Genomic DNA, 60,948 nt, shown 5'->3' with positions numbered 1-60,948 from the left:
ATTATATAGAGTTATACTAGGATTAAACCATAGATATCTTAATGGGAGGTACACGGTTTGATCAAGACTCTATATAAGGCTCAGGTCCCTGACCACACAAGACATCGATTTGTGCTATTTGGTACTCTACCCCATATTGAGTAAAGCTCTGAAGAAATTGTGCTGGTTGGAAGGCTTGTGCTCTTAGACTTCAAGACACTTGCTGCAGACGACATGGCTTCTTCAGGTAAGTTCATTCTCACATGTCTTATGCTTATGCAATGGTGATTATACATGTCTGGTGTTTTTCGATTGTGTGTTCATACAGAATATGTATAAAGTATTTTACATGTGGTATCAGAGCAGGCAGACACACACTAAAGACCAAGATTAAAATTGATCATTGTTTTCAGACTTGATGCAGCAAAAGTTATCTGTTTTCTTGTTTTTTTAACATTAGGCCGATTTATACTTATGTTTTCAGTTTTATTATTGTTTGATCCTGAGATATGTACATGTTCTATTTCATGAAATCTTGAAACATAATCTGATTTATTGTTAATCTATTATATATTGATGCACTTAACATTTTTATTATTATCCTTCAGCATCGAATATTATGTAAATTCTTAAGGATATATTAATCAGATTATTTGCATATAAACATGTGTATAGATATAATCCGCTACAGTAAGGTGATCTAGCCTTGATCGCAATCCTCATCATGTGAGATATCAAAAATTCTTCTACATGATGAGTGTTGTGATCAAGGCAACAGTTCTCGTTAATCACAAAGTATGTAATTCTGCATCTTAGGTACTTGTTGACTCTCTTAAAAGAGGTAAAGTCATCTGAGCATTTAAGATGAAGAATTAACTTGTTACAATCTTCTTATGGGACCAAGTTTTTTCTTTTGATTATAATTTCTGCTCACCAAAATTGCAAAAAGCATATTCAAAACAAATGGTCCTATAAAAGACTGGGAACATGATTCATGAATTTCATTTGTTTTTACATGGACAACATAAATCTGATTCATGTAATAGAAAAACAGCTGCAGTTTTTGGGGTATAATTTTAGCAAAAGCATATTCAGTTATAAAATTTTAAGCATGTTTTGATCATTAATGCAGCATCCATGAGTTTCAATAGCATCGAATCTCTGAATGGACACAATTTCAAGAAATGGAGGCAAGATATTGAAATTGTGCTAGGAATTAATGATTTTGACTTAGCACTAAGAGAAGACAAACCTGCTGCTCTGACTGCAACCAGCAATGCAGAGGAAAAGATTGAGTTTAAGAGATGGGAGAAAGCCAACAGAATGGCACTTTTGATCATGAAGAGGAATATGGCAGATATTGTAAAAGGTGGTATTGAAGATAATGATAGTGCAAAGGCTTATCTTGAATCCATCAGTGAAAAATACAAGGAATCAGAAAAGGCCGAGATTAGCAATTTGATGGCTTCATTGACTGGTAAGAAGTTTGATGGAATAGGCAGTGTTAGGGAATACATTATGTCGCTGATTGACATTGCAGCAAAGCTGAAAGCTTTGAAAATTCCTATAGCTGATGAGTTTATTGTGCACCAAGTTTTGATGTCACCGCCAGATCCGTATGAGCATTTGATCTCTATTTATAGTGCTCAAAAGGAAAAATGGTCACTAAATGAGTTAATTGGTATGTGTGTCCAAGAGGAAGAAAGGAGCAAAAAGGGAAAGGCAATGGCATAAGTGAATTTTGTGCAGAGGGCCAACACTGGCAAGAAGGGATTCAAAAACAAAAGGCAATTCTCGAAATCAAAAGGTGCACCAGATAATGCTAGCAGCTCCAAATCCACTTCTGATGGTCTCAAGGCAGTGAAAACAAATAAGTCTAAGTGTTTTCATTGTCACAAGCATGGCCATTTTAAGAAAGATTGTGAAAAGTGGAAGGCTTGGATGATTAAGAAAGGGTATCACAAGAAGGAGGACACCAAGGAAGGATGAAGTCAACTAGAAGGCAATCTATTAGACCAAGGAAACATGCTATATCTAGTGACTACATACTTTACTTGCAGGAAGTTGAGTTTGATGTTAGGGAAGAGTCTGATCCGAGAAGCTATGCACAAGCTATACAAGATGACAAGTTTGTGGAGTGGCGAGCAGCTATGGAAGCTGAAATAGAATCTATGTACAACAACCAAGTTTGGGAATTAGCTGAGGTACCTAAAGGGATTAAACCAATAGGTTGCAAATGGATTTATAAGACAAAGAAAAATCCAGATGGAAGTGTAGAAAGATACAAAGCTAGACTAGTTGCAAAGGGTTTTACACAGAAGGAGGGAATTGATTACAATGAGACTTTCTCACCTGTATCAAGCAAAGATGCTTTCAGAATTATTATGGCATTGGTTGCACATTTTGACATGGAGTTGCACCAGATGGATGTCAAAACTGCTTTCTTGAATGGAGAATTAAATGAAGAAATTTACATGGCACAACCTGAGGGTTTTATAAAGGAAGGAGATGAACACTTAGCTTGCAAATTGAGAAAATCCATTTATGGATTAAAACAAGCTTCCAGACAGTGGTACATCAAATTTGATTCAGTTGTTAGTTCATATGGTTTCATTGAAAACCCATCAGATGAATGCATATACTTAAAGGTGAGTGGGAGAAATTTCATCTTCTTAGTTCTCTATGTAGATGACATCCTACTGGCCAGCAGCGACAAGGAATTATTGTATGAGACTAAAGCATTTTTGTCAGATAATTTTGAAATGAAAGATCTTGGAGAAGCTTCTTATGTGCTAGGAATAGAAATTAAGAGAAATAGGAAGAAGCATTTACTGGGACTGTCACAAAAGACATATATTATGAGAGTTCTTAAAAGATTTGACATATTAAGTTGCAAACCAGGAGATTCCCCAATGTCAAAAGGAGACAGGTTTAGTAAGGGACAATGTCCTACGAATCAACAAGAGAGGGAGTATATGAAAGATAAACCCTATGCATCACTTGTTGGGTCTATTATGTACGCTCAGACATGTACTAGCTAGACCTAATTTGGCTTTTGCAGTTGGCATGCTGGGTAGATATCAAATTAATCCGGGACAAGCTCACTGGGTTGCAGGGAAAAAGGTACTCAGGTATTTACAAAGAACAAAGGATCACATGCTGGTATACAGAAGAATGAATGATTTGGAGCTTATTGGATACTCAGACTAAGATTTTGCTGGTTGTGCAGACACCATGAGATCGACTTCAGGGTATATTTTCTTGTTTGGTGGAGCAGCTATCTCTTGGAAGAGTGTGAAACAGACCTTGACCACCACTTCTACTATGCAGGCAGAGTATGTGGCAGTCTATGAAGCATCTGTACACGCCATATGGTTAAAAAATTTTATGCTGGAAACAAAGATGATAGGTTGTGTGGAAAAACCTATAAAGATCTATTGTGATAATAGTGGAGCAGTGAGCTTCTCTAAAGACAGCAAAAGGACATCAAAATCTAAGCACATTGGAACTAAATATCTGATGGTCAGAGAGAATGTTAAAGCTGGAGAATTGCAGATCGAGCATGTCAACACACAAGATCAGTTGGCAGATTCTTTTACTAAAGCTATGCCAGTTGGAGTGTTCAAACACCATGTGACTCAAATGGGAGTATTTGAGAAACTGGATGCTCCAGTTCAGTGGGAGCTTTAAGGATAGTGAGAGTTTTCAGATTTTAAGTTTACTAATTTTGATTCTGCCATTTCAGTTATTTTTGCACAGTTTGAGCAAATTACTGTTATAGTTTTCAATATGATTATTGGATTTTGAGTTTTAAGTTATATTACAATCGAGCTAAACATATCATGATTTCAGAAAGGTAGCTCAATTCTAATATATACTATTTTCCAGTTTAATTTAAGTGTTATATATATATATTTACATTCTGGTATTTAGAATGCATATCTATAATCTATGCCATTGATATTTAGATAATGCAAACAGTAATGATTAGCACACCGATCATGTGCTCATACATATGAAGTAAAAGGAATTTTGTTTTATAGCTTGACAAAATCATTAAGTGGACCAGGTTTACGAATTCGACACAGTTGCAATACACAACTGTCTTGTGAACCAATTTTTAGTTTCATGCTTTGTGAATGACTTATGTGGGGTATGATTTTGACATTAATGGTTATGAGTTGTTTGAGCAATATAGAGCTTGATAATTTCTCATAGTCTGGTGTTTAAAATTGTGCTCTGACAAAGTTGATTTAAGTCTCTTTTGATTAATATACCCAGCGCTAATGAAGGTTACTTGCTGTAAATTAGTATGATACTTAGATAAGAACAATGATAGTCCAAGTGGGAGAATGTAAAAAATTAATGGACTTAATCCTTGTTCTATTCGGATGCTGATCATGCTAATAAAACTTAAGAGTCAAGTGATAGGAGTATTAATCAAACTACAATAGGAAAAGCTCAACTAAGTCATATTCTTAATCAGAATGGGATTATGATAGTGAGCTGCCTTATACTATAAACAAGGCATTTATTAATTAGTCATTTATAGAGTTATACTAGGATTAAACCATGGATATCTTAATGGGAGGTACATGGTTTGATCAAGACTCTATATAAGGCTCAGGTCCCTGACCACACAAGACATCGATTTGTGCTATTTGGTACTCTACCCCATATTGAGTAAAGCTCTGAAGAAATTGTGCTGGTTGGAAGGCTTGTGCTCTTAGACTTCAAGACACTTGCTGCAGACGACATGGCTTCTTCAGGTAAGTTCATTCTCACATGTCTTATGCTTATGCAATGGTGATTATACATGTCTGGTCTTTTTAGATTGTGTGTTCATGCAGAATATGTATAAAGTATTTTACAGGGTATATAGGTGTCTCTGTGGTTTGCAGCGTTTTGGATGCTTGGTGATTGCTTTTGGGGTAATTTTTAATTCTATGAATCATTTTTCATTCTTGTTGTTGTGGATTAATACTGAAATGGGTTTGTGATTCACATTCTTGTTGCTGTGGATTAATACTGAACTAGGTTTGTAGACCTCATGGATTAACTTTTGATTCTTTAGGATTTGATAAATTTGAAATCGAATAAATGTATATTAGTTCTTTCTCTTTAGCTGCTCATTCTTTACTCTTCAATTTTCTTTTTGGGCCCATTTGAAGAGATGGGTGAGAACACAGGGGATACAACCAAGAAGCAACAACCACAAAAAGAACGGATGTATAATTATATACTGTATCTTGTTCTTTATTTTGGTGGGTAAAAACTAATAAATGTATAATTATATATTGTGTTTGTAGGTTACTTGTTATCTAAAATGTGATTAACTTGTTAAACTATGTGGACCGAGGAGATATAGCTAGTATATTAAGTTGTTTATTAGATTATAGATGGATTCGGGACACTTGTCAATTAGTGGTACTCATGCTGAGAACCAAATTGATAGTGAAATACCAACTGATGCAGAGTCCTACATAACTCCTTCAGGTGATGGTGGTAGTGGTTCACGCAAAAGAAAATTAACGTCAACTATGTGGAACCATTTCAAGAGAATAAAAATTAATGGGGCATGGAGAGCGGTTTGTAATCATTGTAAAAAGGACCTAAGTTGGGTGCGTACGTACTAATGGGACTAATCACTTGCATTCACATTTTAAAAAATGTCCTAGGCAGAAAAATACGGATGCAGGACAAGTGTTGGGTGATGGATCTGTGAAAGTTGGCACCTATAATTTTGATGAAGATAATGCAAGGAGAGATCGAGCTTGTAAATATGGTAATTTTGCATGAGTACCCATTGTCAATGGATGAACACATTGGATTTAGGAGGTATTCTAATGCCTTACAACCATTATTTAAGGTTGTTTCACGGAACACAAATAAGAGAGACATCCTTAAGATTTTGTAAATGAGAGGGAAAAGACAATGAAACTTTTGGAGATAAATAGGAGTCGAATAGCAATTACAACAGATATGTGGACCTCAAATAACCAAAAAAGAGGGTTTATGGCAATCATTGCACATTTCATTGATGATTCCGGATCTTGTAGAGTCGACTTTTGAGGTAATTTATTTCTCTTTTTTCCATGCTATGTTTGATTGGTATTAATATCCAGCTTTTGTTTATCTTTCAGTAATTGATGGTGATTATTTTGAGTTGTAGAGGCCTTTGTAGTTAAGCCATAAGGTTTATTATTTCAAATTCTTATCAAATGATTAATAAGTAATTTATGCTAACAAGTTAGAAAATTAAAGAGACGATTATAAGGATATATTTCATTCATTGACATTCTTATTCTGTACATAAGCTTAAATGTCCATGTGTATGTCCACTGGTCCACTCGAAATTGTCAAGCAAGGACCACACAAAGTACCCTCTTACATCTGCTCCTTTTCTATCCATATTTTCAAAGATTCCATTAGCGTTCAGCACATTTTAACTATTTTGCGTATGTTAGACTTTGTTTGGTTGTTTCTAATAACAAACAGATAACAAAAAAGGTTTGAGCATGTTAGTACATCACAAAGTCAGTATCACATACAGATATTACATGAAATTCAAGAAACGAAATAATAAGCATATTGACATGACTAGCAGACTATTACTTAAAAAGAAATAAATGCAAGAGGTCTTTACTATTGTATTTCAGTTACTCTAAATCCTTTAAGTTATCTGTTTGTTGATGTACTTAGCCATATGGACCACTACCCTCTCTTTGTCTTTTAATTTGATTGTAATTTATTTGTTCATCATATTAGGTTTATATATGTGCCATGTCCACATACTGCTGAAACACTTGCTAAAGTTTTGATGGATTGCATGTTGGATTGGAATATTGATCGAAAGTTATCTACTTTGACTGTGGATAATTGCACAACTAACGATGCTATGCTTGAGGTATTCTTATTCACACTCTCTCCTAGCTCACTTTTGTTGGATGGAAGACTTTTTCATATGCGTTGCTTTGCACATATTTTAAACTTAATAGTGAAGGATAACTTAGAAGTGATAAATGAGGGTATTGAGAACATTCGGTTTAGTGTTTCACATTGGACAGCAACCGCAAAAAGAGAGGAAAAGTTTATCGAGGCAGCTCATCAATTGCAAATTGATTGCACTAGGAAGTTGGTACTTGACTGTAAGACAAGATGGAACTCCACATATATGATGCTTAAGACGGCATTAATATATAAGGATGTGTTTCCTCGTTTGAAACAACGTGGGTCCTTATATAAAAGAGTACCTAGTGAGAATGATTGGGTATTAGCAAGGGTGATTGCTGAAAATGCCCACCGGGTCAAATGACCATCCTACTAGAAAATGTGCACATTTATTTCTTAAAGTCCTTATGGAGTATTTTCCTTTTTAGGTTGTGTTGTTAAGCCATGGATTCCGTTAGAGGACAAGGGGGCATCCAGATGTTGCTAACAGCAGAACAGGAGGCTCAACACATAGTTAACAGTGCTAGAAACGGAAATGCATAAACTCATTTCCACAATTATTATTCTAAATTGTCTGAGATTTGACTTTCATAGACTACTGATTATATGCATAAACTTATTTCATGCCATTTTCCTTTTCTCTTGATATGGATCCTCCACAAGGACCACAACGATCTTACATTCTTCAGCGAAGATGGCACGCTTGAAACAAGCTAAAGATGAAGCTGAGAGGGATGTGCAGCAGTATCGGTCCAATTTGGAGGCTGAGTACCAAAAGAAAATTACAGAGGTACTGACTGATCTCTCATTAAATATCAATATCGATCATGATCGATAACTCCATGGTTGTCAATAGAGTCATGATCTTTCTTGAAATTGAATACGAGCGACACTAATACTATTATGTTTACCAAAATCTTTACCAACAACCATTACCACCATAACATGAGCCTCCTATAATTAATGAGTCAGTATTCTTTGATCTCTCTCTCTCTGATTAGCTTTTAATTTTTAATTTTTTTTGTAGACAAGTGGGAGTTCTGGATCCAATGTGAAAAGGCTTGAAGAGGAAACTGAAACGAAAATTAAGAACTTGAAGGAATCAGCCTCAAAGGTCTCATCAGATATTGTTGGCATGCTTACGAAGTATGTCACTAATGTGAAAATTTGAAGCATGCAGGTTTGTACCAACTGATTTATTAACTATGTGGCGAACTAACTCTGTCTTTTTATTTTTTTTTTGTTTTTTTAGTTTTTGGCATTTAGAGCTCTAAACACATAATTTATCTTCCACCTACTGTAAGGACAGTAGGTCTATACAATTGTTAGACAACCACGTACTAGACCCGAAAAACTTACTCTGTTAGGGAATGAGCTGACAATATATGTATATCAAGCTAATATTACCCCAACTGTACACCATTCTGCATGTGGGAAGACAAACAAATGCAGATAGAAGAGAAACGAATAGGTGCAACCCCATTTTGTACTTTGCAAATTAACCAACAAAGAAGTGGGTATTGGGAATTAGAGGTTTCAAACCCAAAGACCTCGTAAAACTAGAGCTGTAATTACCATATAAAACAACCACTAGATGTCAAAAATTTAAGTTGTTAGGGAATGCACCAACAATATACGTCAAGCTAATAATAACGGCATGACTAGTCCCATCAAATCATAGGTTTATATTGTATTAACTTAGTATTCCCTTTTGGAATCCTGCACTTTATTTAAATATTTGTTTGAACTATATATTCAAATAAATTGAAAAGATATATGATTCAGTCAATTTTACCAATAGGGATATGAACATGGCATGGCCTCATTTGGCTCTGTAAAGAATTACAACTGTCATATATTTTCTGCATGATTATGGAAAGCATTCGCATGTTCTAATATCAGTTGCTATAACATTGATTTGTTTTTCTGGGTTGTTTCATTATCCAGTCACAATATAAGTGTACAAGCTGATGATCGAAGAGGGAAAACCTGGAATAAAGGAGTACATAGCAGGCTGGATAATTTTCCATAATCAATTGTTGCATGTATATTTCTTTGAAGCATGTCTTAGCTTGCAGCACTTCGATCTGGAAGACTTTGTTAGAATATTTAACTCCTGCTATAACTTGGAAAATTATTTACTCTCGACATGCCTAAAGGCTCTGAAGGTTTTCCTGGCCAAAAAAAAAAAGGCTCTGAAGGTTTATCTTCTAATTCCTTGTAGGATTTCAATTGATCTTGCTTCCTTTGATAATTGGAACGTTTTCTACAAAAACCATGTAATTGGGTTGCTCTTGTTTTTTGGCTTAGCGATTGGCTTATACTATAGGATGTGATATGAAAGGAAAACACATAAACAGTCTTATGATTCAGATTTGTGCCCTTACAACTGACTAAGGATGTGGATATCTGAAAAGACCCGTCCTAAGCTTTATCCTAAAATCTAACATGATCCTAGCTATGTAAATAATAATTACCTTTTAATTAATTAACAGTCGAGTCTATGAAAGGAAATCTTTCTTGTTACTGGGAGGGAAAGTCCAAAAAATAGAGGAAACTCTGCCAAATTTTGTAAAAATGATCAAGTTTAAAAAATGAGTCTCTGTATGTAAGATTTGAATCAATTATCTTAGGAGTTAATTACACTTACACCCCCTGGGGTTGTAATAATTACACATACACCCCCTGAGGTTTCAAAACTGTTGCATATAACCCCCTATAGTGAGACAAAAAATGATGAGAAATTATGCAAAAAGGCATACTAAGGGATAAAATGACCTAATAAGATTACTCAAGGTGTAAGGTTCAACCTCAATACAAATATTTTCTTTTTTGTTTATTTATTTTTTTCTCTTGTAGGGGGTTATATGCAACAGTTTTGAAACCTCAGGAGATGTATGTGTAATTATTAAAACCCCATGGGGTGTATGTGAAAAGACGATAAACCTCAGGGGGTGTAAGTGTAATGAACTCCTAAGATAATTGATTCAAATCTTACATACAGAGACTCATTTTTTAAACTTGATCATTTTTACAAAATTTGGCAGAGTTTCCTCTATTTTTTGGACTTTCCCTCCCAGTAACAAGAAAGATTTCCTTTCAAATACAATTATATTTTTCAATCCACCTACTTTCATGGCATCACAAATAAACTCCAACTTATAATTAACTAATAATAATAAACCTAGAATGTACCTTAATTATATTTACAATATATAACCAAATTCAGGGTTCCCTCGTTTTGCAATTTTGAGTTTCCTATGGCTTCTCTAGACACATTGAGGCAAGGAAAGACCCTTAGAAGTTAGATCTTTAATTTGCACATTACGTTTTATTTATATTCACATCAAATATTATCTTTTTTTCTATTTGGCTATTCCGGCCAAGCCGAATAGTGGCATGTCCGTATTTACACCAAAGGTCGGAAACCTTGCCACACTTACGACGAGCCATGTTATGGTCGAGAGATTTTTTTGCCATAACAGAAGGCTATAAAACTAGTGCATAAACATATTAACTATAAAATATAAAGCCTATTTAGAAAGTTTTCCCATATACAAAATCAAAAAATGCAAGCCACAAATGTGCAAGCTACATAAGAAACACTAATTCTAAAAAAAAAAAAAAAAAAACAGAGAGAAAAATCTAAGTCTAGGCATATATATGGCCTTCCAATAAGGGATTTCTTATTTAGTGTTAAATAAGGGATTCTTTTGTGGGCCCCATACGCGTCATTTTGCGTTGATCGAAACCGTCCATTATTTACTTCTCCCTTGATAGATCATCCTTATAAAAAATCAACTAAATTGAAGACCGTTAATATATCTAATTTGAATCAAACAAATGGACAAACAAGAAATTCGTCTATAAACACCTAAACTTCGACCGCTTAATTAAACTAGTAAATGGTTTACCAATTGCAGAGTTTGTGTGTGGTGTCTTTTGGTAGCCATGAAACCTCCCCGTTCCATCCTCTCTATCTCTAAAGTAGGAGAGAGAGAGACTCTATGCCTTTCTCTCTTAATCTCTAATAGTTTACAACTTAGAATCTACTATACTTGGTAAGTGTCAAATTTTATAGTGCTTAAAACTAGACACCACGTGACAACCACGAGTTGAACGAGGATCCATGTTTTAATTAACCTCTAATAAATATGACCTTCGGTCTTCGTCTCAATTTTGAAATGGGGTTGGCCTAGTTGCCCAGGAACAATAGCTCCCCTCGGCACACCCGTGTTCGAATCATCCCCTGCCCCAGACCCCTATAATAAAAAATAAATATAAATAAAAAAAGTCTTTGTCTCGGTTCAACTTGGACCACCACCATGCTTTCAATCTAGTGGGTCACGTAACACATAACTAGGCTTTCTCACTTAGGCCCAAATTATATAAAACTAACGGCAATGGGCTTCTCAGTCCAACAACTCAAAAAAATGGACCCTTTTTTTATTTCTTTTTGTGATTGAAACGGTTGGTGGTCTTTAAACATAATGAATGATTTTCACCGAGAAGGCACCAATACCATGATGACTTGGAGAGATGAGTTTGCAATTGCAGGTAACGTTTGGCAATGGTTGTACCCCTCCCTAAACAGACACCATGCACACTATATATACCCACCCACCATTCCTCACAATTTCATCAGCACTTTTGAGTTTTACTATTTAGTACACATTAATTTTTATAAAGAGTGAGTGACACATATAATTTTCGAAGGAGAAGAATATGTCAACAGTGCAAATCATGATGATAATGTTAATATTGGCGGCTGCTGTGACATTTTGTATTCCGTTAGCAACAGGACCGGATCACCCTCCACCCTTCATTATATTCTTCATGTATCCCGCACTTTTCGTGGCAATTCTGATGCTGATCATGTGTCAATAAATTGGAAGTAATAATGTCTACATTCTTTTTGTAATAATAATGAACAATCAATTATGATTGTTATAATGTACTGCATGTAATCTTAATTGCTCTTCAATTTTGAAGAGATATTATCAGTACATTAATTTGAAGTGATGTTCGTTTTTAATTTACATTTGTCTTAGTATTTTTTACTATATACGTTTGCTCATGATCAAGTTGCATGCACATGCATGCAATGTGATTTCTTGCACTTGTATAGTGATCACAAAAGATATTGGTCATGCATGCTTATACGAGAGACTCTCATGTATATGAAATTTGGTCAAATTCGATCCATTGTTGGCCGCTAGATTTATACCAAACAAACCACACAAATTCATGCTTGTGCATGTGCATGGAGGATGCAGTATTAGACTAAACTTGGATTGTGTTCTGTGTTTCAACGAAAGTTCATCACTCTGACTTGGACTTCGCTAGAATAAAAGAGATTAAGAAATGATATGGAGAAGCTCATAATCATAGACCGAGAGGACCAATACTCATATATAGAAAAAAAATAAAAAATTGGGATAGTTCTCTCAGCCTATAAAAGTTTCTTAATTTTGGCTGTCATTTCTCGAATCCTTGCCTTCAAATAAAGAAAAATAACCTAGATTGATATATATTGGTACGATATTAAATATATATCAATCCTGAATCTAATAGACCAGTCCTTTTTTTAATATACAAAGTACATATTAGGCGATTTGAACTTGGGATTTTTCTAAGTTGATTCTTAGGAAATCTGACCACTTGATCAACCTACTTCCACAAAGAAAGTGTGGGCCTTTTCGAACATGTCTGAACTAATTGAATACTACTTACAACTACATGTTCTAGATTATTCCTTTACGGCCCCGTATTCAATAGGAAAGATCAACTATGGTTATGATCAATACAGTCGAGATTCACAAAACAGAACCATGCATATATATATATATATATATATATATATATATATGATTGCATTTTGAAACCCTAGGCTATCATTTCATCTGCCTCATATTGTGTTGTATTAGAAAATTAATTGTTATGGATTTGAAGATGAAAGAAGATACAGGCCCCTTAATCAAAGAGTGTGAGCTTAATTGACTAAGTGTTAAGTTACTCCTTTCATTCTAGGTCCGGTAGACTGGATCTGGCTGTGGAGTAACGTCTCCGGCCAATTTACGAAATTTAATGGAGAAATATATGTTGGCATTTGAAGAACGTACGGTTCTTGTCAATAGTTCCTATGGACCTTTTCATCAACACTCAGTTTTCATTTATTGCTATCACATTTACACACAGAGTTAGAGGCAATTAATTTACAGACAGATCAGCTCTCCATTTTCCTAATTTTGCTGTTGGCTTTGGTGATCTTCTTTCTTCCATTGTCCATGGGTACACTCCACCCTCCATCGTTTTTGGTGCTTCTTATTGATCGTTCCGCTCGTGTTAGCGGCAATTTTTATTTTAATGCATATAGCTAGCCGATAGGTGAGGCTATATATAGTAAAAGAATTTAATTTGTAAAATGTAATATTGCTTTTCAAATATTTGGAGAGAAATATATATTATTTTTATGAACCATTAATTTTAAGTCGTGTTTGTCCTTAATTTAATTACATTTGTCTATTTGATGTTTTAGTATTATTTGTTTACTTTAATTTCCTATCAAAAAACTTCGATCGAGTTGCAAGCATGCAATGTTATATCGATCAAGCACCTATATAAAGATATAATATATGATCACAATGTGGCAATAAAACAGAGATTGATTGTACATGGAATTTGATTTGACTCCTTTACCGCTGGATTAATTTATAGTACCATATTGTTGCTACAAATTTCCGTGAGAGAGATGCAACAACTTAAAGAGGATGATCTGGCTGATTGGAAGCCTTGCTGGATGATGAAGTGGATGTTGACTTGAGATCTTCCTGCACGAACACAAGATCAAAGGAGAATGACCGGTATGGTATCAGCCAAATACGCTCCGATGATGAAGTCAGTGATGTGTATTTGGAGGTGTTTGAGTAAGAATAAGGAAGAACAAATGATGAACTTAGGAGAATAAGGAAGAACAAGGTAAGATCTTCTGGGTTTATTCTCAGCAAGTTGAGTGTATTTTGATAGGCTTTTGTGCACATAAATCATTTTATATATGCAAAAGAAGTTGTTTAGGGTAAGTTACCTGCATGAGGGTGAATGGTTGAGAGGAGGCCACACGTTCGGCCATGAATAGTAGCATGCACAGCTACCCACCTCCTTTACATTCAATGTTGCATTTAATGCAAGGATGAAAGATCAAGTGGGATGCCCTAATAGTCATGGCTGTGAGCTGGAATGTCTCATCTGTCAAAAGGCCATGTCAGAGATATTCGAGTAAGGCGGTTCGTCTTGACTCCAATCTTTTAGAATGACGGTAGGATCCGAGCCGAACCGATCATAGATATTGTATACACAGGCATGAAGCATATCCACGTTCGGATCGAGCAAGGATGAACTGGTCTAGACGGGCTCAACGTAAAATGTGACAGTCGTCACCCGACAGTAGCCCGTTGTCTGAGAATATGATCACCAAGAGCCGAACCAAACCGAATTGGGATAACCAAGAAAAGATGAGCAATCAATTTCTTGGAAGATCCTCAGATCGGGTCGGATCGGATGTGGGGCATCCACTGAGATAAGCCGATTCGATCTGGAAATGAAAATGTTTGCCGAGCTGGTGTGGTGACATGGAGGTCCGATGTTTGCCATTGAAAAGTCAAAGCCTGAAGTGAGATCTGACTAGCCGCGTGTTGATCCATGATTGGTTGTTAAATCCATGTGAGTTTATCCACAAACAGAAGTCCCCCAACTTCCGATCCGAGCAGACGTGATGAATTGGAAGTTGAAAAAGACAGTCTGCGAAAGATAACATATGACTTGACCGAGCCCAACTGATGCCCGTGTGCCGATCTGGACATGTCTGACTTCCCAATAATCTGAGTAGATGATGACATGTAATTGGCCAAAATATCTTGGGAATATGTGAATGGATGATTGTGTCTACATGGGGGAACGTAAAGGTCACCTCATTTATGGGTATTTTAAACACATACAAGTGGCAAGATCTGGCATTTTAAGCGCCTAAAATAAGTGGCTGAGATTGATTTTGAAGGGAGGAGGAACATAGAATGGACCCCCAAGTATGAGCAGACCTTTCAAGATTTGAAAAAGCATATGGGGGAACCCCCCCATCTTGTCCAAACCTGAGGAAGGTGAATAACTTCTTCTTTACCTATCTGTCTCCGACTCAGCCCTCAACTCGGTTCTGGTAAGAGAAGTCAGCAGGGTACAACATCCGGTCTTCTACACGAGCCGACGTCTCTTCGACGCCAAAACTAGATATCCCAGGTTCGAAAAGATGGCCCTCGCTCTGGTCAGTTGGATTCGAAAGTTAAGGCCATACTTCCAGGCCCATTCAATCGTCGTTTTGACTGACCAATCACTCATGCAAATTCTGGCCAAACCTAAGACTTCAGGTCGGGTCATCAAATCGTCTATCGAGCTCGGCGAGGTTGATATCACTTATCACCCGAGAACGGCTATCAAGGCCCAAGCCATGTCAGACTTCATCTGTGAATCCACAATCACAGCAGAAGATCCGCTCGGCAACAACGCCATTCAAACCACGTCTGATCCGAATATAAGTGGTGCTCGTACCCAAGCTGATCTTCTCACTTGGACCTTGTACGTGGACGGATCTTCCAATGCCATGGGAAGCGGGGTCGGACTGGTTTTGATCTCCCCAGAACAAGTCATAATAGAATATGCTCTTCGCTTTAGATTTCAAAACTCCAGTAATGAAATAGGGACTCCTTCATTCCGGACCGGCACATACAACCCAGAGACCAACGACACTGGACTTCAGCTCGGCCTGGACATAATCGAAGAAAGCCGAACCGAAGCTAACTTGTGCCGAGCTGCCTACCAACAGAAGGTAGCCAAATACTACAACAAAAGGGTCAAACTAAGAAGTTTCGGACTTGGCAACCTCGTCATGAAGAAGAACCTTTTAGCCATCAAGGAGAGCTCATTCGATCATAACTGGACCGGACCCTACAGGATCACAGGCATAATGAAGCCTAGCACTTATAACTTAGCTACTCTGGCCAGGAAACCTCTTAGGCATAGCAGGAATGCTAAACATCTCAAAATTTATTACCAGTGAATGTAGTTAGGATCGGGAACTGTCCGACCTGACATTCTTCCTATCAATAAAAAGATGAACACTTTTTTAACTCATATATTCTCATTTTCCGAAGCAAACACTGGGGACTCTACCCCTATGCACCCCCAACAAAAAAAAAAGAAGAAAAAATCTAAGTTTTTCCTTCAAAAAATAACAACCTAACAGACTCATCATATCTATAAACTCATGTGCCAAGCTAGCATGCCATATACTGCCCGATGCTCGACATAGTACAGACTCATCAGATCTATAAACTCATGTGCCGAGCTGGCGTGCCATATATGGCCCGATGCTCAATATAGTACAGACTCATTAAGTCTATAAACTCCTGTGTCGAGCTGGCGTGTAATATACATGTTGATGCTCGACATAGTACAGACTCATCAGGTTTATAAAAACCTTTGTTCGAGCCGAAGTAACTTACTACAGTCCTAACGCTTGACAGAAAATTTCTAAAGAAAATATTTGCAAACTTAAACTTTCATCGTACATAGTTGTAAATTATTATTACATTTTTATCACGATTGTCAAGTCCAGCTGATCTCGAAATACCTTATTATTTCATCTCGTTTTTATCATGACCATTTTATTTTTCATCATTTTCTTGTCCATTCGTTACTTGTTGCAGTTTTAGTTTCATTTTCCGAGCTGAACTGACAAATAACTTAGAATAAAAGAAAATACTGGAAATAAATTAATAACAATAATTAAAAAACAAATATTGTTCAAAAGCACATCAAACTAAAAAAAATAAAAAATCTGAGCAGGCCCTTCAGCTGGCCTCTCCAAGGTCCGCTCGGCAGATCTCTCAGACGACCCCTCACCAGGCTGCACCACTTCGCCACCTCCGACCTGTACCTCCATGTTCGGATCGACTTCAGGGATTGGAGGAATTTCGGGCATTTTGTCTTCAGGGATTGGAGGACTCTCTAAGATCGGCTCGGCTGCAAACACGAATCCTCCGACTTTAACTTGTTGATCAGGAAGGGGAAGCTCCTCTTGTTGATCGTCCTGAATATCTTCCTCGTCGTTTGACTCGACCAGGAAGGACTGATCCCACTCCGGCCTCTTTGCTCGGATCGCTCCCATAAGCTCCTGATACCCCTCGAACCGGGCGTCACCCAATTCCTTCACGCTCAGAGCTTGAGCCTGGTGCCGAGCCGCAACGACCCTCCGGTCGGCCTCCTCGACGTCCCGTTGGAGCTCATCGGCAAACATGTCTAGGTCGGTCATCTTCTGCTTCGAGTCCGACAACTTTTTCCTGAGCCGAGCCACCTCCTCCCCTCGCTTGGTCAGCTGAGTTTGCAGATCGGTGGACCGCTCATGCTCCTTCTTAACCAGATGCTCAGCTTCGGCCAGTTTGTCCCTAAGCTCCTGGTTCCTCTCCTTGAGCCTCCTCATCTTCTCCTCAGCATCGATCGCAGCTTGGGCCGCCTCAAATTGCCTCAGGGCGAGCTGCAAAAAATATAGGGGGGAATAATTAGTCTGAGCCGGGGATAACTTCAAAATTTGAGAACAAGAAAGTAAGAATACTTACCACCATGGCCTGTAGAGATCATTCAGGGCCTTGCTCTCGAAGCTTGGTGCCTCCTTTCCAGACCAAAGGCTCTCCAAGATCTTTGGCATAACTACACGCTTGAAGCCCGTGATAAACGGCTCAATGGAGGGATCCATTTCCACCATTTTCTTAGGAGCCAACCCGGAAGCATCAGCACTAGCACCCCTTGGCTCAGTCTGAGCCCTCTTCTCCGTTTGGGCTTCGTCCTGAGGGCCCTTCCTCTTCTCAGCTTGCCGAGTCGAGTTCGGCATACATGGCACGGTCTGGGTTGTGGCCTAAGCGGGCATCTGGACTGGTTTGGCTTGAGTGTGAGCCCTAACTTTCTTTTGGGCACCCATTGCTGCTCTTTTTCTCAATCTGGCCTCCAACTCGGCAGGATTCATCTTTTTTTCTCTTCGGGGGTTCCACCTCGGCACAAACCAAGAAATCCCGCTCAATCTCATCTGAGTTAGACCGAGCAAATATTTGTTGGACAAATACTCTGATGGTTGACCTCTTACCAAGTCGATCTGATCTTTCAGCTCGCCCCTGAGCTTACACTTACCCCAGCTGACTGCAAGAAGAACACAAATTTCGGATTGGGCAACCTCGTCATGAAGAAGAACCCTTTGGCCATCAAGGAGAGCTCATTCGATCCTAACTGGACCGGACCCTACAGGATCACAGGCATAGTCAAGCCTGGCACTTACGACTTAGCCACCCTGGCCGGGAAACCTCTCAAGCAAGGCTGGAATGTTGAACACCTCAAGGTCTACTACCAGTAAATGTAGTTAGGATCGGGGACTGTCCGACCTGACATTCTTCCAATCAATAAAAAGATGAACATCTTTTTGACCCGTCCATTCTCATTTTTTGAAGTAAACATCGGGGACTCTACCCCTATACACCCCCAATGAAAAGAAAAAATCTAAGTGTTTCCTTCAAAAAATAACAAACTGATAGACTTATCTGGTCTATAAACTCTTGTGCCAAGTTGGTGGCCATATACGCCCCAATGCTCGACATAGTATAGACTCATCATATCTATAAAAACCCTTATTCGAGCCGAAGTGACTTACTACAGTCCTAACGTTCGACATGAAATTTCTAAAAGAAAAATATATCCTCAAACTCAAACTCTCATCGTGCATACTGAGCCGATATGAAAGTAAGTTTGAATATTTTTTTCTCAAAAACAAAATTCCTAGTTTCTCAACAGATATATGAAGCCCATCTGAGATCATCAGGGATTTATAATTTCTACTTATTTTCATCATGCTCATCAGGCTGATCTGAAAACAAGTTGTGAATTATCATTACATTTTATTTTATTGTGATCGTCAAGTCAAGCTCAATCCTCGCCGTCCGACTCGGCTAAGAAGGACAGGTCCCAGTCCGACCTCTTCGCTCGGACCACCTCCACAAGCTCCTTGTACCCCTCGAACTGTGCGTTACCCAGTTCCTTCACGCTCAGAGCCTGAGCCTGGCACTAAGCCACAACAGCCCTCCGCTCAGCCACCTCGACATCCCGCTAGAGCTCATCGGCAAACATCCCGAGGTCGATCACCTTCTGCACCAAGGCCAAGAGCTCATTCCTGAGCCGAGCTACCTCATCCCCTCACTTGGCTAGCTGAGTCCTCAGATCGGCAGACCGCTCATGCTTCTCCTTGGACAGCCGCTCGGCTTCAGCCAGCTTCTCCCTCAACTCCTGGTTTCTCTCCCTAAGCCTCTTCATCTTCTCCTCGGCGTCGACCGCAGCTTGTGCCGCCTCGAACTACCTAAGGGCAAGCTGCAAAAGAGGGAAACAATCAGCCTGACCCGATCTGGAGATGACTTGGAAAGTTGAAAAATAAATAAACACTTACCACCATGGCCTGTCAGGACGCGTTCAGGGCCTTGCTCCCGAAGCCCTCTTCAGTCCGAGCCCCTGGTTCAGTCCAAGCTCTCTTCTCCGTTAGGGCTTTAACCTGTGCGCTCTTCCTCTTCTCTGCTTGCCGAGCTGAACTCGGCATGAAAGGTCCGGCCTGGTCGTGGCCCGAGCAGGTACCAGGGTTGGCCCGGCAGGGACCTGAGCCCTGGCTTTCTTCTGGCCACTCCTCGTCGCCCTCTTCCTCAACCTGGCCTCCAACTTGGCGGGATCCATCTCCTTCTCCCGGCGGGGGTTCCACCTCGGCGCGAACCAGGAAATCCCACTCTATCCGATCTGGGTAGAGCCGAGCAAGAACTTCGTGGACAGATACTCCGGTGGTTGCTCCCTTACCACGGCAATCTGATCTCTGAGCTCGCCTCGAAGTTTAAACTTCCCCTAGCTGACTGCAAAAAGAAAACAACTTAAAAAAAAAAATCATAATCATCATCATTAGCAAATAATCTACAAGTCTAATCCAGATCGGCTTTCCTAGACATTGAGTGCCCAGCTGGAATCCTAAAGGCTCTAAGGACCCGAGTCGGAGGGGTACTGATCGGATTGGCGAACTCCCAATCCTCAAAATCGAAGAAGTATCTCCTCTTCCAAGTCTTCTGGGATGAGGGATTCCCAATGAAAAGTGGCCCCGAATACGCCTGAAGGTTGTAGAAGCGAAGCTCGGTCTTCTACTTCGACCTCAGCGAGTAAGAGCAGATCAACAAGTCCTTGTCGTGCCAAAAGATGTGCATGGACAAGATGATCCTGTACATGTTCAGATTGAGCTGGTGTGGCGCTGCGCCTATCATTGCCAACCAATCCTGCAAAAAAGGATGAAGGGGAGCCGAACCCCATTTTCGAACATCTCCGGATACATGGTTACCCATCTCTTAGAGAATCGGCTCGGCTTCTCTCCCCTATTCGGCAATCTAGTCAAAACTTAATCGGGGATTCCATATCTACTCCTCAGATCCCCGAGATGAAATTCAGTCATTTCATTGGGGATCTGGTTGGCTTTCCACGACAGCTCTTCATAAAAGTTCGGATCAATCGGACACCCCCTCACATGGCGATCCGAACGCGAGGCATCGTGACTTCTATCTCTTTCCTCTGACCTTGAGGTGAGCCTTATTGGAGCACTCGAGCTTGGCTCGGCACCAATGTCTTCTTCTTCATCGTCCTCCTCATCCGCATATTCGGATTCGTGAGCTGCTCCATCCTGCCCCCGATCTGAACTCATGCCTACTTGGGGATTTTCTTCATCCCCTCGAGGTCGGCGATCCTCGCCTGGGTTGCGCTCCAATTCTGAGACGATCTCACCCAGCTCCTCGGAAAATTTGTCTCAGTCTGCCTCACCCCCTGGTGGGCTTCGGCTCAGCTCGGCGTCACTGTCGCCTTCAAACGCCTCCCCTGAGCCGAGCCGACCACTTAAGTCGGTTGTTGACATGACCATAAACACCTTTTTTCTCTCTCTCTTTCTTTCTTTTTAAATCAAAAAGCGTCTTTTTAAAGAACGTACAAGAACACACTCAGAAAACCCGAAAAACACAAAAAACTCATAAATGGAGAGAATCACTTACTGGTTTTTCTCCGGCCACACCCTCCGCCTCTCTCACACTCAGAACTGCCTCGCCTACGGTTGTGCTTGGTCGGAATCGCGACCGGACCTTTGCTCAAACCACAGAGAGGGAGAGAGATTTCAGAGAGAGAGAGAAGTCGGGGAGCCTCTAAAAATTCCGAAAGTTGAAAGTGAAGGAGAAGAGGAGGGAGAGGACCTTTTATACCCCATGCAAAATCAAATCCCAGCCACCCATTTTTGGCGCTTCAAATGCCAGATCTTGCCACCTGTCTGTGTTTAAAATATCTATACATGAGATGACCCTTACGTTCCGCCATGCAGATACAATCATGAACAGGTGTCCTTTCGCATTTACCCAAGACACCTTGGCAAATCGTGTATCACCGTCTGTTCGGATCACTAGGAAGTCAGACCTGTCTAGATCGGCACATGGGCATCGATTCGGCTCGAGTCAAGTCATATGCTATTTTTTCACAGACCGTCACTTTTTCAACTTCCAATCCAACATTGTCCACTCAGACCGGATGTTGGGGGACTTCTGTTTGTGTATAATCCACACGAATTTAACAACCAATCATGGATCGACACGTGGCTAGTTAGATCCAACTTCAGGCTTTGACTGTTCAATGGTTAAACTTGGACCTCTATGTCACCATATCAGCTCGGCACATTTTTATTGACAGTCCGGATCGAATCATCCCGACGGATCCCCCACATCTGATCCGACCCAATTCGAGGATCTTTTAAGAATTGAGTGTTCATCTTTTCTTGGCTATCCCAGCTCGCCTCATGCCGGTCATCTTCTCAGACAACAGACTATCATCGAGCGATGACTGTCACATCATATGTTGAACCCATATGGACCAGTTCACCCATGCCCGATCTGAACGTGGATGTGTTCGATACCTACGTATACAATGTTCGGCTCGGCTCGGATCCCACCGCCATTCTAGAAGATTGGAGTTAGGACGAACCACCTTACTTGAATATCTCTGGCATGAATCTCTGACAGATGGGACATCTCAGCTCATAACCATGACTATTAGGGCATCCCACTTGATCTGTCATCCTTGCATTGAATGCAGCATTAATGTAAAGGAGGTGGGTAGCTGTGCATGCTACTATTCATGACTGAACGCGTGGCCTCCTCTCAACCATTCACCCTCATGCAGGTAACTTACCCTTCACAACTTCCTTTGCCTATATAAGCTGACTTATGTGCACAAAAAGAGGGATCTAATAACATAACTTCATTCACAAAAAGCCTATCCAAATACACACCACTTGCTGAGAATAAACCCAGAAGATCTTACCTTGTTCTTCCTCATTCTCCCAAGTTCATCACATGTTCTTATACATACATCTCCAAATACACATCACTGACTTCATCATCGGAGCGTATTTGGCTGGTACCACACCGGTTCTTCTCCTTTGATCTTGTGTTTGTGCATGAAGATCTCATGTCTACATCCACTTCATCATCCAGCAAGGCTTCCAGTCAGTCAGATCATCTTTCTTAAGTTGTTGCATTTATCTTACGGAAATTTGCCTCAACATGTATTAATAAAACTATTTAGATAATAAGTTAGTCTTAGGGGTGAGGGCGGTTAGGTAATAGGTAAACATCGAGATAGATACATGGACAATTTCTTCCAATAAAAACAAAACAAATTTTTTTTCAATTATAATATTGTAGAAATGTCATCAATACTAAAAGTGAGATATACTTGTATACGTATAATTAATATACTCAGCAGTGCAATTATTTAATATTCAAGATCAAGAGGAGTTTCAGTACCCGAGCTCAAAAGAAGTACGTAAAGCAAATCAAAAAAGCCCTATGAGAAAGAATCGAACAAAGTTGGTGGAAGCCATAGTGTCAAGGTTTATTGGTTAATGTTTGCTATATCTGATGGCTGGTTCAACCATATAGACAAAGAATTCCTATTTATATTACATTGTGCTTATATCTATTGCAAATTTGCAAGACTATTTATAGGAATGAAAATCTTGTTTTCTAGAATAAACGGAAGATATGCTCGTGCATAATCTGTTTAGTTCGCTACCAAATAATAATATTAAAATTAGGATTATATCAAAATACATACTCGAGTAATAAATGGAAAGAAAACAAGATATCGTATTAATTAATTAATGACTTTTTTGCACAAATACCCCCTGACTATAGGGGTGCACGAAAATACCATTCAACAAAAGAATTTTTACAAATTGCTATTCAATTTTACTTATGTGTGAGAATATCTCATCTGATGTCACATTCCATTCATTCACCCGTTAAAATTAAGGGCATCTTTGTCAATTCACATCATAGAGCATTTAATAATCTGAAAAAACAAAAATTATTCTAAATACACTCACCCAATTTTCTCACTTAACCCAATAACAATTATTTAATAACTATATAAAATTTAATGTTTAATCAAATACGAAAATTAATTTATTGAAGAATACAAAATCACCCACCCAACTCACCCAGCCGCCACCTGTCCTCCTCTCTCTCTCTCTCTCTCTCTCAAATAGAAGGGAGGAAGTGTCAGATATAATGAATGGAAGAAACGGGTGGGTCCCAGGCCAAAAATGTCACTGGCACACTATATAGTGGTTTATTATATTTTGAGAGGAGCTTTGCTCACCTCCTTTAATTAGGGTGTATGCTTACCTCCTCTCTCAAATCATGATATCTGTTTAAAAAATTAACCTAAGTTAACATATTATTTATTTAATTATTTTTTATTATTTTTTTAACACAAAACTCTCTCTCTCTCTCTCTCTCTCTCTCTCTCTCTCTCTCTTTCTCTCTCCTCTGCGTTCTCTTTTTCCCCCGACTCACCTCTCTCCTCTCACTTCTCTCATCTATCTCACCTCTCTGCATTTCTCTCTCTGCTAAAGCAATTATATGTATGTTTGATAGATGTCGCTAAAGGGCATCTAGCATTATAGTTTTGCAATATATGTATGTTTCAATGCTTTTACTGGTGGGTGGATTCTAAAGAATGTCCTTTCTTTGAGTGTGTTGTTGGATTAAGAAGGTTACATGATGAGCATCCTTTTCTAGGGTGTTTTTCATCAGCGTATTCATTTTTGGGTTATATTAACTAGGGTGTTCCTCATCAATGCATTCATTTTTAGACCTCATCGATGGGATTTGGGGGGTTTCGGTGGGAGGAGGTTGGGGGTGGGATTTGGGGATATTGGGGATTGTTGGGGGCAGTGGTTGCTGGAGGTAGAGAGAGAAATGCAGAGAGGTAAGAGAGATGAAATAAGTGAGAGGGGCTGGGTTTTGGGGGGTGGCGGCGACAGGGGAGATCGAGAAAGATGAGAGAGGCGAGAGGAGAGAGGTGAGTCAGGGAGAGAGAGCACAGAGGAGAGAGAGAGAGAGAGAGAGAGAGAGAGAGAGAGAGAGAGAGAGTTTTGTGTAAAAAATTAAAAAATAAATAAATATACAATATTTTAAATTAGGTTAATTTTTTAAACAAATGTCATGATTTGAGATAAGAGGTGAACATACACCCTAATTAAAGGAGGTAGCAAAGCTGCTCTCTTATATTTTGCTACACCTTCAAAGGCCATGGTTGAGTGTGTTGTGGCATGACAGTGGCTTTTTTGCAAGAGCCACATGCAGCACCCCAGTGGTTTATTAGCTAAAAGAGCCACTGCAATCCCTGTGCAGTCGGCCGGGTCACAAATTGAACCAAGTGTTGGAGCAAAAAATCACATGCTAAAATCCTACTTACCAAAGGTAATAGAGACCTAGTCCAAGTTGATTACTTAATTATAATTTCAAACATCCAAATTATTAATTTATAAATATGGATTAATTAGGATTTATATTTCATGTATTTATCCCTATAGCAATTATTAAGCATTATCTCAAGCAATTCAAGGGATAATTAAGAGAGGAAAAAGGAGTCAAATGTGGGATGAAAATCCAACACGTTCTCTACCTTCCCAGCCGAAACCTCCAAATAAGGAAATCTCATGATTTCCACCAACCATATGCACCGTCTCAGGGCTTAGATGTAACGACTCGACCCAAATTTTACGAGAAATTTAAATTTTTATTCGTAATGGCCATTTAGAGGTGTTGTAGGAGATTAAATTGTGAGACTCCATATTTTTTTTCTTTTTCAAGGATTTATTCTAAATATTTTGAGAAATTATTTTAAAGATTTTGGGATTTGATTTGAGAATACAAATGTTGTGGCTGAATTTTTATTTTATTTTTTTAAAATTGGAATTCACCCAAAGTTGACTTTTAAAATTAACGGGCTTTTGAATTTGACTTCGACTTTGGGTCCATTGAATGGGCCTTTATTCCCCGAGTTTGTAGACACGAAGCACACGTAAATCAGAGTTACGGTTTGAGTTTTACGGACATTCAAAGTCGGGGGCATATTTGTAATTTTTACTTAAATGGTTTTTAAAACCCCAAATCAATTTTCTCTCTCTCTCCTCATTTTTATCTCTCTCGAACCTTCCTCCCCGCGCACATACCCCCCTCCCAACCACCATCGCCGGCCATCCCTGCCGACCTTGACCTTCGGAGAGCACCCCCAGACGCTGACCACCCTCCCCCAAGCTTACTCTCTCTCTCTGCCTGCACTCTCCCTCCCGCGACGGCAGCAGGCTAGACTAGATTTTTCGGCCAGCTTCTTGGCAACCTAAGGTCGTCGGCGTGCAGCCCTTATGTCGGTCACCCTCCCCCGTACCTTCCTTCGCCAGCCCGCTGCCTCTATGCGCAAGAATCCGCCGAAGAACCCAGCAGCCACCGCCGGCCTTGTTCCTCACTTTCGGCGGTTTCTAGCCACCATTGGCCGTGATTCTTGAGGGGTTTTACTCCCCTAGGCAATATCAACGAGGCTCAAAACAATCCGACGAAGGATTGACGTTGATTTCACACAGTAAGTTGACTTTGATTTTTATTAAATTATGTTTTACTATGTGATTTGATATCTATGTTTTAAATTTGGAGTCGATCTTGGGTTTTAAATCCCAAGTTTCAGAATTAATCACTCATGTAGGTCCGAATGCCCCTACCTTGGATTTCATATTTTAAACGATAAAGCAATATTTAAATGTGTTTTTATATGTAAAATTCTTATCGAAGAAATTGTTAATTTAAGGGGCGTGATTTAATTTCTACTTGGTTTGTGAAAATATTTCATATGTTTTGGATATTCGTCTTCTTTGAATATTTATGTTGATTGTGATGTCATGATATGAGGAATGACACTTTAGAGTTTGAATTATTAAGGAGAGCGTTGAGGCAAAGAAAAGGGTTATTCATCTCAAAGGTAAGTAGAGATTTAAAGAGTATTTTTAAAATTGTTGTGTAAATGCAAGTATTGATTGGACGAGCCTGCCTGTGTAAAATGCATGGGATTGTGGCCAGGATATGAGCCTGCTCATGCAGAGTGACATCTCCGTACAAGATTGTGGCTAGGATATGAGCCTGCTCATGCAGAGTGACCTCTCTATACAAGATTGTGGACAGGACATGAGCCTACTTGTGCAAAGTGACCTCTATGTACGAGATTGTGGCCAGGATTTGAATCTGCCCGTGCGCGAGATTATGGTCATGACATTGTCTACAGTTACGGGTTTGAGTACAGTGAAACTTCATTCCCCTTTCCAAGGATTTTCTATTACATAAGTTTAAAGAGGAAATTTCTTTTTATGTTAATTTGGATTCTTAAATATTGGTGCTACAAGATACTCTTACTTAGGAAGTTTTCGAAGAACGACTTCTTATGTACTTAACCTTGCTATCTTGTGTTTAAAAAGTTTCAATGACATTTGAGGAGAGATTTTGAAAATAGTTTTAAAACTGAGAGATTTCAAAGAACGATTGTGAGGTCTTAGAGATTCTTATTTTCAGACTTCTAAAAGAATAAATAAATTCTTTATGTTTCGTTTTCTTAACGCATCCACTCACTGAGTTTATCTCACGTTTTTTCTCTATATTTTGTTTAAATTTCCCCCCCAGGTAGTAGCGGTGGTGGAGGTCGAGCCATATACGTCGAAACATAATTTTCGATTATCATTCCTTGGACATTGTAGGCGACATGTCCACCTTGTTATTTCTTTTAGCTTTAGTATAAAACTTGTTGTATTAGTAGCTCTGATAACTGCATTTGGACCCTATGAATGGATTACTTTTATTTGTTGAGTCTGAGACATCTTGTTGTTTGTGATAGAGGTGGCTGCTGAATTTTAGAAGTATTATTTACAGGTTTATGAATTTTTTGGTTAGTCCAATTTCAGGAGAGGTTCTGCTGAATTTTCGGTAGAATTTTTCTTGATTTTGGATCCCACAAGACCTCTCCGAGCTTCAGGGTAGAAATTTGGGGGCAGTCCTGTCATTAGAAATATGGAGGAAAATTATGGGAACAGTTGGGAAAGTTACTATAAAATCCTATTTGAGTCACTTAGAAAAGGTACGTGAAATTCACTTTCTGATCAGCTTAAGAGTTTCCTTTCTATGACTTTGAGGAGGAGAAGCTTCAGAGAGTTTTTTGCATCAGAGAGTTTTTTTTGCAGGAAACCCACCCTCATCTTTGAGGAAGAGAAGCTTGGACGAAATAAAAAGAAGATTCAGCCGTCCAATTCGCTCCATGTCAGACGTTCAAGCTCCAAATCATTTTATTGTTGACAAATTTTTTTTTTTTTTGGAGAAAATTCGGATTCAACACAAAGTATATAATTGCATTGTTCCATCTCAATTCCCAATAAAGCCTAATCCAACCCTGCTAATTAACTTGTATTAGAAAATTAATTGTTATGGATTTGAAGATGAAAAAAGATACACTTAAAGCTCCATCAAAGAGATACTACATAAGAGGACAATGACCGAACTAGATATCAAGCAAGAATCAAAGAATGTGAACTTAATTGTCTAATTAAGTGTTAAGTTACTACTTTTCATTCTCGGTCTGGTAGACTGGATCTGGCTGTTCGTGCAATTAAAGTCATTCACCAGATTTACAAGTCCACTTGGATCTGTGGAGTAACGTCTCCAATTCACAAAAATTAAAGAGCAAATTACACGTACATACCTCAAGTATGCACTCTATTTCAAGTTTATACCTCAAGTTCAAAAAGTTGCTCGTCAGTACCTCAACTTTCATTTCGTGACAACCACGTACCTCCGTCAACTTTTTCGTCTGTCAGGCCGTTAAGCGCCTACGTGGCACACTGATATGGCTTATAAAAAATGGCACGTAGACAAACAAATAATAAAAAAATAAATTAACCTTAAAAAATGAAATAATTGAAAAAAAAAAACCAAAAAAATTTTTGCAATTCACCACCAACCCGCAGCCCACCTCCCTCCCCACCATCTCCACCCTCACCTGCAATATTAAAAAAAAAAAAAAACCAAACCGAGGGAGGAAGCATGAAGAGGGAGGAAGAAGATATGGGTGGTCTCGCCGGAGAAAGAGATCAGGAAGAGAGAAAATCGAGGTGGGCGGCTGAGAGAGAGGAAGAAGGGGAGGGTTGTGGGTTGTGGGTTGGGGAAGGGAGAGAATCAAGAACCATGCCATCTAGCATGCACCTGCAGACAAACGAAACATGTTTTCTTTGATACCCAATTCATAAAAACAAACAACTAGCACTCCAAAGTCAAGAATGGAACAAACAGAGTAAGCCCACAAAAAAAAAATTATGGAATATCGTTCATTGCCCTGCAATTTTAAGTAGCATTTATCAAACACATGGATTCCAATACCAGAAAACTATGATGCCATCAATGAAGTAAGAGTTAAACATTCACTTACAAATAAGCAATACAGAGTCTGTGATGGGTTTAAGGAAGCCTCAAAAATTTGATAATAACAATAAATCCAATAACCCAATATGGATCTCCAATAACTAACATAAAAATATTAATGGATCGCCTAGTTTCTCTGAAGTAATCGGTGGGTGGTCTCGTCATCGGTGGGGTTGTCGTCGGTGGTGGGTGGTTTGGTTTTTTTTTTTTTTTTTTATATATGTGTTAATTACACTTACACTCCCTGAGGTTTATCGTTTTTTCACATACACCCTCTGGGGTTTCAATAATTACACATACACCCCTGAGAATTCAAAACTGTTGCATAGAACCCCCTATATGAGATGAAAAATGATAGAAAATTATGCAAAAAAACATGTTAAGTGGTGAAATGACCTAATAAGATTACTCAAGGTGTAAGGTCCAACTTCAATACAAATATTTTCTTTTTTGTTTATTTATTTTTTTCTCTTGTAGGGGATTATATGCAATAGTTTTGAAACCTTAGGGGGTGTATTTGTAATTTTTGAAACCTCAGGGGATATATGTGAAAAGACGATAAACCTCAGGGGGTATATGTATACTTAACTCTTTTTTATATTGCAGGTGAGGGTGGAGATGGTGGGGAGGGAGGTGGGCTACGGGTTGGGGGTGAATTGTAGAAATTTTTTTGGTTTCTTTTTTCAATTATTTCATTTTTTAAGGTTAATTGATTTTTTTATTATTTTTTTGTCTATGTGGCATTTTTTATAAGCCATGTCAGTGTGCCACGTAGGCGCTTAACGAATTGACAGACGAAAAAGTTGATGGAGGTACGTGGTTGTCATGAAATGAAAGTTAAGGTACTGACGAGCAACTTTTTGAACTTGAGGTATGAACTTAAAATATAGTACATACTTGAGGTACCTACATGTAATTTGCTCAAAATTAAATGAAGAAATATATGTTGGCATTTGAAGAATGGTTCTTGTCAATAGTACGTTGCTATGGACCTTTTGAAATACTTGTTGGTCATGTTTTGCCATTTGTCTCTAACATATGCCGAGTGATTGTAGCCCAAATATTTTCATACATCAAAACAGATATCTATGGATCCTAATTTGGACACCAGTCCACAAAGCTTTCCACTACTGGATCACAACATAACTGGGCTTTTCTACTTTGACCCAAATTATATAAAACGGCATAAATGGTTCTTGTTTTTAGCAATGGTTGGTAAATGTGGTCAAATATCACCGAGAAGGCACCACCATCACCATGACTGTTGGGAAAGGGTACCTACCTACTCTATCGTACGTACATTTACATACACATGATCGATGAGTTTGGAAAAGATGCAATTGCATTTGCATGCATCGTTTGGCAATCGTTGTACCCCTATGCCCGAACAGACACCATGCACACTACTATATATACACCACCACCATTCCTTCAAATTTCATCAACACTCATTTACAAAGTTAGAGGCAATTAATTTACACAGAGAGTCAGATCGAGTTCGATGGATCAACTCTCCATTTTCCTCATTCTGCTGGTGGCTTCGGTGATCTTCTTTCTTCCATTGTCCATGGGTACACTGCACCCTCCGTCGTTTTTGGTGCTTCTTATCATTCCGCTCGTGTTAGCGGCTATTTTTATTTTCATGCATCTAGCAAACCCCTAGGTGTTGGCGGCATACATCTTTAATAATTGTAATAATGAGCAATCTATTTTATTTGATTGTTCTATGCCGCCAAATATTATGATTGCTGCTCTAGTCGAAGAATTTAATTTGTAAAATTTAATATTGCTCTTCAATTTAGAGAGTAATATTATTTTTATGAAACATTAATTTTATGTCGTACGTCCTTAATTTACATTTGTCTGCTTGATTGTGTTTAGTTTTGTTTGCCTAATTTAATTTTCTAGAAACTGTGTTTACACATCATCGATCGAGTTGCATATATGCATGCAATTAATGTTATATCTTTCACCTTTATAAATATGTAATATATGATCTCGACTTACACTTGGACTGTGTACGTACTGTATTTCAATTTTAAGTTCGATCATCATTCTGTAGGAGCCTTGATATCTATTCAATGTGCTTTCATTATGTGAATGCAATTTTTTTATTATTCTAATGTAATGTTAAATTAAATATTGAAATTAGCTTATTGGTGTGATGATTATTCAGTGTGGGCAGTAATATTTTGAGGCATTTAAACTTTACTGACCTAGAAATCAGTTTTTGCATTATGGTGATGACTAATCCAAAGCATTAGACTATCACTTCACCTGCCTCATTTTGTAATTCCATCAACAAAGCCTAATCCAACCATGCTATGTTGAAATTAAATAAAGTTCAAAGACGATATGTAAAAGCTCCGTCAAAGAGAAACTATATTAGAGGAAAATGACAACTAGAGATCATCAAGCAATTAATTAATAGACTGACAACAGGTCCCCTAAACAATATTCATTTTGAACTTGATTAAGTGTTACCCTACTCCTTTTCATTCTTGGCCTGGTTCTGGCTGTTTGTTCAAATAAATCCATTCCCCTGGTTCTGGCTGTTTCTGCAATTAAAGCCATTCTCCGGATTTACAAGTCCACTTTTTTGTAGCAACTCCAATTCACAAAAATATGGACAAATCTTAGCATTTGATCGAGGAACGCTTCTTGTCAGTAGTTCCCAATGACCTTTTGGGACCTGTTTGGTATTCACTATTCTATTCAAAAACTATTTTTTGTTTTCAAAAACAAAAAAACAAGTTTTGGTCAACAAAACATGTTTACTAGACCATTTTTAAAAACAGTTTTTAGGAAAAATATTCAAAAACATGCCTCTTTATAAAAATGATAAAACATCGTTTTTCTCATTTTTTTTTTACACTTTATTTTTTCTTAGATGTCATTATTTTTTAAATTTAAAAATTGTTTTCAAATTTCATACCAAACACGTATTCAAATTTTAAAAATTGATTTTGAAAACTCACATTTAAAAAAAAAATCTTAATTTTTGAAAAAAACATTTGAGTAGGATACCAAACGGGCCCTTAATGTTTTCCCATTTCTCTTTACACTTTCTTGCCGAGAGATTGTAGCCCATAACATACATCCCAACAGATATCTCTTTCTATATGGATCCTTTAGAACTTCACTTCTTTTTTTTTTCTTTTTTTTTTTTTTAGTTTGACCGTTGAAACCCAACTCATTCATGAAACCACTATAAAAAAGTATAATTTTTTTTAAAATGTTCCTTTGGATTTGGCTTCCAGGATTTTAATTTCATTTGTAAAATTTTATGGCTTTTTGATTTGTTCATAAAGATATGTAACATTCAAGAACACCGAAATCCCTCTCTCTCAGCCTTCTCTGTCAGAGTTAAAAGTGAAAAAAAAAAAACAAAAAAAAAAATTTTTTTCTATTTTTTTGATTTGGGAACACCAATTGGATGTGTTTTGATCTAAACGTTTGTTTAATTGTTTTATGAAACTTTTTGTTTGAGAATACTCAAAGCCCCAAAAATCCAAATACCCAAACATTGAACCCAAAGAACAAACATTTTGTTTTTTACGTTTCTGCAGTTAATTATTTCTGGTGCAAGCAGTTGTGTTGATTAATTTGCTCATTCTCTGTATGTTTTTTATTTCTGATTTGGGAACATGCTTTGGCTGGGTTTAATTTTATCTGGAAGTTTATTATTCAATTTTTATGAAATTTTATTTTGGTTTTTTTTTTTTGTGTAGGGAATACTCAAAAAAATTTGCTGGGAACATGCTAGAGTGGTGGGATTACATGGGCTAATGAGAGGCTAGATAAATAATACAATATGGATTATTATATATTAATTTTACGTACATTTCTGAATAATTAGAAGATTTGAACAATGGGGGAATTGTTCGATTCCCCCAAATTTTTTAAAATTTGAAATTTTACCAAGGGACTGGTGCTCTATTTGTCACCATGAAAAAATTGATCAAGGACGTACTATTGTGTGGAATAAATGATATATGACAACTTTGACGTGTTGTGTTGTTTTATAAATAGAAAGAAATAAAAAAAAAATAGAGTGATTGATGATGATTAAGTGTCTAGAGTCCTTTAAAAAGAGGTTTCTGAAATGTATTTCTAATGCTTATCATTGAGACCAGTGTGGTATATATACACAGAGCTATGCCAAGATTACAGGAATAAATTATTCTACAATTACAATTATTAATTACAAGTTGACTTTTCTATAATTAATTAGGTAGATAGTTGACTCACGCCAACACTCCTCCACAAGTTGGTGCGTGAATATCACACATGCTCAACTTGCCAAGTGAGTCTGCAAACACCCTATTATTAGTCACTGCTTTGGTAAGTACATCAATCTGCTAGTTGATCCTTGGATTTCACAAATGGAAAGCTCATAATTCTAGCCTCAAGCTTTTCTTTGATAAAATGTATGTCAATCTCCACATGCTTAGTCCGATCATGTTGAACGATGTTGTGGGAAATATCAATGGCTGACTTATTATCACAATGTAGATTCATTGCCACTTTTGGTTTAAAACTCAAGTCAGTCAGTAAATTTTTCATCCAAAACAACTTTCATACCCCAAATGTCATACCTCAATATTCAGCTTCGGCACTTGATCTTGCTACTACTGATTGCTTCTTACTTCTCCAAGTCACAAGATTCTCACCTACAAAGGTGAAGTATCCTGAGGTAGACATTATGTTGTCATCTAAACTTACCCAATTAGCATCCGTATAGCCTTCAACTTTCAGGTGACCATGATTGAACAATAGACTTTTACTTGGAGCAAACTTCAAATACAATATGCGATCTACAGCATCCATGTGAGGATGGCGTGGGTCATGCATGAAATGACTCACCACATTTACTACATATGCAATATCTGGTCTGGTATGAGATAAATAAATCAGTTTCTCCACAAGTCTCTATATCTCCCTTTATTAGTAGGAAAGACACTCAAACATTCAAATAACTCGTCGTTCTACTCAATAGGAGTGTCAATTGGCTTAAATCCAAGCATTCACAAGATAAGAAAATTATGTGCTTCGATCAAGCTACTTCAATCCCAAGAAAATATTTTAAGTCTTCGAGCTGCTTCATCTCAAACTCAGAAGCTAAATACTTTTGTAAACTAGAAATCGTCTCATGATCATCACATGTTACCACTGGCCATATCATTAACATAGATAATCAAAACAATGATTTTACCTCTTATTCTCCTCAAAAAAAAAAAAAAAAAGTATGATCTAAATTACTTTGTTTATAGCCAAAAATCTTCATAGAATTGGTGAACCTGCCAAACCCAAGTCCTTGGAGACTATTTCAACCCATACAAAGCTTTTTTCAGTATACCTAGTGGAGGATCTATATACACCTCTTCAGTAAGATCACCATGCAAGAATGCATTTTTCACATCGAATTGGAGTAGCAGCCAATTCTGATTGGCTTCCAAGGAAAAAAGTACCCTGACTGTAATCAACTTGGCAACTGGTGTAATAGTCTCGATCTTGGTAGTCAACACCATAGAACTGAGTGTATCCTTTTGCAACTAACCGAGTTTTGAACCTCTCAATGGATCCATCTGCTCTATGTACATTGAAAATATCTATCCACATCCCACAGTCTCCTTTCCCTTCGGTAAGAGAACAACTTCACAAGTTGCATTCTTCTTCAATACTTCCATTTCCTCTGCCATCACTTTGGTCCACCTAGAATCTACTAGATCATCCTGCAATTTACTAAGAATAGATACAGAGGATAATTGATGTACATAAGATGCATATAACTTGGATAACCTGTGGGATAAAACATGGTTATTAATTGGGTATTTGGCCTTAGCTTTAGGATCAAGTTCATACAGAACATGAGGCTGACGACGAGTAGAACGAGGTGGAAGTTCATATATATCTAGATGGTTCAGGTTCATTCTCAAGTTCTAAACTCGACACATCAACTAAATCATTAACATTAGATAATCCCTCTGGTGAGTTACCAATGGAAGATTGAATCACTAGTACATTTGGAGAAGTAGGTGAATGTGTACTATCATGAATTTGAGCTTGAGAACTATCAGCGGAATCATGAACAGGTTAATCACCCAAGGTCGAGCAATTGGTAATATCTATAGAGCTCTTGCCTTGTGTTCCATCTATTGTCTCTGTTTCTTTTAGTATTAAGCTCTCGACTGGACCATATTCATCCTTCAAACCAGTAAATTCGTCAAAAAAATGAAAGTCCTCACGATTCTGAACTTCACCAACCATCTCCCCCTAAAGTGAAGAATCAGACCCACAATGGGCTTAGTGTATAACTTGCAAGTTCAAAAGTCACAAGACACCCACAATCAAATAACTATCTATCTGATTTTCAATTTCCATCATGTATCAATACTAACCTTACTAGATAACGTGCAAGAAAGATGACATGCACATATATATGTTTATATATATCTGAAATGCAGTATCATCACAAAATAATTTGTTGCATCTATCCACTAAAACATTGATGTTAGAACCACATGTTTATAACGTATATAATAAACAAATAATAAAACATAAACAAACATCATATATATATGTCATGGCTTTCTGAAAAAATTTCTGAAAACATAACCTTTTTCAATTGAGATGAAAATTTTCTAAAAACAAAACCTTTTCAATTGAGATGAAAACCCGGCCGACAGTTGGTCCACCATTGGTGCAATTTCTGGGTATATATATTAGGGGGTGGATTCGTGACACTATATTTTTGACACAATTTTTTAACGAGGCCTATTTCATATAGGATTTCAAATATCTGAATCATCTATTTTTTAGGTCTTCATTAAAGGATTATCCTTGAAAAAAATTAGGTAAATCAGAAACCATTTACCTATAAAGATTAAATAGTCAACAAAATAAACATTTAAAATGTTGACCATTTAATCTTTGTAAGTAAATAGTTTTCGATTTACCAAATTTTTTACAAATATGATTTTTTAATGGAAACCTAAAAAATAAATGGTTCGGATCGATAAATGGGCCCCATTAAAAACTTGTGTCAAAACTTATGTAAAAAATATGGTGTCATGGATCCTTCTCGTATATATTATATATAAAACCATGTGACCACGCCATAAAGTAACATGTTTTGCTCCAAAATTGTGAATACCATTCACATATGAGCTTGATACCACTCAACAAAACACAAAATTAAAGTATGTTGGACCAAACAATTATAGCAATCAAACCACTAATTCATCTTGAGATTGTTTGAAAATGTGGGTTTAATTGCTATATTTATTTAATAATAAAATAATACACATTAAATATAAAATTTAATGCAAACTTAAGACCACAATCAAAATAAAATAAAAGAAGAAAAAGGTTAGAAGAACCTCCAAATTTGGTCGAGGCTAGTGTTTGATACTATGTCCTCAAGAAAAATTACACCCACCCTCTAGTGCTACGGTCAATAGGCGCTCGTCTCCCAAGATACAACAACCACATTCTTGTGATAGTAGCACTTTAAATCACAAGACTCCAGAGAACCAAGATAGTGTTTGAAATCTCACTAGAAATTGACTCTGTAAAAATATGGAAAGTGTACTAGAAACACTCTTAACATGGAGAAGGGTACAAGACTCAAGATACAATGACGATGACCTTGTGACCTTTATATAGAAGACAAAGTGTCACTTAAGAAAAGTTACACCTGTTAAATTGTACCTTTTAAATTTAACAGACACAACTTTTACAAACAATACATTTCTCATACATGTGGATTGGGTATGCAATGGTATCTCTTCACCAAGTGATGCAATTGGCATTTTTTACATTGTTATTCAAAGGAAACATACCCTTTCCTTTGAAATGAGATGATTGCAATTTTCTTATGATTTTTCATTCATATTAAATTTCTTATATTAATATGAAATTTCCAACATCTTCCCCTCCTCGCTTGCTTTTCTCCTTCTCTTTTGCTTCATGGGTTATGCGGATTCTGCTTCATAATACTCATCAACACCATCATTGGTTGACAAGCTGAAAATAAACAACACTTTGTTAAAATGGTTCCACAAGTTAAAACAATATAATGATACCATTTATCATAAGTCAAAACACTGAATATTTAAGAGCATGTGATCCATACCACATTATAAGTAGAACAAAACAAAGTAGTAATCACCTTAAAGGGCATTGTCACTAGTCAGAAATCAAAATCTCACATCAAAGCCTCAAGCAGTACAAGTTCAATCATTGTAGCCCATAAAGGCAAAAGAAAAAAAAAACCACCAAATTATGCAAACCAACAATTAATTATTAGAAAATTGGTACTTATCCAAATTTTTTACCCCAACCTATCGCTACATGATATGAACCCATTAGTATAACTCAATATGAGAATGTCTTGTTGTTACCCCCAAAACCCACGGCGAGATTCCGCTGAGAATCCTGGAAGATAGCACTATAGTCCTAGTTTTCGCGAGGACGTGCCACTGTTCTCGACCGAGGATGGCCGTAACATAAAGTATAGTTTTGATGATTCAGGTGGTTTACGCCGTATCTTTCTTCTTTAATCAAGTGATTGTATAGCGGGCAAGGCACAAAGATTCACCAAAGGTTCACATTGCCTTGATCCTTAAGAACTTTTTAAATATCACAGGTTTCTGTAATTATTGCTTCAAATTCATAGATGCGAATAACATTTTTCTGGGTAATTGGATGCATGAAATAACATTGAACTTTGACAACAAACATGTGCACAATCCGATTTTCCTGGAAACGAGACACAATGGTAGTTCCAACAATAAACCTCATGATTAATACATGAAACTCGACTATTGAAACTTACAAGAAAATCAATACCAAAGGGAAAAACTTTAGCAGAGCTTACAAAAATGAGAAATATTTTAGAGCTTAAGAATTTGAGAAGAACAAATACAAGTAGTTTCTTAATAAATGGCTGGGTAACTAGGAGGTTGGGTTGAGAAGATCAAGATCTTGAGACTTCAGGGAGAGATTGAGAGCTGAGAGGTTGGATGTTGATTTCAAGACTTATGGATTTTTTTGTATTGATCGTAGATGATCTTTATGTTGGATTCTCCCCCTTTTATACTCAAATTTTCTAAGTGTGAACACCCCAGTTATGCCGCCCATCATGGGAACTTGTTCATGTTCATCCTCTGCACGTCCGGCGGTGGAAGATGGTTTTGGGACTTGTTCCAACGATGTCAGTCTCACATATGTTCTTTTCGAAACTTATTCTTGTCTGAAATGTCACTTCCTACTATTTGGGGTTGTCACTTTGCTCCTTGGGATCTGTGTTAGTTCATTCTTCACTTCATTTGTTGATCACTCTGGCTTCTGACAAAAATATGTTTCTTTGTTGTTCTTTGCTTTGTTGCCCGACAAAGACTGTTTTCGGCCAGACAAAATACTTGTGATTTCTGAAGTACTACTCTTTCGGCGGGATCCTTCCCACCGAGAACAAACTTATTGTTTTGTTCGCCATGCAATAGATTCCAAATGGCACCTTGATTTGAGCAACACGTGGTGATTTATTCAAAGTTTGGACTTTTTAGTTGGGCATAAATTGAGCCTGGTCATTGGGCTTTAGTGAATTTGGATTTGGCTATGCTTTTGGCCCAACACCAAATTATGGTGTAAACACTAGCTTGTATATTGGGAAAAAGAGTTGGACTAAACTAAAGCATTCTCCTTGTTAATTTTCATGTGCTTATATAAGATGGCATGTCGTATGCAAAACCAATAATTCACACAAAAATATAATATTAAACAGAAAAACATAAATTTATTTTAAAGATTTAATTATTATTACTATATAAGAAAAAAAAAGTGAAATGAAAAGCGACATACAAAATAATCAATCAGTTATTGTTAATAATAATAATAAAAATAAATGATTATTGGAGTTTGTTGGTGCCAAATTTCTCACAAGAAGATAATTTGCCCAACAATGAGTAGTCTTGGTAATTTTGAAAAGTTGGACTCCATCCTCAATTGTTGGCAATGAGAGCAGAGGGGGTTGCATGTACTTGCAAAAAACTCTCCTCCAATTCCTTAGTCAGTAAGAGTTCAGGATGTTTACAGTATAATTCAAAGTAATTGCATACCTTAAAATGATGTGATCTTTAGTCTTTATAGCTCTAAACTTCAGTCGTTCTATGTTCCTCTCCACCTACGCACGTCCTCCATTCTAGTAATTGGAGAGAGTGTGGTGGCCATGCCTCCTGCTTCGTAGGAGCATTTGATTGAGCTATTATGACTAACTTGCATAAGGTTTGTAGGCCCAATATCATGCGCGTGGAATGGTTGGGCCTAGTAGGTTAATTTCTCACTTTTGGGCCCAGTTTTAGGCCCAAAAAATGTTTGAGATGCTTATGTGTGTTTTGGAATTCTAATCAAAGTTGGATTTGTGAAATGTAGTTGCTATATTTTTGCTAGGATGTGAAAGAGTCCAAGTCAAATTTTCCATATAAAAGATTCTCTTGCTCACCAAGGAATCTGCCCAAGCACGGAATTCGCCCAAATATGGAATGCACCCAAGCATAAAATCCGCCCAAGATTTCAAAATTTGAATCTAGGCTGAAGATCAAGTAATAATTAAAGCCACATGAGGAAAGGATTTCAACATTAATTGCTAAGATCAAGTAAAATCTGCAATCATAGTTCATTCACATTCCCAATCCATGGGATTGATTGCATGTAATCGATTTCAAATAGGAAGGAATTATAAATTAAGTTCTTGGAGAGCAAACTAATCAATCACCCCAAATTTGGTGGATTTGATTGCAATTCCGATCAATCAAGCAACATGATTTTAGGCCAATAATGACAAACCAAAATAGGTCATGAATGCACCCTATAAATACAAACGATCAAGGAATAAAAGAAAACACACACTCAACATAACACAAGAACCCATACACTATGTCTATTTATTTTATTTCTTAATCTCTAGTTCATGTTTGAAGCTCTGCTAAGCTTTTTATAGACTTGGTATCAATCTACTTTTTCTGTTTATCCAGTTTCTTGCATTTTACTTTATGCTCTTATCATTTCAATTTTATTTTAATTCAAATTCTCTTTTAATTACCCACAATTTACATTATTGATTTTACTTTATGCACCTTAATTTTTCTCAATTTAATCACAATTCTCTTTTATGTTTATTGAACTTGATTTCCATTCGATCCGTATTTTTTATTGTTCATTACAAAGTCTTGATCCCAAGACTAGAAAATGACCTATAGGCCAAGAGGTTTTTCCTTGCTTGGCCACACTATCGCTTGATAGAAGTCTAGATTTATGGACAAACCTTATAATTCCGTGCAGGCCAAAAGCAGTTGTAGACAATGGCACGACCTCTCATTCAATCCAAAAAATTATCAAAAGTGTTGTTTTTGACCATCTTAGCCAAAATCAAGCAAATAGGTTCAAACACCAACCTTAGCCATAGATCGAAGTTAGAAGTGAGTGTCAACGCTTCTTGTGAGTAGTACTGTTTCCATTCACTTTTTGAAATACTTGTTGATGTTTTTCCATTTCTCTTTTCACTTCCTTGTTCACTCATTTTAGCCCATATCATACGTCCCAACATATATCTCTTCTCATATCACATTGGTCCTCCTTTGCAGGCCATGATGCAAAACTAAACTCATGTGTATAAGAAACTCGGAAAGTTATCAGGGCTCGTACTTTAGTAAAGACCACGTGGCAGCACTAATAAATGGTCTTCACTCTTGGTCTCAGTTGGACTTTGACCCCACAATGTTTTACATAACGAATCACATGTGTGACATAAGTGGGCTTGTCTACTTTGGCCCAAATTGCATAAATTGGAACTGGGCTTACTCAGTCCAACAAAAAAACGCATAAATGAACCTTCTTTTAGCAAGTGGAGGCAAGGCAACGTATCAACGATTCCTTCTTAGCTGTTGGGGTATAAGTAGGGCTGCCCATCGGTCGGTTCGGATCGGTATTGGGGTTACCGAACCAAAACCAAAAACTTCTGTATTTTTCGATTTCGGTATTTTTCGGTTTCGGTAATTTTTGGTAAATTTCAGTTTTCGGTTTGATTTCGGTAATTTTGGTATTCGATATTTTCGGTTCATTTTTTATTTACTTCGGTATATCTTCGGTTTATTTTCGGTTTACTTTGGTATATCTTCGGTTCATTTTCAGTTTAATTATAATAATACTAATTATTATATACCAATATAAATTAAATTTAATCAAATATGATGCATAAAATATAATGTTTGATGAATATATATTTGGACGAGTAGTATTGGTAGTTTAGTATAGTAATAGTATTTTACCCTAATAATAATATATACTAGTATAATTAGTTTAATAATATGTATTAGTACATATCCTATTAATTTAGTATGTATATATACCGATAAATATGAGTGTGTATATATATATGCATTACTTACCTAAAGATGAGATATTTATTGTCCTAAAAATAATAACATTTACTTTATTAGAGAATGACTCTATATCTTAACTCACACTTTTGATAATATTAATATGATAACATTATACAATTATATTTTTTTATAGTTGTTTAAGATATTAGTAGTTTAATATTTATTGTACCACTAACATAATAGTATTATATAAGCATATATAACTAAATTTTGGTAATTGTTTCAGTTTTTTCAGTATATATTTTGGTTTTTTCAGTAATAATCAATTCGGTTTCTTTCGGTAATCGGTCGATTTACCAACTTTTTTCGGTTTTTACCAAAATCAAACCAACTTTTTGCGGATATTTTTGGTTTCGGATTTCCGATTTTCGAATTTTGAAAATTGGTATACCAAACCAAAAAACTTCGGTCGGTAGTCGGTTGGTTCGGTAAAAACCAAACCAAAGGGCAGCCCTAGGTATAAGCTACTGTATATGGGACACCTACAATTAATCGAAGGAGAAGAAAATGTCTGCGGTTCACATCATGCTGTTAATTTTAATAGTTTTTTCTGCCGTGGTTTTTTACATTCCATTGGCATTGGGACCGCCCAACCCTCCTCCCTTTATTGTATTCTTGATGTATCCGGCTGTCTTCGTCACTCGTATTGACGGCTATTTTCATTTTGATGGATATATATATATATATATATATATATATATATATATATATCCGCTAAGCTAGGCTTATCTTTCTAGTGGTCTTGGCAGCATGCATCTCTAATAATTGTAATAATGAACAATCGACTATATATGATTGTTCTATGCCTCCCAAATATTATGATTGCTACTCTACTATTTTAATTGTAATGTAATGTAATATTGCTCTTCAATTTAGAGAGTAATATCATTTTAGTGAAACATTAATTTCAAGTCGTGTTTGTCCTGAATTTATATTTGTCTAGTTACTTTAATTTCCAATAAATAAAAAATTTTGTTTACTCATGATGGATCGAGTTGCATGCATGTAATGTTACATTTTGCACCTATATTGATCACAATTAAGGATGATCATGTAATACGACCGAGATTGAATGTGTCATGCAATTAAGGATGATAATGCTAGATTTATTCCGTAGCAAACCTCAAACCCATATTTGTGCATGTGCATGAGCATAGCGGCATTGGCAATGCATTGTTACTAATTTGTTAGTCTATCAACTTAGACTTGGATTGTGTTATGTATTTCAATTGTTCGATCATCGATCACTCTTATTTGCTAATCTTTTCATTATGTTAGTGTAGTTTATTTTATTTTTCTAGTGCAAAATTGAAATCAGTTTATATATTATGGTGTGTTTAGCCAATTAGCGGAGTAATATTTTGAGACATGCATTTAAGTAACGTTTGCCCTTTTAGTTTTGTGACTTTTGTCTTCTTCTTTTTTTCTTTTTTTTTTGGAGTTGGGGGAGGGGAGATCGATTTTGTCTTTTTAGTTTAGTGTTTATTTTTCTATAAAAAATATGGTTTATGTCCTTTCACCTTTGCCAGGTCAGATTTTTACCTTTTTTACTTATTTCACAATAACTAAAATAACCTCAATGCTTTAACAAGCAATTTTTCAGATGACAAATTATGTGCATATTTGATGAGATTAATTTGGAGATAGTGTAGGCATTCAAGTCATATGTATTATCTGAATTTGAATTTCAAATTCGTTGTTGGAATAAAACACTCACTCAAGCTATTTTTTAAGAGCAATACTAGAGATTCTAAATTTGTATTTCAAATTTAGATCTCAAATGATGCGTTAGTATTTCATTGATTCATATATGTCTCACTTTAAGGATTATTTATTTCACAACAACTAAAATACTAACATGTGTAATAACTCATTATTTGAAATTCAAATTTAGAATATAAATTTAGAATCTATAACATTATTGCTTTTAAAAAATATTATAAGTGCATGTAATAGGTACATGTCCAAAGCGAAAATGAATGACACAAATCACAAAATTCACTTCAATATATAGCAAGCCAAGCACACCGAGCATGTACCCACCCCTCAATTCTTATATACAGATCGATCACCAGCGAAGTACAAAGTTACCAACCATAATGTTAGTACATTCTTCTGCGCGCATGGAACATGTACCCAAATCACACATTGGATCCACAAAAGCATGTAGACACGGCAACCATTATTGTACCCACACCATGTACCTAGACCACCATTTTTTCGTACCCACACCATGTACCCAAATCAACATCTTTGTAATTGTACCCTATCCATGTACTCAGACCACCATCTTTGTACCCACACTATGTACCCAGACCACCATTCAAGTACCAACCCCAATGTTGGTACTCACACCATTCACAGAGGAGGAATCCGTGAAAGCAAATCAAAAAATTTGCCATTCCAAGAGTCCAAACAACTAAGCAAGAAGTCTGACCAAGAAACCAAAAGGCATGAATAAGAAAGTGGAGATGTAAACAAAAAATAGGGGAATTGAATTAGAAAGTATGAAATTAGTACAAAGTATTTAAACAAGAATGTATGAACATGCACCAACATACGGTCGTCAAAAAAAATTTCTACAAATTCAATCTAGTTGTGGGTGATTATATAATGATAATGTTGTGGAATTGAAAAAATTATTAGATATAACCGATATACGTATCACCACGTGGTGTAATCAATTCATGTATAAAGGTATTATTTGAAGATATGTTTATATTTGTAAGGTATAATATTAATAATGTCCACTCATATTATAACACATATGTTAATTATACCACGTAATAGTGTATTAATTATATAAAATAATATCTTGTAGAATTGATATCCAATCTTTATGATTGAAAATATGATATTTGCCCGAAAAAAAAAAAATATGATATTTGAATTAAAAATGGGCAATGCTAGAGTGCCCTAATAGGGCACATGCCCTAATTAATGACATGGAATTTTCATGTCAATTAAATTATTTAATACATCTAATATATATTTGTCACGTATGCTTTTAAAAAGACTAATATAACCTCGTTTAAAACAGTTTTTAAATGAAAACCGGGGGAGTTTTAAAATTTATAAGAAAATCCTTTTAATTCATAATAATTTATAAGAAAATCTTTTTAATTCATAATAAAGTTCTTTTAATTTATAAGAAAATCATTTTAATTCATAATAAAGTCCTTCCCCGATTTAAAGGGTATTTCCCCCTATTTGAAGAGTATTTCCCCTCTTAAGGTGTAGAATAAGCTTTGTAAAGGCTGCATGTTAGGTTTTAACTTCGAAATTTTGGGCGGAGCCCAAAATCTTGGAGATAAAATCTAACATAAAGCCGTCAAAGAAGAAAAATAAAATGACTTAATTAAAAACCCTAAATCACTACTGGTCTTAGTCTAAAAAAGACGAATAAAATGGACTAGACTCTAATTCTCCCTTAATTAAATTACAAAGAGAAAAAAATTTCAAAAAGGTTTCACGACAAAATTTAAATCTCTACACATACGTTCATCATTTTTTTCCAATTTTAGAACCCTAAAAACCTATTACATCATCTCACTTTTAGTTGTTCATGTGAATTATTAGATGACAGAAAATAGGATAGGATTTATTTGGGTCCTTTCTGAATTATTAAATGCATAGATGACATCGTGAATTATTTTTAAAAATATGGCAGATTGGTATTTGGTATTTGGTATTCGGTGGATCTTGATTTTTCTTATTTTTTGTGACAAACCCAGATGATAGGCTTAACAATTCTCAATGCTCAATAGTGTGGTCTGGACTCCTTAACATTTGCAGGCTTCTGTCGACTGCATTTCTCTATGATATTAACATTTGGGTTTGTCCTCACATTATAATGTAGTTTCCGAAAAGTGTCCCGTGTATACATGAGCCAAGCAATGACCAGGGTGGCCGAAAATTCATCAACATTATCCATAAAAATTGATAAAGACTGCACTATCCAGACCACACTATTGAGCATCGAGAATTGTTAAGCCTATCATCTGCGTTTGTCACAAAAAATAAGAAAAATCAAGATCCACCGAATACCAAATACCAATCTGCCATATTTTTTTTAATCAATTCACGATGTCATGATTAATAGCGCTTCCCTTTGATTAATAGCTACTACTTCTATATAGATGTTATCCATGGGGGCCAACTTAATTAGTTCTATCAAACCTTTTAGTTGTTTCAGTTGATGAAGAGCAACGATTAGGGGATGGAGTAATATAATTAAAGAGCTAGCAAGAACCAAATTGAAAACTAGAGACTCATCCTCTATTCCCAAATCGCAAACCAATCTCTTGACAGAAGATTGTTGGTGTGGCTCGGACCGGGGTGGCTGAAACTAAACTTTTGGGTTGCTAGTGTCAATGATATATAGAAGAGAGAGCACAATGAGATTCAATGTGATTGGGGAATTGAGGAAGAGCTAGTCTATAGTTTTTCTTTTCTCTTTCAAAAATTTATTTTTTTCCATTAGATCTATTCTAATGAAATAGTGTAGTTGATCGAGATTAAAATTAATGGAAGACAAAGGATGATTAAGATCATTTTTTATTAATGATAATTTTTGTCATTAGATTTTATTTGAGTAAGGTAGTCTTTTAACAATAATGATGTGACAAACAAATAATGATGCGTACAAAATAATTTTGCCACATCAGATTAGGGCACAAAAATCGTAGGCCCTAATAGGGTACAAAATCTTTTCCCATTATATATATATATATATATATATATATATTCAAGGCATGCAATGTAATTCTTGAGTACATCTTTTGGAAAATTAGATATGAGTCTATGACATGGCATGCAATATTTAAACCTGAATCTCAATCAAAAATTGGAATGTCTCAAGGTCTTAATCTAAACCTAAGGAAAATGGGGGACAGGCTTTTAAAAATCCCAAAAAAATAAAGGTCTACTATCGTTATCGTTATCGTTATGATCCAATGCTAATAAAGCCCGGATGCACAGACAGAAGAACCAACCCCTAGGCTATCAATTCACCTGCCTCATTTTGTGTTTTTGTAATTCTATCATCAATTCCCAACAAAGCCTAATCCAACCATGCTAATGTTGAAAATTAAATAAAGTTCAAAGAAGATACACTTAAAGCTCCATCAAAGAGAAACTACATAAGAGGAAAATGCCAACTAGAGATCAAGCAAGAGACTGACAACAGGTCCCCTAAACAATATTCGTCTAGCCATCAAAGAGTAGCAGAAGTTAGAATTGAATGTGAACTTAGTCAAGTGTTACCCTACTCATTTTCATTCTTGGTCTGGTTATGGCTGTTTGTGCACATAAAGCCATTCCCCTGGGACTGGCTGTTTCTGCAATTAAAGCCATTCTCCGGATTTACAAGTCCACTTTTATGGAGCAACTCCAATTCACGAAAATATGGACAAATCTTAGCGTTTGAGGAACGTTTCTTGTCAGTAGTTCCCATTGACCTTTTGAAATATTTGTTGATGTTTTCCCATTTCTCTTTACACTTCCTTGCCGAGCGATTGTAGCCCATAGCATACATCCCAACACATATATCTTCCCATATGGATCCTTTCGAACCTGTGATGCGAAACTTATGTTCATGAGCAACTCGCAGCGTTATCAGGGCTTGAACTTCAGCTTCCGGCCATCTTTTTTTAGTTGGATCACACTTAACAATGTCACCCCTATTTTCTTCCATGCATCGATGATCATAACTAGCTACTACCGGTTCTGGACATACTGGTGCTGGTGGTGGGGGAACTTGAATTTCAAGGCCAAGCCAATTCTGGATAAAGGAAATGAGGGAGAGGCTACGAGCAGTCTCTTGGGATCTTATCTCCTCATCCCTTTTCATTCTTTCTACCTCCTGCTGCTTCCAGGCTTCTTCTCTGGCTATTCTCTCTTTCTCCCTCTTTTCAATCGTTTCTACCATCTGTTTATGCATCTGCTCTTGCCTCTCCATCACTTTCATTACCAGACTTTCCAGAAAATACTCAAGTCTTTCACGCCTTCTTCTCCTCCTCACTTTTCTCCTTCTCTTCCGCTTCATGGGTTCTGCAGCTTTTGCTTCATAATACTCATTACCATCATCATCATCATCATCATCATCTGTTGACGAGCTGAAAATAAACAACACTCTGTTAAAATGGTTCCACAGATTAAAACAACACTTTGATACCATCTATCATAACTCAAAACACTGAGAGTTTAAGAGCCTGTGATCGGTACCGCATTATGAGTATAACAGGATAAAAAAGTACTAATCACCTCAGAGGGGTATGTCACAAGTGAGAAATCAAAATCTCACCTCAAAGGCTCAAACACTAACAGTACAACTATAATCAATGCATTCCAGAAAGGCAAAAAAAAACCACCAGCTTATGCAAATTAACAATTCATTATTAGAAAAAAGCTACTCATCCCAATTTTTTCTCCCAAATTTGTTTTCCCAACCTATGGCCAAATGATATGAACCCCATTAGTAGAAGTCAATATGAGAATGCGGGAAAAAAAAGTTGGGCTAAATCATTCTCCTTATTATTAATATAGACTAATTTTCATGTGCTTACAAAAATGACATGTCGTATGCAGATTCGCAGAACCAATAATACACAAAAATATAATAAACAATAAAACAGTTATTTTAATAAAATTATGTATTATTAGAAAAAAAGGTTAAGTGAAAAGTGAAAAGGCCAAACAATCCGTTATATTTAAATAAAAAGAAAAAGAAAAGAAAAGAATTTTGGAGTTAAAGATAACAAGGAGTAGGTGTAGGACTAACCTGGACTCGTCGTCCACTTGGTCTCCCAACATACCCGTATCCGGACCCGACCCGACTTGGCCCGGACCACCATCCCCTACCCCAAGGACTCCTGTGTTGTCCGGAATGAGCTCGATGGCAGGAGACCTGGCGCTGCACCTGATTGGGCGGAGCTTCTGAGGCGGCGAGTGAACCACAGCCGTTGGATTGGCAAAGAGAAGCTCGTCTGTGGTCTCAGGAAATGGGGCTATGTGCTCTGGAAACTCCTCCGCCTTCGGTATTTGCCGGTCGCCGGTCAACACCACCTCCATAACCCTCGAGGCCCCTCCGAATCACCGATGACGACGGTAAATAAATACAATAAGATTTTTTTATATATATTTCAGACAAAAAAAAAAAAGGGAAAAAAGGCAAGGTAATAGCGGCGTGAGGGTTTTTGGGTTGAGAGTGGGTGAAAAATGGAAGTAAAATAGGGTAAAAGGGTTTTAAAACTTGAATTTACGGAGGTCCTCATTTTGTTAAGTGGAGCCAACGTCACACAGTCACACGTGCGTGCGCGACTGTCTTCATAGACCCCACGACAGTCCACAGCCCACGTGGGAATCAAAATGTCTTTATTATTTTTAAATATTAAGCTCATCGGCCGGCCTTGAGCCAGCACTGGGTTGACGAATGATCAATGGCCGCCAAAACTGAAAGTGGTGAAGGCGAGGAGAAGCTATTCAGTGCTAGAAATGACGAGTATGGAGGTGTCATCGTCCACATCAATGAGCTTATGGACCCTGCTACCTTCCTTTCATTTCTCACCTCTTCAATTGCGCGTTGGAAACTGCAGGTAATTAATTAATTACTATGAATTCTCTCATCAACTTCAATTTCAATTTGCTTCCCTGATAGGCTAGCTGGTAATATCAAATATGTATTCATTATTCATATATAACTATTTGTTGTTGGGGCAGGGGAAGAAGGGTGTTTGGATCAAATTGCCTATAGAGCGAGTCAACCTTGTTGAAGTTGCAGTGAAGGTGAAGCTACTTTGCTTTAATGTTGTATATATAGGAAATTTCTCAGGACAGTACTTGGGTCATCCCCTGGGGGTACCCAAGGTCACCTTCCCCCCAAAAAATCGCAATTTCGTTAAAGCCCAAGCATGATTGGAACTGTTCACTTTTTACATCACATATTATAGATTATTTATGCAAAAAATTAACTCAATCAAAAATCATTTGTTTATATAACTATTGTTAAAAAATTACTTTTTAATTGGAAACCTTCGATTTTTTCCACTTAATTGACAATAGTTATATAACCAAACGATTTCCGATTGATTTAATTTTTTGCAAAGATAATCTATAATAAGTTATCTAAAAAGTGAACTGTTCCAATCATGCACCGACATTGCCGAAACCAAAATTTGAGAAAGTTGGGGTGACCTTAGGGTACCCCCAGGAGGTGACTCAAGTACTATCCAATTTCTCAATTGCAGATGATCCAACCGCTTTGTTTTCTTTTTTTCGGATGCGCATACAAGAAACACGTCATCTTATACTCATCTGCAAAAAAAAAAAAAATGTGCGGACATCTTCTCTATACACTAGTTTACTAGAGTAGTCGAATTACATCAAATGTTGGGGAGGAATGATCGAATTGCAGGAAGGATTCTGGTACCACCATGCAGAGCCTAATTATTTGATGCTGGTCTATTGGATTCCTCACTCCGCTCATACTCTTCCTGCAAATGCCACACACCGAGTGGGGATCGGTGCATTTCTCCTCAATCAAAATGGAGAGGTATGTTATATAATTATATTCCTTACGGTACTAACACTAATACCCCACCGTTCATCATTTTATCTCAAATGTTCAGGTAGTGTTTCATTCTTTAAATTTCAGCTACTCAAACCTATATATGGAAGATCTTCTCTCTTGTCACGAACCAAAGGCATTGTTGTGTAATCAATTAGCAATTTGTTGACATGTATATTGTATTTGTTGGGAAAGATGTCGCCTAATACAAGGCCAATGGATTATTTCATAATCCTGCGGATCAACTTTTCCCACTCTTGTGTGATAAAAATGGGATAACAAATAAAGTGAACAACAACATATAACTAGGCAAGAAAAATAAAGGAGATATCGAATTTAACTTGGTTCGGCAATATGCCTACGTCCACAGGGCAGCAGTAGTAATTTCTTCCACTATGTAAAATAATGAGATTACAAGAAACAATCTCACAAAAATTGGCTAAACACTCTCTCTTGGGTTCTCTCAAGAGGATTTCTCTTCTCACTCAATTTGAAGCTTTTCTCTCAATTCTCACAAGTGAGGCTCTCTCTAATTTTCAAACTCTCTCTGAAAGTTTGGATGCTTTTCGAATGCCTTCTCTCGCTTGCTTGGCTTGCTTACAATTGCAAGGTTTTGATGCCTTTATATAGGCAATTGGCTTGATGGGAACTTGGTAAATATATTGACAGTTGGAAAGCTAAGTCCAACTCTCCATAATTTACGTTCAATGTTTGCATGCCATTTAATGCTTTCTTTCTTTTACTTTCAACCATTGCTACACCACCCTTAGCTATACTATATAGCTAGCTCACCTTTGCATTGAATAGGCCCCCAAAGCAATAGTAAACTTGCTTTCCTCATGTGGTAAATTTCACACCGACATGGTTCATCTTTTCTATGCATGTGTTTGATTTCTAACATGCATTTCTCCTCCACTAAGGAGGGATACCAATGGGGCCCATCAGTATTCACTTTAGCTACTGCACACAAACCATCAATTTAACAGTTTTTACTTCCTCCACTCTTCATTTGTGTCCCTTAATTCCCTTGAACATTCTTTGATTGTATGGTTCTAATTCTTTCAAATTTACTATAGTTCAGCTGCGTAGGTGGGTGCTATTCTTTCAGATTGGGCATGGCCGGCAGGGGTAGAAAACAAGGCATTTTTCACATCCACTCTAATTTTCGGGACTTGTATACAAACTCCTATGATTAGTTTATAGTGTCTTAAAGTTTTCTGAGATACATTTAGCTTATTTGTCAGTTGATCTAGTTCAGATGAATTCTATTACCTACAATGCTTTTGACCTTTCACTGCATCTGTGTTATTTTCCATCATGACTCTGTTGTCATGGCTGAAATTTTTTTGATTGTAAGCTTTCAATGGTAGGTGCTAGTAGTCCAAGAAAAGGGTGGACAATATAGGGGGACGGGTGTGTGGAAGCTCCCTACTGGAGCTGTTGATGAGGTGCGTGCATTCCAGGAAGCATTTTTTTATTTTTATTGTTAGAGCTTATGAGTGTAGTCCATTAGTCTAACTTGCATATTAAACCTATCATCTCAAGGGAGAAGATATTTTTGCAGCCGCTGTGAGAGAAGTCAAAGAAGAAACAGGAGTAAGTATGTAGTTACCATTCAATTACAATGCAGTAATTTGTGATGATGCGATTTTTCTTCATATATGCTTATGGTTTTCCTGTTGTTTCAGATTGACTCAGAGTTTATGGAAATTCTAGCATTCAGGTATGATGTTTGCTTAAGAATTTATACACTAAAATATGACAACTTTATACAATGATTGGCAATCATAACATATAGGACTGTTTCCTATGACTCTATGAGCATGAAGCTAGTACATTCCAACTAAGTTTGAACACATTTTCTTCATCAATTTTCTTACTCATTTGGGTACATTAATTTGTTGTATAAATATGCTGGAATAAGTTGTTTGGTTGCACAGCACCAATCCTAAATTAACATGGAATCTAACATGAAATTGTAAACTTACTATAATACACTTTGTGTCTATATTTGCAAGCAAAGAATCACTAATTTGTAGATCATTTCTATTATTTGTAAGAATCAAACAGCTTGTTTAAGACAACATTTTGAAATTACTATTTGTTAGCTGTTGTCCCACATTGCTAAGGAACCACCTGGCTGACCCTTGAGCAACCCTCATCTTTAGAGCATGCTTTTGGGTTAAGTTAGGCCCATGGGCTTCTAACACTATTCATATAACTTGCAGACAAAGTCACAAGTCGTTTTTTGAGAAGTCAGATTTATTTTTTTTGTGCTTGCTGCGACCCCTCTCCTTTGACATCCAAAAGCAAGAACAAGAGATAGAAGCAGCCAAGGTAATTTTTGGTTAAGGAAGGATAATAGGGTTAAACTGTATTTTTATCTTGAGAGGAATTTGAAACACCGTTTTACATTAATTAGAGGAATTCCCAAAAACTCATTTAGTTAACAATCCATCTATGAGTGCTTATATTCTCACCTTCTGTCATATTTTCCCACCCACTTTATTTTCACACTCACTATTAAATTTGAAAAAACTATAAAAACACTCTTCCTACCTTCTATTATTCCTATAATACCCTTTAATATACCAACTCAAACACCCACTATTAAACGCTCTTCTCACCCACCCTCTTTTTCCATAATTTTTTCCATAAACTCTAATTCTAGTTTGTCACCAAAACTTAAAATCAATTATACTATTTGGTTGATGCTCATACATCTATTAAAATGTATGATTATTCTATATCCAAAACTCTTTTTATTTATTTATAGTTTTAGATCAAGAGTTCATTCTATTTTTAATGTTTCTTTTGATTTAGAAATTGAATATTAATGTTAGGGATTTAATTTGGAATTTAGGAATGAATTATAGGATGGGTGGAGTTTGTCACCAAAACTTAAAATCAATTATACTATTTGGTTGATGCTCATACATCTATTAAAATGTATGATTATTCTATATCCAAAACTCTTTTTATTTATTTATAGTTTTAGATCAAGAGTTCATTCTATTTTTAATGTTTCTTTTGATTTAGAAATTGAATATTAATGTTAGGGATTTAATTTGGAATTTAGGAATGAATTATAGGATGGGTGGGTGGAATGATCGTTAAGGGGGGGGTGAGAAAGAGTGTTAGTAGGTGGGTGATTAAGTTGGTATATCAAAGAGTATTATAGGAATAATGGGAGGTAAGAAGAGTATTTTTATATTTTTTTTCAAATTTAATGATGAGTGTAAAAATAAGGTAAGTGGAGAAATAGGACATGAAATGGAAATATAAGCACTCAAATGTATATAGCCCCACATTTTCTTTCCCATTTGATGCACGCTAGCTTTCTGCTTTAAGGTATTTTAATATTCGTGTACTATATACAAGTCCGACAATATTGTAATTTGTAAATTTGGGTGCTGCATAAATCTTGGAGGGTAGAATAAGAGCAAATAGATAGATTAGACGTAATCTAACAGCTAGTAGCTATAATAGCTCATTGGTAAACTTGTATGCAATGGCTTGCAGTGGATGCCATTGGAGGAATATGCAGCTCAACCATTTGTCCAAAAGTACGAGCTTCTAAAGTACATGCATGAGATATGCAAAGCAAGGATAGATGGGAAGTACACTGGATTTTGTCCTGTACCCACAACAAGTTATTCTGTTCATAAGAGCTACTTGTACTTGAATAGTAGTAGGGCACCCAAGAGAGACAGTAAACTATGATTATCGGGGCCCTTGGAAATTCTACTCTAGCAAAGATTTTCATTTTGTATGCTACCAAATAAATTAAATTTATATCTTTCATCTTTTTAAATTATACTGATAATCTGAAATTCTATACAAGATCTTATTTAAATAATGACAGTTAAAAGAATTGCACTATGTTAAATCTTGATGATGGTTATATATTTTAGGGCTAATTACAAAGTACCCCTTCTTAGTTGGCTCTCATTTTCAATTCTCCCCATAGGGTTTCAATTTTTTCAATGTACTACAGACAGTTTTCATTTTTAAGTCAAAGTCATCAACTTCCAAACTTGTATTAGGTTAATCGGGTAGTCAATTATTAAGCGGTGACATAACATGCATAGGGTCCATTTTTTTTTTCTTATGTGAAAACTCAACTGGCACCATATGGAGAATACTTAATAAAAATTTTCTTTTTAAGAAATGTAATCTTTTAAAAATGTGAAAAATATATAAAATAAACAACTAAAAATCCAAAAGTTTCCACTAGAGACACCCACCCCTGTGACCAACCCCCTCATCCCCCTTGCTCCTTCTTCCCCACCCACCCACCCACACCCCCTCAAGAGTCGCTCTTCACATCCTATTGACCCTCCTCATTTGAATGGACACCGCTCCGAAACTGCCACCGAGAGCGGCTCCACCAAGGCTCGTGAACCTGACCCACAACCACCCACTCTGAAACCACCACTGACACCGCTCTGAAACTGCCACTGACACTGCTACAACTACCGCACCTGAGTCCAACCCAACAATACCAACATATAATAATTTAAAAATAAAAATATAAGGAGGGTTTTGATAACCAACCATGATTATAGCTTAAGGTTCAATGATTATGCAGAAGCCAAACAGAAAACGAAGAGAAAGCTAGAGAGAAAAATGAAGAACAATTCTATATTGAGCAGAATGATAATTGTTGATTATTACAAAGAGGCTTAGATATATCACTATAGCCTATATACGAATCCAATGCTAACAAACTAGAAATACAGCAAGCTAGTTCTCTAACAACCACACAACTAACATTAACAGCCAAAACTAACTAATGAAGTCAACAATGCTGACATAGCAGATGACTCAAGTCAGCAATGCTGACATGGCAGGTGACTCAGAATACACTTTCTTATTAGCCTCCCTCAAGTTCATGCTGGCCAGGAGGACAAAGCATGAGATTGGCTCTCATTGTTTGAAGCAAAGGAGAAGATAAAGCCTTAGTAAGGATGTCTGCCAATTGCTCTGAATTGGGGACAAATTCAATTCTCAAATCACCTCTTGTCATCCGTTCCCTGACAAAATAATAATCGATTTTTATATGTTTGGCTGATGAATGAAACATAGGATTAGATGAAAGTGCAATTGCTGAGACATTGTCACAACGAAAGATAAACATGTAAGGCACAAAGCAACTGCCTAAGCCATGCCATTCAGCTGCTGGGTTTCCTTGTTTGGTGTTTTTTTTTTTTTTTTTTATGGGTTGGAATTTTTGGTCAACACATGATGGTTGGTTATGGCCCTCCCTCTTGGTTGTATTGCTTCCTCCCAACAAGTAGAGATTGGCGGTTTTGCACAGGATCCGGTTTGTCTTGGGTGCTGAGTTTTCTTATATTCTCTTGGAGTTACTTCGATTCAGAAGATGGAAGATGATTTAGTTCCTCACAGGCATCTTTTGGAGGAGGCTACGAGAGTTTTGAATTCAATTCTTCCAGGTTTGCTGTAGTTATGTGTCTAGAGAGAAAAACAACCTCCAAAATTTTGTCTGCAGCAGCCTGGCCAGCTTAGGCTAGTGCTTTAGTTTTTAGGTTTCGAGTCCCTCTCTTGATCGAGGGTTAATTTTAGTTTTGTTCTGTCGAATCCACTTTCTTATTCTTTGAGAAAGTTTGTTTAGGGTTTTCCTCTGACTTTTTGTCAATAGAGATGACCCTTAGCCAGTTTTTTGTTGGTTTTTTTTCAGTTTTTTTTTTCAGGTCCGATGATGTTTTCGATCCCGTTATGGGGGTGAATGGTGCGGGTACGATTGTTCATGATCACACAAAGAGGTTGTGGTGATTATGGCCCTCCTTCTTGGCTGTATTGCTTCCTCCCAACAAGTAGAGATTGGCGTTTTTTCATGGGATCATGTTTGTCTTGGGTGCTGGGTTTTCTTATATTCTCTTGGAGTTAGTTCGATTTCAGAATATGGAAGAGGATTTAGTTCCTGACGGGCACCTTTTGGAAGAGGCTACGAGAGTTTTGAATTCAAATCTTCTTTGTTTGCTATAGTTATATGTATAGAGAGAAAACAACCTCCAAAATTTTGTCTGCAGCGACCTGGCCATCGCAGGCTAGTGCTTTTTTTTAAGGTTTCGAGTCCTTCTCTTGATCGAGGGTTAATTTTAGTTTTGTTCTGTCGAGTCCACTTTCTTATTCTTTGAGAAGGTTTGTCTAAGGTTTTTCTCTGACTTTTTGTCAATAGAGATGTTCTGACGAGAGTTTTGAATTTAATTATTCAAGGTTTTCTATAGTTATGTGTCTAGAATTATAATGGGATGACACATGTTGTTGCCTACTTTGTTTTACGTTGTGTAGATCTTACTAGCTAGGTGGGAGGCTCATGTATGGCTTCAACAATTGTTTCAATTGGATTGTAACTCTTGTTTAGTTTTCTTCAATAAAGTATATCTTTCAATAAATAGAAAACAAAAATCAGTAAAACATTTCAATATTACATAATGATCAATTTAAATTTTCTTTTTTCATAAAGGTCAATGAGTTGAAATTTTATCCCACTTTAGTCATTAAGCTCAATCCACTTACTGATGTCATGTATTTTGATGCATTGGAAAATTCTAATTCGCCTATTCTGTTTTTTTTTTTTATTACTTATAGATGTAAAATTACGATGTTACCCTTGATTTGGTTTCGGATATAAAAATGAAGTTTAGGGTTTAGAATTAGAATTCTGCACAAAACCCAAAAGCTAAACTCTAAGCCGTTTTGGTACACAGCAATCAAATATAAACTTAATACAAATCTAAATATGCATAATAATGTATGTTTATCAGGCTCCTTCTGTTGAGGTATACCTCAACATAAATAAGTTGAGGTATACCTCAACAGAAGGAGCCTGGTATGTTTATTATTAATATATTGTAGTTTTTTTTTTGTCAATGATGACTAAATTAAAATTATGATTTATTGTAATTGGCCTTAAGTAAAATAGGGTAAAAGGCTTTTAAAAGGTCCACACTCATCAGCCCATAGTCACAGGCAGGCCCACAGCCCAGATTCATAAAGAAGGTGATGCATTACTGTTGACTGTGATTAGTGATAGTTAGATCCGTCAATCGTGGGTGTGTGTTCGTTCATCATCAGACATTAATGGCTGATGAAATTGAAAGTAGCGAAAGTGAGGTTAAGCTGCTACTAAGTGTCTAAAGTTCCAACACATTTATGGTGTCTAAAGTTCTGTGAGGTCCGTTTATTTTAATTTCAGTTGATCATTTTCAAGAGAATTCCATATTACCTACAATGCTTGGAACCTTTCAACACATTTGTTATTTTCCATGAGTCCGCTGTCATGGTTGAAATTTTTGGGTTTGTAAAATCTAATTGCAGGTGCTAGTAGTCCAAGAAAAGACTGGACGGTTACAGGGGACGGGGGTGTGGAAATTCCCTACTGGAGTTGTGGATGAGGTGTGTGCATTTTAGGAAGCATTGTTTTAATTGTCAAAGCAATGGAGTGTAGTTTTGTCTAACTGATATATTCATATTTTACATAACTAATCTATCTTTATTTGCTTTGTTTTTATGATTAATTGGTTAGTTTGATGTATTTTGTGAGAATTTTGAAGGAATTTACATTTTGGGACAAGTTATAGCTAAAAGGAGTAAAAAGGAGAGTCACACCAAAGAATTTGTACATTGCAACCTCTGCTGCCTTTTGCCCAAGCTCAATGATAGAAAAAGGGAAAGAAGATGTGGCTGTCACGTGGCCTAATATCAACCAAAAGAATTGTGGGCCACCCAAATTCAGAAGATAAGCTAAACTCTCAAGCCATGTGCGTGTTCCTCTGTTTCTAATTACCAAACAATGCAATTGCATATCAGTTGAGAGGCCAAAGCTTTCCTAGTCGGTGAGGGACTCTTTCTAAATTAGGAAGATTAGGATTTGGGCCATCTGATGAGGAAAAGAATCCTTCTTGAGCTGGGGAACCCGTGTTCCAAGGGAAGAAAAGAGAAGGCTTTGGCCCTGCTATATAATTGGTGCTGGCATCGTGAAGAAGGGGCGGCTTTTTGGCTGGAGTTTGCGGAAGAATAAAAAGTGCTGGTGTGGAGCAACATCAAGTCTTGTATCTTGAATTCTTTCTATGGCTTTTCCCATGATGGTTTTTGCTAGATTTGTCATGAATTAAATTCTTTTGCTAGGGCTACGATGTAGCCTAACCATGAGTACCTAATTTCTATAGATTTTATCAATTCCCTATGTCCACTTCATGTTGAGTATTTGTTGCTGTTCTTAATATATTGAATATCTGGCCAATATTTAATAGATTTGATGATCCAAACGGAAACTGAAGGGAGATGTTTGGTGATTGCTTCTTGTAATAAATACCATGTCTTGAATGAGTACCCGAGAGGGACTAACATGATTCATGTAGTTTTCTTGCAGGTTTTCCATAGTACGTAATGAGTTCTTAATTTTCTGAATTCGTTGCTTGAGGGAGAATGGGTTGTTAATTAAGAACACTTTTGGTTGAGCCTGAGAGGGGATATTGAATGAGTTAGGGAAAACCACTGTCAACATGGAGAGTAATTAGGATTGATAAAAGAGTAGGAACTAGGTGGGATTGGTTAAGGTGAAATCGGAGACCCTAGTATTTTATAAAATTGATTCTCATCTGTTAATTTGTTTGTTGTTCGTTTTGTTTGCTATTTTAATTAATTAATCAATCATCTTCATAATTTGACTGTTCAGATAAATTTAGGATTAATCATAATTGGTAGTTAATAGGTGAATTAAGCGGTCTCTGTGGGTACGATACTCGATTTATCATTATATTACTTGTGCGAATTGTGCGCTTGCAATTATTTCACAACACTAACCCATATATTAAGCTTTATCGTCTTCAGGGAGAAGATATCTATGCAGCTGATGTGAGAGAAGTCAAAGAAGAAACAGGAGTAAGTTGTTACCATGCAATTACACTTCAGAAATTTGAGTGCAATTTTGTTTTCATTTTTTCGTGTTTTTTGTTGTTTCAGATTGACTCAAAATTTATGGAAATTATAGCATTCAGGTATGATGTTTGCTTAAGATAGATAAACTACTTTAGTTTAGATTTAACCATCACGATCGAGTCTATGAAGTGGATCAAGGCACACTTAAGTTTATAAGCTAGAATTAATATGAAAAATTATATAATGATTTGCTATGAGCATGAAACTAATAGATGCAATGCCCAACTAAGTCTTAAGTTCTTAACTCATTTTTTACTAGGCCATGCTACCTAGAGTGCTATTGGGTTTAATGACTTCTAATTATTCCTGAGACCTGACTGCATTATATATGTTAGCAAATATTGTGATATAAATCTCATTGCTTTTCTCTTTAGAAGTTTTATCTTTTGATTCTCATTGTTCATTTATGATGTTTACTTTTTGGTTCTTTTAATTTTTTGTAAATTATATTCTTCTGACCTGTTCACATAATCTGCAGACAAAGCCACAAGTCGTTCTTTGAGAAGTCAGATTTATTTTTTGTATGCATGTTGCAACCCGGCCCTCTCCTTTGACATCCAGAAGCAAGAACAAGAGATAGAAGCAGCCCAGGTAACTTTAGGTTAAGGGAGGCTGATATGAATAACCTTAATTTATTTTTATCTTGACAGCGTTTTAAAACACCCTTTTACAGATAGAGGAACTGCCAGATACTCATTTAGTTAGTAATTTAAAATGTGTATGCTCATTTAGTTAATTTCCATATGTAAATTTGGGTGCTGCAAAAATCTTGGCTGAGAATAAGAGAAGGCAAAATCTAACAGCAACCATAGTAGCTCCTGAACTTTGTCCGTAAACTTGTTTGTAATGGCTTGCAGTGGATCCCATTTTGGGAATATGCAGCTCAACCATTTGTCCAGGAAAACGAGCTTCTAAAGTACATCACTGAGATATGCAAAGCCAAGATTGATGGAAAGTATTCTGGATTTTCTCCAGTACCTACAATAAGTTTTTCTGATGAGAAGAGTTGTACTTGAATAGTAGCGAGACACCGAAGAGAGACAGTAAAGTCTGATTATCATCCCTTGAAACTCTACACTTCAGAAAGTGTTTTTTTTTTTTTTTTTTTGGTAACCAACAAACAAATCAAATTTGTGTTCTCCACTTTTTTAAAATATACTGATCATACATTCATACCCCATTCTGAACTTCTACGACAACACGTAAAAATGATAGTTAAATGACAATTTTAAAAAGGGAATGCATTGTCTTTAGTCTTTATTATGGTTATTTTGATATTTGGCGTTTCATGGAAGTATGGATGATGGTTAATTTGGATAAAAAAAATTACGATTGCATATGGCAGGTTTGAAACGAGTTTTTCAGTTTTGATAATCTTTTGTGTAAAATGATTATTTTTTAAAATTATGGTTGGTATATATGACCCGACCTTCACGTTATCAACCAACTGGAGAAAAACTTCGGTGGGGAAGTCTCCTGCCACCTCATCTGATGAGTGGCACAACCATTCACTTAAAATGTGACTTGTTTTACTTTAGGCTTTTTTGCACTAATACCAATCATATACCACCCAAACAAAAAATTTTGTATTTATCACCTAAATTTATAACAAGGTGACAATATGACACTTAGAGCAATTCCAATAGGTTAGCTATCTCTCTCTCCCTAGTTATATTAGTTGATTTCCTCCTAAAATCATGCTCCAACATATTAGCTATCCACTTAGTTATTTTAGAAATTGTTTTTTCATTAGCTAAATATAGTTGAGAGGAGAGAGAAAATAACTATAGCTAAAGTTTTCCAACGGATATAAATTTTGAATTATTTAAATGAAATTTGATCCTTAATTGTACGTTCAACCCGGCCATTCTCTCCCAACCTCACTCTTCTATCACCCACCTTTGTTCTACTCATCAAGTCAGTTTTTCTACGTTTTAGAATAAACAAGATTTTTACATTTCTAAATACATTGTTGATTTCATATTCTGTTTGTACTATATGATTTTATTTTGATTTAGTTTATTCTTGGGTATGGATCCATGTTTAGCTAGGATTTTGGCAATATGAGTTGGGTTTTGGGTAGGGGGATGGTCATTTTCTGTGA

The 60,948-nt window shown here is 36.7% G+C and overlaps 3 protein-coding genes and 1 pseudogene across 4 annotated transcripts; 3 read left to right on the top strand and 1 right to left on the bottom strand.

The window, feature by feature from the left end:
- The first annotated feature begins 7,374 nt into the window (after positions 1 to 7,374).
- LOC147299835 (V-type proton ATPase subunit G1-like) lies at positions 7,375 to 8,101 on the top strand. Its single transcript, XM_086229111.1, has 3 exons — positions 7,375 to 7,467; positions 7,625 to 7,720; positions 7,958 to 8,101. Exons 1-3 carry the CDS (start codon positions 7,375 to 7,377, stop codon positions 8,099 to 8,101), a joined length of 333 nt encoding a protein of 110 aa, XP_086085237.1.
- Positions 8,102 to 46,350: 38,249 nt separating this feature from the next.
- LOC147299834 (trihelix transcription factor GT-2-like) lies at positions 46,351 to 48,386 on the bottom strand. The gene is made up of 2 exons (XM_086237268.1): positions 48,093 to 48,386; positions 46,351 to 47,427 (listed from the first exon to the last, which is right to left on the bottom strand). Exons 1-2 carry the CDS (start codon positions 48,380 to 48,382, stop codon positions 46,578 to 46,580), a joined length of 1,140 nt encoding a protein of 379 aa, XP_086093394.1. The 5' UTR covers positions 48,383 to 48,386; the 3' UTR covers positions 46,351 to 46,577.
- A 364-nt stretch (positions 48,387 to 48,750) lies between these two features.
- On the top strand, positions 48,751 to 53,720 carry LOC147299833 (nudix hydrolase 2-like). Its single transcript, XM_086237271.1, has 8 exons — positions 48,751 to 48,906; positions 49,031 to 49,096; positions 49,725 to 49,862; positions 51,248 to 51,325; positions 51,423 to 51,473; positions 51,566 to 51,600; positions 52,106 to 52,214; positions 53,400 to 53,720. Exons 1-8 carry the CDS (start codon positions 48,751 to 48,753, stop codon positions 53,598 to 53,600), a joined length of 834 nt encoding a protein of 277 aa, XP_086093397.1. The 3' UTR covers positions 53,601 to 53,720.
- Positions 53,721 to 56,984: 3,264 nt separating this feature from the next.
- On the top strand, positions 56,985 to 60,024 carry LOC147299832 (nudix hydrolase 2-like; annotated as a pseudogene). Its single transcript, XR_015120400.1, has 6 exons — positions 56,985 to 57,017; positions 57,222 to 57,299; positions 58,737 to 58,787; positions 58,869 to 58,903; positions 59,323 to 59,435; positions 59,702 to 60,024. The product of XR_015120400.1 is annotated as a nudix hydrolase 2-like (transcript).
- Positions 60,025 to 60,948: the final 924 nt, after the last annotated feature.

The sequence above is a fragment of the Dryas octopetala genome, chromosome 1 (assembly GCF_963921425.1).
Source record: "Dryas octopetala chromosome 1, drDryOcto1.1, whole genome shotgun sequence".
In the NCBI taxonomy this organism is placed as follows: Eukaryota; Viridiplantae; Streptophyta; class Magnoliopsida; order Rosales; family Rosaceae; genus Dryas; species Dryas octopetala.
The sequence above is the reverse complement of the archived record's forward strand: the minus strand, read 5'-3'. Positions and strand labels throughout refer to the sequence as shown.

What these genes read in the sequence shown, in the direction of transcription:
- LOC147299835 (XM_086229111.1), top strand. Translation starts at nt 7,375, where the DNA reads ATGGATTCCGTTAGAGGACAAGGGGGCATCCAGATGTTGCTAACAGCA. An exon ending in ACAGTGCTAGAAACGGAAAT is followed by an intron (nt 7,468 to 7,624) that starts GCATAAACTCAT and finishes TCTTCAGCGAAG; the next exon opens with ATGGCACGCTTGAAACAAGC. An exon ending in ACCAAAAGAAAATTACAGAG is followed by an intron (nt 7,721 to 7,957) that starts GTACTGACTGAT and finishes TTTTTTTTGTAG; the next exon opens with ACAAGTGGGAGTTCTGGATC.
- LOC147299833 (XM_086237271.1), top strand. Translation starts at nt 48,751, where the DNA reads ATGGCCGCCAAAACTGAAAGTGGTGAAGGCGAGGAGAAGCTATTCAGT. An exon ending in TTGCGCGTTGGAAACTGCAG is followed by an intron (nt 48,907 to 49,030) that starts GTAATTAATTAA and finishes TTGTTGGGGCAG; the next exon opens with GGGAAGAAGGGTGTTTGGAT. An exon ending in CTACTGGAGCTGTTGATGAG is followed by an intron (nt 51,326 to 51,422) that starts GTGCGTGCATTC and finishes TATCATCTCAAG; the next exon opens with GGAGAAGATATTTTTGCAGC.
- LOC147299834 (XM_086237268.1), bottom strand. Translation starts at nt 48,382, where the DNA reads ATGGAGGTGGTGTTGACCGGCGACCGGCAAATACCGAAGGCGGAGGAG. An exon ending in CAAGTGGACGACGAGTCCAG is followed by an intron (nt 47,428 to 48,092) that starts GTTAGTCCTACA and finishes GTTTATTTTCAG; the next exon opens with CTCGTCAACAGATGATGATG.